This window comes from Cyclopterus lumpus, chromosome 6 (genome assembly GCF_009769545.1).
Source record: "Cyclopterus lumpus isolate fCycLum1 chromosome 6, fCycLum1.pri, whole genome shotgun sequence".
Classification (NCBI taxonomy): Eukaryota; Metazoa; Chordata; class Actinopteri; order Perciformes; family Cyclopteridae; genus Cyclopterus; species Cyclopterus lumpus.
Window position 1 is genome coordinate 6,141,961 of NC_046971.1, and position 70,224 is coordinate 6,212,184.

At 42.4% G+C, this 70,224-nt stretch overlaps 6 protein-coding genes and 1 non-coding gene across 12 annotated transcripts; 6 read left to right on the forward strand and 1 right to left on the reverse strand.

Moving 5' to 3' along the window:
* Positions 1 to 1,458: 1,458 nt before the first annotated feature.
* On the forward strand, positions 1,459 to 10,345 carry syt12 (synaptotagmin XII). The gene is made up of 7 exons (XM_034534547.1): positions 1,459 to 1,558; positions 2,126 to 2,319; positions 3,251 to 3,655; positions 6,747 to 6,962; positions 7,772 to 7,892; positions 9,106 to 9,239; positions 9,802 to 10,345. Exons 1-7 carry the CDS (start codon positions 1,459 to 1,461, stop codon positions 9,973 to 9,975), a joined length of 1,344 nt encoding a protein of 447 aa, XP_034390438.1. The 3' UTR covers positions 9,976 to 10,345.
* A 2,127-nt stretch (positions 10,346 to 12,472) lies between these two features.
* cat (catalase) lies at positions 12,473 to 22,961 on the forward strand. Its single transcript, XM_034535862.1, has 13 exons — positions 12,473 to 12,649; positions 13,977 to 14,148; positions 14,938 to 15,048; positions 15,194 to 15,324; positions 15,482 to 15,586; positions 15,826 to 15,951; positions 16,049 to 16,240; positions 16,455 to 16,607; positions 17,192 to 17,330; positions 17,922 to 18,052; positions 19,169 to 19,276; positions 21,385 to 21,468; positions 21,956 to 22,961. Exons 1-13 carry the CDS (start codon positions 12,584 to 12,586, stop codon positions 22,019 to 22,021), a joined length of 1,584 nt encoding a protein of 527 aa, XP_034391753.1. The 5' UTR covers positions 12,473 to 12,583; the 3' UTR covers positions 22,022 to 22,961.
* A 683-nt stretch (positions 22,962 to 23,644) lies between these two features.
* LOC117732747 (dispanin subfamily A member 2b-like) lies at positions 23,645 to 24,874 on the forward strand. Its single transcript, XM_034535898.1, has 2 exons — positions 23,645 to 23,896; positions 24,394 to 24,874. Exons 1-2 carry the CDS (start codon positions 23,696 to 23,698, stop codon positions 24,571 to 24,573), a joined length of 381 nt encoding a protein of 126 aa, XP_034391789.1. The 5' UTR covers positions 23,645 to 23,695; the 3' UTR covers positions 24,574 to 24,874.
* Positions 24,875 to 26,318: 1,444 nt separating this feature from the next.
* LOC117732746 (interferon-induced transmembrane protein 5-like) lies at positions 26,319 to 31,586 on the forward strand. 4 transcript variants are annotated; one of them, XM_034535896.1, is made up of 3 exons: positions 26,319 to 26,653; positions 28,351 to 29,046; positions 30,529 to 31,564. In XM_034535896.1, the coding sequence occupies exons 2-3, from the start codon at positions 28,840 to 28,842 to the stop codon at positions 30,748 to 30,750; spliced, it is 429 nt and encodes a 142-aa protein (XP_034391787.1). In that variant the 5' UTR covers positions 26,319 to 26,653; positions 28,351 to 28,839; the 3' UTR covers positions 30,751 to 31,564. The 4 variants fall into 4 exon arrangements, with proteins under 4 accessions (XP_034391787.1, XP_034391786.1, XP_034391788.1 ...); XM_034535895.1 differs by having other exon boundaries at positions 28,654 to 29,046; XM_034535897.1 differs by lacking the exon at positions 26,319 to 26,653 and adding an exon at positions 26,839 to 27,292 and having other exon boundaries at positions 28,654 to 29,046.
* trnam-cau lies at positions 27,147 to 27,218 on the forward strand. Its single transcript has one exon. It is a non-coding gene; the product is annotated as a tRNA-Met (tRNA).
* Positions 31,587 to 37,356: 5,770 nt separating the features above from the next.
* Positions 37,357 to 42,092, reverse strand: LOC117732742. 2 transcript variants are annotated; one of them, XM_034535876.1, is made up of 4 exons: positions 41,535 to 42,092; positions 40,060 to 40,177; positions 39,107 to 39,179; positions 37,357 to 38,879 (listed from the first exon to the last, which is right to left on the reverse strand). In XM_034535876.1, the coding sequence occupies exon 4, from the start codon at positions 38,791 to 38,793 to the stop codon at positions 37,843 to 37,845; it is 951 nt and encodes a 316-aa protein (XP_034391767.1). In that variant the 5' UTR covers positions 38,794 to 38,879; positions 39,107 to 39,179; positions 40,060 to 40,177; positions 41,535 to 42,092; the 3' UTR covers positions 37,357 to 37,842. The 2 variants fall into 2 exon arrangements, with proteins under 2 accessions (XP_034391767.1, XP_034391766.1); XM_034535875.1 differs by having other exon boundaries at positions 41,383 to 42,092.
* On the forward strand, positions 42,011 to 49,450 carry LOC117732739 (uncharacterized oxidoreductase YjmC-like). Of its 2 annotated transcripts, none has more exons than XM_034535873.1 (11): positions 42,011 to 42,352; positions 45,265 to 45,413; positions 45,816 to 46,004; positions 46,204 to 46,265; positions 46,403 to 46,456; positions 46,556 to 46,654; positions 46,882 to 47,017; positions 47,417 to 47,535; positions 48,050 to 48,145; positions 48,283 to 48,393; positions 48,846 to 49,450. In XM_034535873.1, exons 1-11 carry the CDS (start codon positions 42,345 to 42,347, stop codon positions 48,909 to 48,911), a joined length of 1,089 nt encoding a protein of 362 aa, XP_034391764.1. In that variant the 5' UTR covers positions 42,011 to 42,344; the 3' UTR covers positions 48,912 to 49,450. The 2 variants fall into 2 exon arrangements, with proteins under 2 accessions (XP_034391764.1, XP_034391763.1); XM_034535872.1 differs by lacking the exon at positions 42,011 to 42,352 and adding an exon at positions 42,858 to 44,684.
* Positions 49,451 to 70,224: the final 20,774 nt, after the last annotated feature.

Consider the following 70,224-nt stretch of genomic DNA (forward strand, 5'->3'; position numbering starts at 1 on the left):
GTGTGTGGGTGTGTGCTTACACTCTGCTGCTATAGACATTCCCCGCGCTTTGCTAATGGCACATCAGCATCTGTCAGTGGGCCCTGCACTGCGTCAGACACTTTAATTGGCCTGCATGGCCGTGGTCTGCAAACCGCTCAGCAGAATTGAGTCGACCCCCCCCCCCCCCCCACCCTCCCCCCCAACCCCCTTCCAGCCTTTTTCTATATCATTAGTGTAATGCTCCCATTTCCCCCGAGTCACTGAGATATGGGGAGATTCCAACAGGCGGGGGAGCTGCAGGAGGAGGGGTGGGTGGGGGGGATGAGTCACACACCATCGCCCTGTCATGTTTTGTATTTTTTTATTTTGCAGTTTGCGGAGTAAGAGTGGGGGTGCAGGAAACCTATTGTTCTCTTTTGTCTCGTAAAAATAAAAAAAATTTACAAAAAAAAGTCCCTGCTGTTATTTTTAAGAAAAAAAACTACATGAACACTAGAATTGATTTTTTTGTTGTTGTTCTAAACAAATCAAATAACCGGATGCTCCGATATGGTGGATGTGCAGTCACCGAGTTCTCCCAGGAGCCTCGTGCTGTAAGCCGGGTTTGGGGAACCGATGACGTGTACCGTTTGTCAACGCGGTGAAATTATAACACTAATGTGACATAACTGGGAATATACAAAAGCAAATCAGTAGTCGGCTGGTTACTTGTTGAATTTCCCCCCAGGGGAGGTGTGGGGGGGGGGGGGGGGCGAGTGTCTGATGTGCCCCAAAATGCACAGCGCCGTCTTTTACAGCCCTCGCATTTTGAGTGGAATTGCTCAAGTAGAAAAACAACAACAACAACAACAACAACAAACAAAGTGCAGGTGTCTGGAATACAACACACCAGGACTAATATTGGAGTCCCCCCCCCCCCCCCCCCCCCCGATTCATTGTATTGTTTGCATTGAATTACATTTTTTAAACTGTTCAATGTGAATCTGACAATATTATAGACATGTAAATGCAAAATAAATTACTCTTTTTAAACTAAATCTTTCCTCGACCTTAACCTGGAGTAGTTTTAATTGCCCAGATCTAACCGAACCACAGCAAGAAAACGGTCATTTTCTGTAATTAGAGTATGGAGGGCACCCATGGGTGTTCCCCCCCACTCTACTACCTGACATCCCCTGTTCTGCATGCGTCCCATCGTGAGCGTATCCTCAGCAGCGGTGGGTGTCAGGGGTCGTTATGTCTTATTTTTCAATTCTGCCGTGTTGACTCTGCTTCACGTCTAGGACTTGTACTAAAACGGTTGTTAAATTATACACACAAAAAAAACACAATGAATTCCCTCCGCTGAGTATTTAATATCAACCCAAATATTATTCTGGATAATGAGCCAGAATTCAATTTTTATTTTTTTATTAATTATATTCTGTAGTTCATTATAAGATCGGCAACAGCTCTGGTTGTCAGACGTTTACTCTGATGGATGTTTTTCTTCTTCTTCTTCCTCTTCCTCTCCAGGCTGGCTGCAGCACCATGTCCTCCGCTCAAAGTGGGGATATATCAGGCTACCAACTGAGTGGTGAGTTGGACAGCGTATTCCTTTGTGTGTTTTCCTTCTGCATTGCGTGTCCTTGCGTGGGTTAATGGATGTGGTCATATCTTGAGTGAGTATGAAGAAATGAGTTTGCGTTTCCTTGCATTTGTGTTTCTGCTCGCAGGTTATTTGACGGCTAATTCGCTTATCTCTTGTGTTAAGAGTAAGGATAAAGCTGTCAGAGTCCTCCCGCAGAGGCAATTAATCTTGAGAACGCCAGCTCGGCACCTGGCTCATAATCCATCTCTGAAATGCGGCGTGAGATGCTTCGAGTTTTAGGAGCCGCATTTCAATCTGTTTGTCATTTTTGTCCCAAACTATTATCTGATTTACATAGAACCTTCGACATCCTCATCTCAATACTTAAGGCCCGGGACAGGCTGATGGCGCTCAGTGATTGTGTGCTTCTTAAGACTCCTACTGATCTCAAAATAAAATAAAACTCTCACGTATAAAATATAGACGCTTATGAAGCCAAACGTTCGCTCTACCGTTGACGAAATTGCAAGTGCGGGTGTTCCTGAAGCGCCTGTTTCGTGTGCCTGTTTTCAGTGGTGCGGAACCCACCCGGCTGGGAGGTGGGGATCTACCTGGTGGGCTTCTTCGTGCTACTGGGCGTGGCCGGGCTCAACATCTGGAAGTTGTGGAAATCTGGAACCTTCCCCGCGCCCTCCCCGTTCCCCAACTTTGACTATCGATTTCTGCAAGAAAAATATGGAACCTCCTTCTCAGAAGTCAGACAAAAGGTACCGAATTCTGAAATATCAGTGCTGTGCGCAAATATATAGATATATATATATGTGTGTATATATATATTTATATCTCTCTCTCTCTCTGAAAGGCAGGGAGGTGAGAGGTTTAGTGAGGTTGAAGCTAGTGGTCAAATCAAGAAGCTTCTTCGCTTGGTGAGCAATCAAGTGGCATGGAGGGCCGAGAAGTCTGAGGGTTTTCTTTCCAGTCGAAGCGGGCTGATTTCAAAGAAACGTTTCCCGTGGGTGAAGCACTTCTTGGTTTCTGAGCTTCACCATCAGAGTCTTTGGGCCACGATGGCAACGTGAACGGCCATCTCCACGTCAGAGGATCATTCTGGTTTCTTACCATTCGGGTCCTGTTGTTGTAATTGTGGCCATCGTATCTATCGTTTAGGGATGACATGCATTAAGTAGTTTCTGAGATCGGAGAACGTGACGACGGCAACTTAAGTTCGATGGAGCGAGACATGCACGCGGGACAATTCATCGATCACCTTCTTAACCTGATCATGTGACGTGTTTCCTGCCCAAAGCCTTTGTTGTTCGCGATGTCATAGAGGTTCCAGATCTCACGAGCTACTCAGAGTACAATGTTATCGATATTCGGGCCAGTAATTTTTCTGTATTCCCGCAGACAAAAAGACTAACACTACAACCTCCTTGTTGGAGTTCATGACAGGAAAACACTGGTAGCAACTAGCAAGGAAGCATTTAGCTGCTAAAGCGCCAACAGTTTTCTTTAATAGTTGGTGGAGACCAAAAACAGAGCTAAAAGGAGTGGCTTCACTTCAAGTGCATGCTCATGATTCTCTCTAACATGGCAGACGTGTAAATATGTTGTTCCTGTAGTTGCAGACAGTTCCCTGTGAGTTAGCTTTCCATCTCAGTACCCTCTAAATGTCCTTACTTGACTCCTCCCTTGAAGCGAGTGGCTGCCAACAACAACCGGCGGACCTCCACCACCTCCAGCCGCAAACCCAGCCTGGCATTTGGCGACACCCCGGACTGTTTCCGGGATCTGGGTCACCTGGAGCTGATGAGCAGGGAGCTGGACCCGACCGGCCAGGCCCAGCTCAACCGATCCATGTCCACCGACTCGCTCAGCTCCATCTCCTCCATCGCCAACAACTTCGGCCACGACTTCACGGTGGGCCAGCTGGAGGTGACGCTCGAGTTTGAGCCGTCCCGGCATCCGGGCCACGGGGCCGGGCTGCTCCACATCACTCTGCACCAGGGCAAAGATCTGCTGGAGAGGGAGGAGGGCGACTTCCCCGGCTGCTTCATCAGGGTCTCCCTGGGGCCAGAGGAGATCAGTGTGGGGGTCACAAGGGTAAGGAAGCTGCTGTCTTTGTGTGTACACTCAACACGTGTGTGAGGCCTCAAGGATACTCACAATGTATTACGGTGGATATCTGTACCAAATGCAATCATGACAATACAGCTAATAGAGTAGGTGAGATATTTAAGAGTCATTAAGGTTCCTTGTTAGAGACTTTCAGCATAACTGCCACTAGACTACTAATGGGCCAGGGCTTGGTTAATAGATGGTTAATTAGCTGGGACGACTGAACGTGAGCAAAGGACTGAAGATAAAAGTGGTTCCTGATGTTGAGTCTCAGGGGGAAGCTTTGGCTCGCTTGAACTGCGCTGAAGATGTTAGCCTTGGGGTTCGGGTTAGAGGTTAGGCTTAGAGGTTAGGGTTAAGCTTAGGGGTTCGGGTTCGGGTTAGGCTTAGAGGTAAGGGTTAAGCTTAGGGGTTAGGTTTAGGGTCAGGGTTAGAGATTAGGTTAGGGTTAGGCTTAGGGGTTAGGGTTAGCTTTAGGGTTAGACAGAGACGGTGATCAGGCCCACGGGATGAGAGGCATGGCGAGCCGATTCTTTCCCGTCTGACGGAAGAGCCCCGTTTCATTTACCGGACGTAGTCGGGGAGGTTGTTTCCACGTCCTGAACCTTCATTCGGGAGTTATTTTTTTTACAATTTGTAGCGATCCTAATTATGAGAAGTGATTCCGTTTAAAATGTTGATGCTGCAAGTCACAATATCATAAATGTTTAGATGATTGGGTTGGGTGATGGGAAAATACCACGAGACATGTAAACCTTTGACCTAAGCTGTTCCTCAATTGAAATCCCCCACCCCCCAATGTACTAAATGTCATGATTTATATCACATTATGAACTTTAATATATTGCAATATAAGAATTCTGTTTTTATGGAGACCTATTTTTACAAGATACAAAAACATGACCAAACTCAAAATATCTCCATTTGAATTTCTCCTTCAAACACACATTACATTTGATCTATTCCAAGAATTGTGTGCTTTCTTCTAAGAAGCATTTTAAAGCTTTTTAAAATACGATACAAAAAACCCCCATTATTTTTTATTTTTTACTCACCACCATTGCTTTACCATATTATGAGTTTACTTAGTCAAACTTTAGTGAAAATAATTCTAATTATGCTTTTTTTTTGTTGGTCTTAGTGTCTCACAATCTAGATTTCCCATGAGAGGTTATATTCTTAACATCCATATTCTCCACTAAGACCATTTGATGAACAGCTTGAACCTGATGTGAAGGGGCAGTTCATACAGGAAGAGGACGGGGAACCTTCCTTCCTTCCTTCCTTCCTTCCTTCCTTCCTTCCTGCCGCTCGCCTTCTGCTCTCGGAGAGACGCTGCCAGACAATCCGCTCCTTCCTGCCGCCATCTCGCCTCGTGCGAACGTGGCCTCGTACATTTTGTGCACTCAAACTCACCGGGGCCTCCCCCGCCATGATGCGCATGTTGTTGTGTTAACTCATTTAATCTCTAAGAGTGGGGAAGACCAAAGAATCGGCTTCTCTCGCCCTGGTGGTCAAGCCATCTTCTCCCTCTCTTCCTCCTCCTCCCCCTCATCCCTCTGTTCCCCTGCGCTTTCTCTCATTCGTTTTCTCCTCTTTGTTGTCACTGTTTTTCTTTTCGCCCTCTTCCCTTCAAAGGTTGCCCCCTCATCTCTTTTTCCTCTCCATTTATTTGACATGTTTTGCCTGAAACAATGTGCATGCCACTCTTCTCTCATTCTCCCTTTCCCTGTCTAACGGATGTTGGTATTGGATTTAATATTATATACATATATATATATATATATATATATATATATATATATATATATATATATATATAGATTATAGTGCTCTTCATTTGATATGAGGCGTTACACCCGGTGCTCTTAATTTGAAAATTCACAAGTGACCTGCTGACCACAATGCATGCTTTTTGTAGTATTCATTTTCACTGTATCTGTATTAAAGTGTTGTATTTAGCAGATATATTTAACACTTCCAAGAAAAACCAACAGGTGTGACAAAGAGCTATTATCCGATCCACTCTCCCCTGCACACTAGTTGCCTGGTAACTCCCGACCTCCTCGTAAACCCTGGTCTCGGCCCGTTCTCTGGCGTCCGATGGCCTGAAGGCAGCAGGTGGTCCCTGTGTCGGTCCCTGTGTGCAGCTGCAGCCTCACACTTCAGTCTGGAGGAGTCGTGGAGCGCTCTGCTGGCCGAACCGCCTGCTTTTCATTGTAAAAGCTGTTTTGGCTGCCAGGAAAATAAATTGAATAGTGTTTTTTTTTTTAAGCCGGATGATGAAAAAACATCTATTTGCAAAAGGGAAAGAAATGTGTTTGCAAATGTGACAAATATCCACCGTGACCTTGTTCGACATGTTCTCCACAATCCAGACACGTTTATCAGAAAAATGTTCCTGGCTCTCCGCAGAGTCTACGTTATGTTACACATACTTCTGATAACACATTATGTGTTATGGTTTGTTGTTGCTCCTGGTATTAAGCTCAGTATAGTTTTATGGCTTCACTGGCTGGTTCTGCGTAATAATAATTTTGGTATAACAAAATAGGTATTGGCATTTAAATATATATATATGTATAAATAAATGAGGGATGTGCAGAGAACAATAAGCCAATATGCAGCTCCACTCCCACACAATGAAGGTGAATATAATTTAGTTTGTGGCGCTGAAACAATGGCCCTATTACTACGGTTAATCACACACACGCTGCTCAGAGTTTAATCGGTACGACGTCAAGAGTAGCCAAAAAAAAAAGAAAAAGTTCACCTCATTTGTATTGAGGGAGCAGAAATCTCAGAATCTGTCTTTTTGTACATTTTGGGTGTACCGCTTGAACAAAAGCTCTAATAAATGCAAAGTGGACTCTGCCGGACTCTGAAGGCCCGACGCATGTTTTCTTGGGAAAGTTAGCCCGCTTCTTGTGATGTATCTTACTGCAAACAGACAGCTATGTGCAGGAGTTGTAATTACCTCTAATGTGTATTTGGCCATGAGTCATAAGTAGCAATCAAACCTTAATTCAACTCAGACCACGTTAGAAGTAAAAGAATTGTCTCGTGCCTCTCACAGATCCAGACGAACGCCTTCACGGTGCTTTTTGACGAGCACTTCTCGGTGCCCATGGACTCGTCCTTGCTGGAGGAGTACAGCCTGCGTTGTGCAGCTTTTGGCATCGATGCTGACGAGAGAAACATCAGCGCCGGGGTCGCCGACCTCAAGCTGTCCGACCTGGACCTGACCATCCGACCGTTCAACGCCTGGCTCTACCTTCAAGACGTCAATAAGGTCGGTTTGGGACTGTAGTAGTGTGTTCTTTCTCGGGTACACACACACACACACACACACACACACACACACACACACACACACACACAATATGCAAACGATCACATGGTCCTCCTGGTGGAGACAATACTGCTGTAACAGATGATTTGGTTTCAGGCACATTTTCAGTATGACATGTGTTCCTGCAGTAAATTGAAGTGCTCTCTGAGGCCCTCTGCTGGACGTTCGGCAAAGCTACATGTCTTAGCCGATGAATGGGAATCACAGCTGAGTTGAGTGCATTCCTTGCTAAATGTAATGGGATTACAGTCACAGCCATGCTGATGCTCTGTGCCACTCCACTCGTGACTCTCAGTAATCATGAGACACGGCGACCGCAGACATGAATGATCATTAAGGTCCTTCCCAAGTGGAAATGACCCACATTAGTTTTTACATCAGCAACAGTAATCGTGGCTGTGGAGCCTGGAAAGGACCATGTTTAATTAAAATTAATAAATACATTTAGCAATTTTCAAAAGCTATCACAAATCGTTTACATCACTCACAATGAAACGCAGGAATAATAAGAATCGTCAAATGTGTTAATTCTATTCGCTTATTATTATCTTTAAATGACGAACTTGCAAACGAATACTGAAATGGAATCACACCATTTGAATTGGACTAATTCAATTCATTTAGTTTCAGCATTTTCATTTCTGTTTGGCTTTACATTCCAGCTGTGTGAGAAGATATTTGCTTTAGAGGTCATGCTTGTGCAAAGTGCTTTAAAGCGCACGTGGTGTTTAATGTCCTTCACTCCACAGGCTGTGGATGCAGTCGGGGAGATCCTGTTGTCTCTCAGCTATTTGCCGACAGCAGAGCGCCTCACAGTTGTTGTGGCCAAGTGCAAGAACCTGGCGTGGACCAACAGCAAGAACACTGCAGGTCGGGAACATGTGTGTGTGTGTGTGTGTGTGTGTCTGTGTTTGTGTCTGTGTCTGTGTCTGTGTGTGTGTCTGTGTCTGTGTGTGTGTGTGTGTGTGTGTGTCTGTCTGTGTCTGTGTCTGTGTCTGTGTCTGTGTCTGTGTGTGTGTGTGTGTGTGTGTGTGTGTCTGTGTCTGTGTCTGTGTCTGTGTCTGTGTCTGTGTGTGTGTGTGTCTGTCTGTGTCTGTGTCTGTGTCTGTGTGTGTGTCTGTGTCTGTGTCTGTGTCTGTGTCTGTGTCTGTGTCTGTGTCTGTGTCTGTGTCTGTGTCTGTGTCTGTGTGTGTGTGTGTGTGTGTGTGTGTGTGTGTGTGTGTGTGTGTGTGTGTGTGGTGTGTGTGTGTGTGTGCGTGCGTGCGTGCGTGCGTCTGTCTGTGTCTGTGTCTGTGTCTGTCTGTGTGTCTGTGTCTGTGTCTGTGTCTGTGTGCGTATGCGTTAATAATATACCAAATAATATACCAAAAGTATACTTTTTTTATATTATTAACGTATACTTTTGGTATATTATTAGCACAATATTATAATATTATTGAATAAGTTTACTTAGCAATTACAAAAAAGGTGGTATATTTAAACTCACCATTTATCAAATGTGCTTTAAATCCATTGTTTCAATGCTAATTTAGAGCATACATTTTAAAAATGCATACGTTTGAAAACAAAGTTTAAAGAAGTACATTTAAGTAATTGCACAGAACTTACACTTAAAGTATATTTTTCTTAGAATATATTTCTTGAAAGTATACTACAGTACAATTATTTTAAAGTGTGTTAAAAGTTGGATTTTTTAAATAGGTGAAAGCGTGACTTTACTATACTTTTTATAGCAGAAAGTACAATTCTTTTAATAGTATATTTGCAATGTACTTGAACATTTCAGTATATTCTAAATACATTAAAGTATATATATTTGTTCACCTGCGTGTCAACTCCTAGAAGACACATGTATTATGCATATCCAGTCACGCAGATGGGACTGAAATGACTTCACATCACAATAAATGTCCAGATAAGTGCCACACTAACGTCGGCCCCCCACTGAACCGCTGCCATCACCATCCACACGGAGCTCATTGCGTGTGCATGGACGGTTTTATGTGCAGCATTTGCACGTTTTGGGGTTTTATAAAAATGTAAACGCGGTCATAATCTCATTTCGCTCGTTGTCGTCGTGCAGATCCGTTCGTCAAAGTGTATCTCCTGCAAGACGGCCGGAAGATCAGCAAGAAGAAGACTTCCACCAAAAGGGACGACACGAATCCCATCTTCAACGAGGCCATGATCTTCTCTGTGCCGTCCATCGTCGTGCAGGTGACGCTTTGATGAGACGACACTTTATTTATCCACGTGACAACAACAGACTCATAAACCAGCGTTGCCGATAGTAACTGAAACAGCAGTACTTAAATTATTACAGCACAGAATAAAAACACCAACAAAAAAAACAGGTGTCCAGGTATGTACACGCAGCTAAGTTATTACCATCTTAATGGGGCACAGTTGTTGTCATGGCAACGAATGTAGACCTCTTCAAGGTCAACGGGGTTGACCGATTGAAAAGACCGACATTGCTTTCTGTAAAAATCCCATAGTTTTATCCATGAATACTAATATATATGATATTATCATAAAAATGATCCTGGAATATAAAAATGACACTTTAAATATTATATATATAATCTTTTTAATTTTTTAATTCCAAAAATGTAACTGCTCTGAATTAATTCAGCATATAAGGTGATTTAAAAAAAAAAATAGCTACCATTTTTTTATTACAACCGATTCCATTTGGATCTGGATGAGCATGCTGGGAAGAAGACACCGACTCATGCTTACGCGGCAGGTTGCGTAACCACGTTTGTGCTGTTTGCAGGAACTCTCCCTGAGGGTGACGGTGGCCGAGGCCACCGACGACGGCCGGGGCGAGAACCTGGGTCACGTGATCATCGGCCCCGAGGCCAGCGGGATGGGGATCACCCACTGGAACCAGATGCTGGCCACTCTGAGGAAACCCGTGTCCATGTGGCACCCCATACGCAGGATCTAGCTCTCTCTCTCTCTCTCTCTCTCTCTCTCTCGTCCCTCTCCTACAAACCCAAACCCGTTTCAAGTAAAACACTCGCTTCTCGTCACGTTCTCCGTCACCCTAAAACCCCCCATCTGGTGCCACGCTCCAGTCTGTTACACTGTTTCAGGGAGATAAGAGTTGTTGGCCCACAGGACGATACTGTGTGTGTGTGTGTGTGTGTGTAAACACCTTATCTTCATGGGGGAGGGTGGATCTGAAAAGCCGGTGTTTGACTGTGAACACGGTGTTTTTACTGACCCCTGGATCAATTATACGCTTCGATCCTGTCTTTAGTATTGGGGCTTCATTCTGGGTGAGGGTGGGGGGTGAAAGCTGAGGAGTTTTTCAAATGGTGTGCACCCTCATACGTATTTACCACGTGTCCCCTTTGGCCTTTAGAATGGGTCTGAATCTTCGATTCTCACGAATAGGTGGATGCTCCCTCCCAAAATAATCTTTCAGTTTGGACTCTTATTAATCTCCATTAACAAAAAGGAGCCCAGCCTAGGCAGGAGTAACCCCCTCTCTGCATGGTGCCTACTCTGGTTGTAGCCTGTTCTAGCTGTCTAGGGAATGACCGACTGGACGGAGGGGTGGACTCGCCTCTCTTTCAGGAAAAAAAAACACTCATTTGTCTTTTTTCGAACTCATCGATTGCGTCGACTTGATTGATTTCCTCGCGGTTTCAGAGCCGGGTCGAGTTTAGCTCTATTGGATTTGCTTGTGTAATTTGTTAAACAGTGAGACTGACAAATAATAGAGTTTTTTTTTTTGGTATGTTCAGTATTTATTGTGCTTTTGAAAAAAAAAAAATGAAAAAAAAAAAAATCCAGGTACTCTTATCCAGGTGAAATAATTGTAATTTGTAGCAGTTGTTACAGGGTGGCCAAATCAGATGTAATCAGCATATGAATATCATATTACATTGTTCTATTTTTCAACATTATGAATGCAATACACATTGCATCAGCCTATTTAACAGTGTAAATAGTGTGCTCGAACATTGCCTTTTTTCTCTCCTCCCTCTTAATTCTGAGTGTGAATCATTACAACTTTACATTAGTCTCCATGTTAATTTACACAACACTATATTTAACGCCAATATCGCTGCTGGTCAATTAATTGTTATCGAAAAAAACCTCTGGGAATTTTAACTTGTGATGTAAAGTATACTAACCCCTTTAAAATGGGTTCACAGTTCATTTTGTCTTAGAGGAAATACCTTGATATTCTGATTTATAGTTATTTGTTTGTCACCACTCCTTTTAGCTTTTGTCATTTAGATACCTGCAAACTTCTCGTTAGCACTGATGCCGTTCCTGGTTAAAACCAATAAGAGCCACTTTGCAGCTTGAAGCCTGAATGGTAATTTTGCTAAATGTTTTTATGATGGAAATTAAAATAATAAAGTCAGAATGTCAAGGTGGCTTTTTATCTGTCTGAGATATTCTCTACAACATTGTGCAATAGTGCTATTTTGCTGTACATTGAATGTGAATTACCGTGTGAAATACTGCTAACTCTAGAAGCATCGTCAGCCTTGTGCGCCGTTGTGTGATTTATGTTTCAAATCAAGCAGAACATAAGATTATATTTCTGGTCCATTGTTCTGATTGCATTGCCTCACTTCACTTTGAAAAATCAAATCCAAAAATAACACAACCTGTGATCATACAAAAGACAATATTTCCTACTGTGCCAAATAATGAAGCAATATTTTCATTTGCATTTGATTCCACGAAAGCTGTAGCCTTCATTTGACCATGCATGAAGTTATTTAGCTACTTGATGTGAATGTGCCTCGAGAATACAGTGTATTGTGTGAATGCTGTTTGAAAATAAAAAGCAATTCAACAGTAAAAGTCTGACTCTGTGTTTATCTTGATGGAATGACCAGAAATAGTGGACACCACGGCAGTAGAGAACATGTAGGTCTTTGGCCTATGTTTCTTGTAACAAGGGGACTGTTAATAATAATAATAATAATAATAATAATAATAAAAGTGAGCTATGGTGGAAACCAAGAGTAAGATTATATAACATATATATATATATATATATGTTTGGGAATATGCAGCAGTAAAGCACCATAGGGGAAAGAGTGGATGTTTTACAGATAGTAAATGTAGCAATAGTACTGCTGGTATAGCTAAACCAATAATAATATATAATATTGCAATAGCTGGTTTTTTTTGTTCATAATCTAAATATGCAAAGGAACTAGTAATTAAAGCTATCAAATAAATGCAGTGGAGTAAAGAGGACAATGTTTGCCCACGAGATGTAGTGAACTAATTAAAATTGTACTTAACTACAATTAAAGACTTTTTTGCACATTATAAACTCAGCCCAAAAGAGACGTCGCAGTTATCTCGTGCAGTCACGTGGTGCTCTCTTACTCCCTCTCGTCTCCTCAACAGCACCAAGCGGAAAGTAGGTCAAGTTTCCTCCCCTTTTCAGCCAATCAGAAAGGAGGGGTGCGAAAAGGGGGCGGAGCCACGTGGAGCAAAGTCGAGGAAAGAATTTTTTTTCACAACATCGGGATATTTGTCCAGCATCGATCCGGACGGCGCGTGCACCTGTCGAGATGGCGGACAACAGGGATAAGGCGACCGATCAAATGAAGACGTGGAAGGAGAACAGGGCGCTGCAGGTGTGTGTGTGTGTGTGTGTGTGTGTGTGTGTGTGTGTGTTCTTGTGTGCCGAGAGGTCGTTCAGGGTAGCTAAACTAAACCAGGGGAAACGTTAGCGGCCAAAAAAAACCTAAAAAACTAGCTTGTCCGGCGAGCTAGCGGTGCTTTTAATTATATATATTATATATTATAACGAGTTACGTTAGTTGAGTGCTGTTTGTGTTTCGGGGTGCGTTTATAATCTTTGTAATAGCAAAAGGGCTCGCTAGAAAACTCACGACACCCAGGAGAAAGAAACCCACTAACGTAAAGCAGGGTGAACTGTCGTGCCGCAAACCTTTTTTTTTTTTTTTTTTTAAAGGAGGGCAATTCAGTCCAGATAAAGATATTAAGTAACGAGGACGTTGTCCAGAGGGCATGTTTATGGTTGAACTTCACCCCTTGTTGAGTTATATAACGAGAGCAAACAGATCCTCTCTGCTTAAATATCTGAACCCTTATTGCAGTCCATGACCCTCCAACGCCTTCGTATTAGTCTGGATGTTGTACTTATCTCAGTATTATTATTATTATTATTATTATTGATTATGCTGCTTTAGCAGCTGTGCAAGTTTCCACTCTGCATGTTTTGAAAACACCCATACAATTATTTACAGCTGTGAAAATAATAAAAGAAGGCACAGTTTGATGTTGGTAATTCATGTAATCTAATATGCTTTAGTGCAATACTGCAAGCATTGGTGTCACGCCAGTTGCAGGAATATGCATGCAGCTTTTTTGCTTCCGTGCCCTTTTTTTTGTATTTATTTTCAATTAATTGTCTCAGCAAATAATTGTCTCAGCAATATATATATATATATATATATATATATATATATATATATATATATATATATATATATATATATATATATATATATATGTATGTGTGTATATATGTGTGTGTGTGTGTGTGTGTGTTAGTACTGAGATAATTATATAAAAGTAGATAGAATGAATGAATGAATATATATATATATATATAATTTATTTTTTCATTAAAGATGAAACAATTAGTCGATATAAGAGATTGGACGGCTGACAGAAATGTAGCTACAACAACAGATATTTTTCTTCAGTTAGTTAAGCTGATCATAGTCTTTTTGTATGATCTTTAATTAAATATATATGTTCTGTTTCTGACAAAACACATTGGGCTCGCTGACTTATCATAAATATATAGTATGGTTTGTTTGCAATATGTTTTCAAATCCTGATTGGGAAGCGTGCACATTTTAAGCTCTTCACAGTTGACCTAAGATACATATCTTGCGTAAGTTAATGTGTTGTTGTTTTTTTTGGCAACAGAGGCCAGACACACTGACCACAGGAGCCGGCCACCCAGTTGGAGATAAGCTGAACCTGCTGACTGCAGGACCGAGGGGCCCTGTGCTTGTCCAAGATGTGGTCTTCACAGATGAGATGGCCCACTTTGATCGGGAACGAATCCCAGAGAGAGTGGTGCATGCCAAAGGGGGAGGTGGGTATTGCGTAAGTCTCTGCTGTGTCACCTGTGGGTCGGCTGTATCTAATCGACAATATCAAATTATGTCGTGGCCTTTTTTTTTTTCCACCACCTCCTCTTTTACTACATAGTGATTATATTACACAGTTTGAGTACTCGATACAGAGTCACGGTTCTGTTACGTTCCCCCGACTGAAGCCTTGGGGAGGCGAGGAGTAACAATGAACGTAGCGTTACCCTCGGGAGAATAACTCGCAGGCAACGAAGGGATAAACAAAAGGTGGTTTTAGTAACCAAAAGACAAAACAAGAACTACTTCCTCAAAGTGAGGAAGTGACAATACTCACAGTATCGATTCAAATCAAAGTTTCATTTCAGATCCAGATGGTACTAAACATTAAATAGAATAAAATGCATACAAAATCAGCTGGGACTGGAACTAAACTTTATGTTTGATAAAACCATGATTATTTCATTTTTGGAGTCATTAACCTGGCGGATAAATTCATACATAAGATTTCTTTAAACAGCTCGGAAAGTATTAACTCCTGCAACTTGAAGTCTCTGTAAGCTTGCTTTTTTTGTAATTTTACCACAAGTGTGTACAATATGCTCTAAACAGAGACATGGTCACTCCATCTGAACACACACTGTTATAATATTAATTATATGCAAGCTATTCAGATCAAGGTCAAAGACTTTGGGCAGATATTGAGCATATTCTGTTTATTGGCCTTTTTTTCCGGAGGGAGCTGCATTTAAATAATGTTTTTTTTAATTTTTTTTATTTCCTCCATGATGCAGGGGCGTTTGGCTACTTTGAGGTGACTCATGACATCACTCGCTACTGCAAGGCCAAAGTGTTTGAGCACGTCGGCAAGACGACTCCCATCGCCATCCGCTTCTCCACTGTGGGTAAGAACAACCAGCTCGTGCGTTTATGTCGGATTCAGTCCTGACTGAAATATCAAAAACAAGTCCTCGCACATGTGTTGTGCTGCTAATGTATGCATACATAGAATAAGCTTCTAGAAATATGACTGAATGAATTTTGTTTCAGCTGGCGAATCCGGATCCGCAGACACGGTGCGAGACCCCCGAGGCTTTGCCGTGAAGTTTTACTCTGAGGAGGGCAACTGGGACCTGACGGGCAACAACACCCCTATTTTCTTCATCAGGGACTCCATGCTGGTGAGCGAGTGTAAGGTGGTGTATGAGCCATGATAATTGGCTGGATCTGAAGACTCAAACACCAAAGTAAATCTAGGAACAACCAGTTTGTGGAACCAGTTTCATCAGTCATGACAAACGCACACAAATCTCTCCATGTTTCTGTGTCCCTCTGCAGTTCCCGTCCTTCATCCACTCCCAGAAGCGCAATCCCCAGACCCACATGAAAGACCCCGACATGGTGTGGGACTTCTGGAGCCTGAGGCCGGAGAGTCTGCATCAGGTAGCTGATTCTGGTTCAGTGTTTTTAAACCAGAAAGGAGGATCGACGTGACTATTTATTATTATTCAAAAGTTCTCAAGTGCTGTAGTGTTTCAGTTTCAGTGTGCTGTTGCTGCTGCTGCTGCTGCTGCTACTGCACACTTTCCCTGATTGTATTGACACCTGCATTAATCTGTTGATGGTTTACAGTAGATGTTGCAGGACTCGTCAATATCTTGCGTCTTCTGTCCCCGGTGCAGGTGTCCTTCCTGTTCAGCGATCGAGGTTTGCCTGACGGGTTCCGCCACATGAACGGCTACGGCTCTCACACCTTCAAACTGGTCAACGCTGATGGCGAGCGCTTCTACTGCAAGTTCCACTTCAAGGTCTGTTTGAGCCAAAGTTCATGAATAGATCCACTTCCTGGGATTTTAGCATTGCTTAATTAGTTGTCATGTCATTTTTTTTTTTTTTTTTTTATAGACGGATCAAGGAATAAAGAATCTGTCAGGAGAGGAGGCAGAACGCCTGGCAGCCACCAACCCAGATTATGCCATTGGAGACCTGTTCAACGCCATTGCCAACGGCAACTGCCCGTCCTGGACGTTCTTCATCCAGGTCATGACCTTCGAGCAGGCTGAGAAGTGGCAGTTCAACCCCTTCGATGTTACCAAGGTACCACGGGCCACATTATAACCTGTTGCAGGATAACTAAACTGTGTCTTTGTGAGAAACTGTTGACATTAAAACGGATTTGTGTTCGTTGGATTGACATCTTTGTAAGCCGTTCTTAATAAAAACTAAACTAAAGAACTAATGTCAAATACTTCCCTGGGCGTGTTGCTTTCAGCTAATTGTGTGTTTTGTTTTTTTCTTCTTCTTCATTCAGGTTTGGTCACACAAAGAATACCCTTTGATCCCTGTGGGGAAAATGGTGCTTAACAGGAACCCAGTCAACTACTTTGCAGAGGTGGAGCAGCTGGCCTTTGACCCCAGCAACATGCCACCGGGCATTGAGCCGAGCCCCGACAAGATGCTGCAGGTAACAACGCAACACATGTTATCCTTACGTGTTTTTCAGTCCGATTTTATATATATATAAAAAAAAGTATAATTAATTATTAAAGCTGCCATTAGTATACCTACATCTGCAGTCGTACCATGAATAAGATTAAAAACAAAAAACGTCTCAAACTGTTTTGTTTGTGTAGTGACCAGATATTGTTTCTGTTAAGAATTGGCCCTTTGTTTCATTTCATATGTTGTTGGAACAAGCCCGTTCACCTGCTTTGGTACTATATATCCTGCCAGTATCCAATCACATACTTCCTGGACATGGAGAAAAGGGTTTCACAGTCCCCGTAATTTTAAATAGCCGCGGTGGACCAGACTGAGTGTCTATGGTGTCCTGTTAAAGGCCATGTGCAGACATCCCAGTGTTGTTATTTGGTCATTCCCAAATCTGGATAGTGCTCGGCGTTGACAGTTCAGAGACCTACGGTGTAACAATGCTGTGTTTCGTGTTTCGTGTCTCGTATCTCGTATCTCGTATCTCGTGTCTCGTATCTCGTATCTCGTATCTCGTGTCTCGTGTCTCGTATCTCGTGTCTCGTGTCTTTTGCGTAGGGTCGTCTCTTCTCCTACCCAGACACACAGCGACACCGGCTCGGAGCCAACTACCTGCAGATCCCCGTGAACTGCCCCTTCAGGACCCGTGTGGCCAACTACCAGCGCGATGGTCCGATGTGCATGTTCGACAACCAAGGTGAGTCATCGTCCGGCCTCGTGCGTTTTGTCTCTCGTGTGCACGCGGCAACGAGGGCGGAGACAAAGGCCTGAACTGTGAGAGCAGGATGTTGTGGCTCAACCGTTCCTCCACCTCTTTCCGTCATGTCTTTGCAGCCGTGTTCTGATATCCACACGTGAGTCTTGTTTAATGCAGTGTTAAAGCGCTGGTCCACCCATCTACCATATAGTGGGCTTCTTTCTGTCTCAAGACACCCTTGAAGCGCTACCATCGTTCCTTGTAATATCGTTTTTAGTGGACTAGAATGTTTTTTTATAAAAATGTTTAATATTAAATATCTTTTCCTAATTACATATATGAAGATTAACCACCTCATTCATCTACACTGTATCAAACAGCTAAAATACCTGTCAATATTTTTAACATACTTAATAGCATTTACAGCATCTCCATATAAAAAAAAAAAACATTGTGTCATCGTTGCATTCACCGATCAGATTTACTCACTATGAGTTACACTTTTCTGTTGGCTTTCTCAGTTAAAAAATAAATAAACATGTTATTCAAGCCTTAACAGCATTATTTTCATCATTTCTGTTTGGCCTCCAGGTGGCGCTCCAAACTACTATCCCAACAGCTTCAGTGCCCCAGAGACCCAGCCTCAGTTCATGGAGTCCAGGTTCCAGGTGTCTGCAGATGTGGCGCGCTACAACAGTTCAGATGACGACAATGTCACACAGGTAAAGATACCATCACACTTTTATAGGCATGTTTTGATACTCTATATATATATATATATATAATATATGGAACTCTCCTTGTCAAAAACATATACACAAAATATCTTGCATCTTGTATTTGCACCAAATTTGATGTGCTAAGTATACAACACTATTATCTAAAATATTATCTGGACATTTTCATTTGTAGCATGCATACAAATGCAATGGATAAACAACTATCTGTTTATTCTCAATACACACACACTTGATCAGACACTATTTATTATGTACTGAATATGACATGAACATACTTACTGTGTTGTACTGTAACTATGTTTATAACAGAATACGGTATATTTAAATTACACTCCTCCTCATTATAATTATCCCTCTTCTCTCATTTTAACATTGTGACCATTATCATTTTTTTTGTAATTCATGCAATAGTCGTTGTTGCTGTTTATGAGGATCCTGCAGCTCCCCTCAGCTTTGCAGAGACTCTCAGCCTCGTAACTCTTTTTATTTATTTTTTTAACCTTTTTTTTTTCCGCTCCTTCCTTCGATTCTCTCGTGAGCTTTTGTAAACCAACTGCAGACTTCCTGCTTTAACCACACAGCACACGGAGGAAGCTAGTGAACATGGTTGGTGGGTTGGGGTTCGCGGCTAATACCCAGGATATTTCTCGAAGCCCAAAACGGAATTAAAAACACGGCTCCAAATGAACGTTGTTCCCGTTTTGCTCGACGTGTGAATAAGTCCTTCGTGACAGCTTCCTTACGGGGATTGTCTTCCAATGTCGTGTTTACAGGTTGCTCCGCTGCCCCAGGAGGCCATTGAAATGAATACTGCTTTCACATAATGTCATATCAATCGATAAGCGATTTCTTAATACCCACAATTAAAATGCAATCAAAAGGAGATCGTTGTCCACATTTGGGTAGAGAGGCTCTAAATCCCCTTTCTCATACTATTTAGCATACAGGCAGGGTTGAAACAGGGTCGTAGATTACCTCATGTTCTTTTTAAACGGCAATTTCTGTATGAAATGCATCTACGCATCTCATTTTAAGATAATGGACTTTGACCGAGTTGCCAACTTTTTTTCTGTGTGTTTTTTTTATTTTTTATTGCAGGTTCGCACCTTTTACACGGAGGTCCTGAACGAAGTGGAGCGCCAGAGACTTTGCCAGAACATGGCAGGGGCCCTGAAGGGAGCCCAGCTCTTCATCCAAAAACGCATGGTGAGTCCAAATCACCTTTTTGTAGTATTCATAGATGTTGTTGTTTTATTTATTTATCTATATATTTATTTAAAGTATATGTCAACTGGTTTAAATAGTGGATATCCCATTCACTCACATTTATTTATATATAAAAATGAATATATATATATATACACAGTGCATCCGGAAAAGTATTCACAGCGCTAAATTCATTATTTTCCTCAACATTCTACACACAACAACCCATAATGACAAAGTGAAAACTGTTTTTTGCAAATATATTAAAAATAAAGAACGAAAACATAACATGTACATAAGTATTCATAGCCTTTGCCATAAAACTCAAAATGTATCTCAGGTGCATCCTGTTTCCACTGATCATCCTTGAGATGTTTCTACAACTTGATTGGAGTCCACTTGTGCTAAATTCAGTTGATTGGACATGATTTAGATAGGAACACACCTGTCTATATAAGGTACCACCGTTAACACTGCATATCAGAGCATAAACCAAGCCATGAAGTCCAAGGAATTATCTGTAGACCTCCGAGACAGAATTGTATCGAGGCACAGATCTGGCGAAGGGTACAGAAACATTTCTGCAGCATTGAAAGTCCCAATGAGCACAGTGGCCTCCATCATCTGGAAATGGAAGAAGTTTGGAACCACCAGGACTCTTCCTAGAGTTGGACGCCCAGCCAGACTGAGCGATCGGGGGAGAAGGGCCTTAGTCAGGGAGGTGACCAGGAACCCGATGGTCACTCTGACAGAGCTCCAGTGTTGTTCTATGAAGAGAGGAGAACCTTCCAGAAGGACAACCATCTCTGCAGCGCTCCACAAATCAGGCCTGTTTGGTAGAGTGGCCAGACGGAAGCCACTCCTCAGTAAAAAGCACATGACAGCTCGCCTGAAGGACTCTCAGACCATGAGAAACAAAATTCTCTGGTCTGATGAAACAAAGATTGAACTCTTTGGCCTGAATGCCAAGCGTCATGTCTGGAGGAAACCAGGCACTGCTCCTCACCTGGCCAATACCATCCCTACAGTGAAGCATGGTGGGATGGTTTTCAGCAGGAGGAACTGGGAGACTAGTCAGGGTTGAGGGAAAGATGAATGCAGCAATGTACAGAGACATCCTGGATGAAAACATGCTCCAGAGCGCTCTGGACCTCAGACTGGGGCGACGGGTCATCTTCCAACAGGACAACGACCCGAAGCACACAGCCAAGATAACAAAGGAGTAGCTTTGGGGCAACTCTGTGAATGTCCTGGAGTGGCCCAGCCAGAGCCCTGACTTGAACCCCATTGAACATCTCTGGAGAGATCTGAAAATGACTGTGCACCGACGCTGCCCATCCAACCTGATGGAACTTGAGAAGGTTCTGCAAAGAAGAATGGGAGAAACTGCCCAGAAATAGGTGTGCCGAGCTTGTGGAATCATACCCAAGAAGACTTGAGGCTGTAATTGCTGCCAAAGGTGCTTCAACAAAGTATTGAGCAAAGGCTGCGAACACTTATGTACATGTTGTGCTTTCGTTCTTTATTTTTAATAGATTTGCAAAAAACAGTTTTCACTTTTTCATTATGGGTTGTTGTGTGTAGAATGTTGAGGAAAATAATGAATTTAATCCATTTTGGAATAAGGCTGTAACATAACAAAATGTGGAAAAAATTAAGCGCTGTGAATACTTTCCGGATGCACTGTATATATATATATATATATATATAATTTATTTTTTTTATGTGTGTATATCTATATATATTCGAGCTTTGTGCGGAAGTGGGTTTTGCTGAAGGAAATTACTCAATTGTGTGTTTTTGTAAATGTGTGAAATTGGATGTTGAGAAACATTTGAAAAGCCGCTGAAACATTGCTTCAATTTAGTAAAGTATTTCTCTAAAAGATCTCAGATCACACCCTTACAATCCAAACAAGTCGCCATTGGTCACCACATTCTGATTGAAATGTTCCTAAATCATATTTGGTGCACCAAAATATGTGACATCACCACTTCAAACTGACGAGAAGACCTCAGAAAAACCATATCCAGACTTCCAAATGAACTGTAACGTTGGTACATTTGAGTTTAACTTCTGATCAAATAAAGTCTGGTTCTTTCGTGCAGGTTGAGAACTTGAAGGCCGTCCATCCAGACTATGGACACCAGGTTCAGAGCCTTCTCAACAAGCACAACGCGGAGGCCAACAAGGTAAACGGATGTCCTGTAAAGTCTAATCCAGAGTTAAGCGATGGTCCGTCAGCGCGTCCATCCCTTTTGATTCCTGTCAGCATTGTTATTGTTAACATTGTTGCTCATATGCAGGTTCAATTAGATTAAATACAGGTTTTCATCATTATATTCCAAATTTAAATGCATTTCAAATATGTCGTCTGTCCTATTACAGAAGTGTAATTTTCACACATGCTGTATTTTAAATCTTTTGCATGGGGCCATTTAAAATGGATAAGATGAGACTGCATTAATCACCAGGGGGAAAATTCACCTATATTTGTAGATATGGGATAATATTTAGCCTCGTTCCACGTTTTTTTCTTTTTTTCTTATCATTTATTTCGTATTTTTTCGACTATGCTGTACATATTCTGCACCTTTTTTTTTTTTTTTTTTTTTTTTTTTTTTTATAAAGAAAACCCAAAAAAGCCATTTGTTCTCTGTCTTCCTTCTACTTTCTCAGAACGCAGCTGTGCACGTTTACAGCCGTCCAGGAGCATCGGCCATCGCCGCGTCCTCCAAGATGTGAGGACTCAAATGTCCATTCAACTCATAGATGCACTTTTCGTGACGAGACTGGAATACTAACAGTGTCGGGGTTTAGTAATACAGGGTTTGTGTTTTGTTTTTTTCAAATTAAAATATCATGTCGTCTACATTTTCTAGTGCTCAACTTTTAACACATAAAGGCCTTAAAACTAATCACAATTATGCTTTATCTCATTTACATTTGTGTTTTGGTTGCATTAATTATTTTTTTTCCCAACTGCTGTTGAGTACTATGAACAAAGTGATAATTGCTTCCAGTAATTAAACTCAGGTTTTTGTGTGTACTACTATGTTATGATGATCCAACTCTTTTTTTTTTTTCTTTAGCTTAATTTTAAAGAAAACAAATGCAGCTCTTCAGAATGTCTTCTGTCAACATGAATCTCCAGTCTTGGTTCAAATTAGTAAAACACCTTGAGTTGTTATGCAGGATTGGCTCCTGGCTGTTTAATCCACGATGAGCAATGTTTTGGCTATTTTTCTGGACATAATTCTGAAATGGGTGTTTTTTGGCGATTTATAAATGGCAATGGAAACACCTCGTCAGTCTTACTGTTAGTTGGTTCCTTGTGGAGATATGAATATCTAGTGAGATATGTAATTGATGAAAAGCAAAGGTTCACGGTGAGGGTGTATTTCCATTACAGCTGAAACAACAGTGCCTTTTCTTTGTGGACTAAAACTACCAAATACACATATTTTTTACCTTAAACGAGCGAAATCAGTTATGATTTGCTGTCAGTTTGATGTCAACACGTATTCAGAAGAGACCGTCAATAGATGCTAATGTTTAAAGGTGTAAATCTACATTGACTAATAGTCTAATTATTTCAGTTTAAATCTATCAATATGAATTGTCCATGTAACGTGTTTTTTTGTTTGTTCCTGTCTTAATGAACTTGTAATCAAAGCTTCCATCATTCGTCTCCTGTTCTTTGGTTCTCGATGTCTCAGCCTTGCATGTTTGCAGCGTTCAAGGATGTGAAAGTGAACTTGATATGTGACGGATGAGTGAAAACACATTTATTTTTTAATGTGCAGTTTGATCAAATGGCAGCAAAACCGATGTAACCAGACGTGAGCGGGTTTCCATGCTTGATGCTTTTATCTGAAGGCTTTACATCAAATACCTGGTAAATATGCACCAGCGGCTGGATCTCTTGATTTTGGTTCATCTCTGTTTGAGGCTCTTTTGATTCGGATGAAATTGAGATTTTCGACGGTTAAAAAAAGAAAAAGGAAAGAAAAGAAAAAAGTGATTGTATACAAAAACTAACATTAAAATTATGAGTCGTACAGTATCTTAGTGTCATGCCAGTGTCGTTAAAATAAAAATAAATTCAAGTCAAAGTATTTCATAACAGCTGTTATTTTACGAGTCAGTTGGGAGGGGGAATTAAAAAGATTGTTTAATGGACAAAATGTACTGTATTTTTAATTGAATCCGCAAAACTCTTTAACACAGCCAAAAGGCATGCGTTGAATCTTCCTCTCCACAGCCATCTCATCCATCTGCGGTGCGTTTGACGATTTGGTAATAATACCCCCCCAAAAAAAGATGAGAAATGTGAGTCGTTGCGCAACTTCTCGTTGATTTGAGTTCCTGCACATCCTCCTGCAACATCACTCTGAACGGCAGGTCGAGCTGACAGCGATGAATCCCACGAGTTACCCGACTGAGAATGTTCAAATGGGGAGGAACCCGGGACAGCCCAGAGGAGTCACATCGGTCCAGTACACGACCGTGAACGTCACCTCGAACCCCCTCCGTGACCACGTCGTCTGGTCGATCTGCTCCTTCATCTACTTAAATCCCTGCTGCCTCGGACTGGTGGCACTCATCTACTCCTTCAAGGTGACTTTCATTCATTGGGGGGACAATTTGGTACACGGACTTATTTAAATTGTAACTGTTTTGGCTGCCGAGATCATTTATCTGTTGAAAAGGTGAAAATGATCAGAATAACAATCTGCATGTTAACTTTAACAACAGTGACAGAAAAGTACACGCACCGATTTACAGTGATATGTATTATAACTTACACACATCAACTATCAGACCAGAGGGCCACTTACAAGAGTTATACATCACTAGGCTGGAAAAGGGAAAGTTTAAATATTAAAAAGAAAAATGAGAGAAAAGAACCGTTACAACTTTTAAACGTGTTGCAAACGTCGCAGGACATTCTTAAATGTGAAGAATCAGATATAGAACAAATTGTGCAAAAAGGTCGACTATATTTGGGAAATAGGCGAAAGCAACAGTGAACACGTTGGTAGTGTATAGGTTCCCATATAATCCCCCTTTTTTTTCTTCTTTTTTTTTACATCAATATACTTTGGTCCTTCCAGGCCAGAGACCGGAAGGTGGCTGGAGATGTGGAAGGCGCCCGGCACTACGCCTCCACTGCCCGCTGCCTCAACATCTGCGCCATGGTCCTGGTGTCCAGCATAGTCCTTATTCTCATCATTACAACCACCGTCTTGGTAAAGGCGTCGGCGGCCCACTATAGCTTTAAATACAATGGCTAAGTTTCAAATAGTGTGAGAGCTGCCTGCTGCTGGCTCAGTGATGCTCGTGTGGCTCTGCGCTTTATTTGTAAACTTTTTTCTTTTACTTCTATCCATCCTCAAGCAAATGAGATACTTTTTTTGGGGGGGAGTCTCAAACTCCTCCATCTTTCTTTCCTGACTGTATCTGTGGTGCACATTTATGCCAGACCTTGTTGTTAGATTCCGGTGTCAGGCATTTTGTCTCATGGTTCTAAAAAAAAAGAAAAGAGGGAGAGAGAACTTCTTTATCTATCAATAAAGATGTTTTATAACTCTGAAATGTGGTTGTGAGATTTTTTTTTCTATGTAAATAAACCAGAGCCGGGCATCGAGCTGCACAACATGCATGCCAAAATACAATGAGAGGATTTCAAGATGTATGACGACCTTTAAGCAAATATGAGGAAAACATGTTTTTTCCAATCACATTTTTTTTGTGTGGAATGTAGATACACATATTTGTAATGTCAGATAAACATACGTGTGTGTGTGTGTGTGTGTGTGTGTGTGTGTGTTGAGGGGAAATACAGAAAGGTGAACCACAATAAGCTCTGCAGCCCTGAGACTCGGTTCAGTGTCAAATACCAAATCACTAAGATAAAACAACATATGTTGTTGTTTATATTGTTTATGGGCTGAATGTCTTCGTTCTATACATTTTTCTTTGGAAGTATAGCACATCCATATCACTCCCCCTATACAGTGAGTTCCGGTCTATTTATCACTATTAGGTTAAATTTAGAGATTAAGTGGAATAAAAAAAAGAGTATTTTAAATTACTTGACACCAGCATGCTTGATGCTGCACAATTTTTTTTTACAGTTATTGCAATAAAGATCCCATCCGTTTTATTCTGAGGTGTTACCACAAACTGGAAACTATGCTGGAGATACATGATAAACAATAAGTGATCATTCTGTATTGCCAAAGACTGAGTGTTGAAAGGACGGCTTTGGATTTGATTTGACTGACTTTATTTGGTTGTAAACTACAGTATGATAATTAAAAAATATATATTTTGCAGGCTGAAATTTGGCCTTAACTACACTTTAAATACTGCAGATTTTACTCAGGTTACTAAGGTTTTGATCTCAGTGAAAAAAACAGTTTATTGATCATGTTTATCTAGCGTAATGTGTTTAATGTCATGCCTGGAGACTACTTGGATCAGATGAGGTGTATGGAGCCAAATAGTTGTTGTTCTTTTGAAACAAAGGTTTTGAACCTGTGAATTCAAGTGTTGGTCTTGAACATTGAACATCGAAATACAATATCAACTACAGCGGCGTGGTATCACAAGCGACACCGACTTATTTAAATTGTAACTGTTTTGGCTGCCGAGATCATTTATCTGTTGAAAAGGTGAAAATGATCAAAATAACAATCTGCATGTTAACTTTAACAACAGTGACAGAAAAGTACACGCACCGATTTACAGGGCTACATTTAAGCTGACAGAATAATGGTGCTAGAACTGTGTATACAAAAATTATAATAACGTGATACAATAATAATAAATACGTTATTAGGGCTGATCTATTTTAACTTAAATCTAAATACAAGACAAGTGATATGTATTATAACTTACACACATCAACTATCAGACCAGAGGGCCACTTACAAGAGTTTCTGCCCTCTGGTGGGCTGTTGCAGTCTGCCAATCGGAGTCTTCCAATTCTGTCATAATCTAGTGTTTTATTATTATTATTCATATCCAAGTTGAGACAAGCTACGGGGGGACAAGGTGATCTTCCAGAGGCCGGCGCAAACCCGAGGTACCGGGTGCCCTCTGTCTCTGCTTGTGCCCCGAGGAGGCCCGGTCTCCTCCCGGATCCCTGGCTGCGTTCCGGACCTGCTCCTCCCGGATCCCTGGCTGCGTTCCGGACCTGCTCCTCCCGGATCCCTGGCTGCGTTCCGGACCTGCTCCTCCCGGATCCCTGGCTGCGTTCCGGACCTGCTCCTGCGGTCGGGCTCCACCCTGAAGCTGAGGCTGCTCCCCGCTGACCGAGCAGCCTGGAGGCCACCCGATAACATCAGTGAGCAGCTGCACGGCGGCTTGGTAATTAATCTGTTCCTAATAGAAACACTCTGGTGGTCCTAAAACAAAAAAAAGAAGAAGAAAGAAACGATATCTACACTTATTATTTCAAAAATAGTGACAGACCTATTTGTGTGTGAATGCACATGTCATTTGCTTGATTTGTCTTCTTTGCAGTTCAATTACGTAAAGTCAACTTTACACATAAAATATCAAGTAAAATAAATTATTTTTGGGTTCAGGTCAGCTGAACCCTCAGTATCTTATTTACTTCTCTTTCTTTCTCGTTCGTATGTGTGCAGATTGTAAAGCCCTCTGAGGCAAATGTGTCAGTTGTGATATTGGGCTATACAAAATAAACTGAATTGAATTTATAATTGCAGAGACAGTTGAGACAGTTAACATTCATGCAAAAACGACCCTTATGTGCTAGTTACAGGAAAAGAGATCACGTGGGCGTGATGTCACACGCCGGCGCCTATAAAACCCTCCTGCCCCGTGCAACGTCTCGTGGAGCAGAGTGGCGCAGCGGAAGCGTGCTGGGCCCATAACCCAGAGGTCGATGGATCGAAACCATCCTCTGCTAGCTTTTATTTTTTTTTCCGCCACATATTTCTTGCTTTCTTTCAAATCGCGACCACAGATAGATTTCTGAATGACGTAAGTCAACTCAATGAGGAACAAATACGTACTAAATGTGTTATCTATGCACGAAGCTCATTAGTCGATATATCTGGCGTCTGCTCACAGAGAACACACGAGCTTTTGTAGATCCGCTGAACTGTGTGCGTGTGCGCGTGCGTTTCACTGAAACTTGGTTTGGGGGGCACATCCAAGACCTTCGACGCACTCCCCAAAACGGAGCTGTCGGGGAGAGAAACAACTCTCAGACTCCCTGCTCGGTGTTCTTGAGGACACCAGGCACAGAAACACACAATGTACCAGCCACAGTGCTGCATGTACGTAGACTATGTGCAGGCATGGCTCTTAAAACCCGGAAATGAGTTCCCAAGTTCTTTCCTCTCGAAATTTATATATTTTTTAAAAATAATTCTTGACTTCCAATCTAAATATGTCCCAGTGCAGCTGCTTATGTAAAAAACACATACGCCCACACACTTGAACCCTTTACATCCAGGATGTTTATTTCTACCATAATGCTTTCTCTTTGTTAACGTCAAATAATGCAGTGAGTATAATGCCAGAGAAGTAGATTTGTTTCCATGTATTCACCGAATAGTGAGTAAGGCCTTTGTTTCGTAGGCACGAAACAAAGACATATTTCCTACAGTGGGGATGCTCAATGGTAGACTGTGGTTGCACTCCAATGACTACATTCATTTGAAATGCTTTAGAATATAATAGATTGCTGAGCCAATCCTATATCCGTTATCAATTAACCTGATGAATGACGATGATGACATTTTTTAAATTATTCTATTAGTCATTGTTCCTATAACACATATTGAAAAATGACCATTATCAGTATTTCTTAGAGCCTATAATGTGACATATTCTGTGAACTATAATCCGATGACAAGCAGCAACTCCTCCCATTTGAGAAGCTGAACCAGGGAATGTTTTGGCCAGTTTTTCCCTTGAAAAAAATGACAGAAACTATGAAAGAAAAAAAAAAAGTGAATCCACTGATCGTTTAGGCTTTAAACCTAAATTAAAACTATAGAGCGGGTGATTTCTGTGCATCATTTTCATTTCAGGTGTTGTAACTGTGCACATAACGACCCAATGGACTGTCACAATGTTTTACAAACGAGTAGTAAAATGTAGCTCACTAAGAGACCATGCACATCGCAGCCTGGGGGGCTTCAGATGAACTTCTCCTCAACACCTTCGAGGCCTCGGAAACTGCACCGCTCTGCCTCCGCTACCTCCACCCAACTCAACCACCGGAGCCACACCACCTTTTAAGCTCCGGCGGAGGAGGCTTTGCTCGACTCCCATGTCTCTCTTTCTGTCTTCCCTCTCATTCCGCCTTCTGTGTCCCTGTATCTCTATTTCAGTCTCTCTCGGGCCTCACCACATAATGACAGACCTAGCCGTGTATTAACGGACCCTGCCCATGCGTCCTCTCCCGGTCACCTCCCTCTTCATGGGCCTTTTATAAGCCTCTCGTGAAAGGGGCACTACTTTCCAAAGTTTGCCACCTCTTCACCTACAGACGAGGATCGCCAGTCTGAACGCTAACCATGGACAACCACTCGTACAACTTCCCCTCGGACTGCACCCCGCTCACCAACTGTAAGTCTGCCCGTAAGCCGGCTGGATCCACCGTGGTGAACATGGACAACACTGGCAAGAATCCTCCCCGGGACTATCTGGTCTGGTCGCTGTGCAACACCTTGTACGTGAACTTCTGCTGCCTGGGGTTCATGGCTCTCATCTACTCCATCAAGGTGAGATCGTGTGCTCTTTTATTTATTTTTTCGTTCAAAAACGTCAATTTAGATCATTTTCATGAATCGTGCATAGAATGAACTGAGAAGATGTCCAAACGGTGACTGAGGGATTCTCTCTCGTGATGTGTTTTACAGACAAATCCAACAATACACGAGTCAAGCCGTTGTTAACTGTAAAAAAAAAAAAAAAAAACGTAATTATTTGACACAAAAAAAGAGTATTTTGTTAAAATAGTGCCAGACTTAGAGTGATGCCATGAAAACATTTAAACATGAAGATAAAGATAATATAAAGAGGGTTTTATTGTCATTGTTGTTATACAACAACATTTTCGTTTGATGGCCCACAGCCAGCGAGTAGCAGCAAACAACAAAGATAGACAATGCACAAGATACAAATACACAAGGATGAACAATGCACAAGATAAAAATATGCAAGAGGAATAAAAAAATGTCACTAAGTAAGATAGAATGTGTGTGTTTGTAAATTGTCATGTGTTGCACCATGTAAACGCACATGTTTTGGAGCACCATTTGATGTTTGTTGTTCTTTGTGTGTTGTACACTGTACCTGAATATCAATGGACAAAAAAAGTGACTGCATGAAAAATACATATTGTTATGTCGTTGAAAACTAAATTTAAAAAAAACAACGCACGTTTCAAACATGGCAGACGGTTATAAATTGTCCCCGGTCAGATGGAGAGTCGCTGCACCCTCTACCACAGGAATGGAGAAACAGGAACTTGAACCTAAACAAAAGCTCTCCAGACTTAAAGACGACTCACAGATCCTCGAAAAAAAATGCAGCGTGCAAAAAAAAGCAGGATGAGACCGACTCTATGACTATACCTGAAGGAGAAAAAAAAGCTTTCTGGGAAAACTCACCACAAAAGGGTGTGCATGTATACTCTTTATTTAAGTCTTAAAAAAATAAATAAAAATGCTTCACCTTCTTGGGCATTGGGCGCAGCTGCGAATCACAGGCCCGGCGTTGGCTCGACACTCAAATTAAAGACGGTGACACGGCTGCTCGTCTGGGGAGTTAAAAACGGCGTAATTGGCATCTTCTTAATGGGCAAGTACTCATGGGAAATTAGAGAGCGCTCGGGAGAGAGACTCAGCCTGGTCCACTCAAGGCCTTCGCATCACTCCGCCCTCGCTCAGCATCGAATCGGGCGTGGAAACATTCTGAATTACGGGACGAGCGGCGAGGAACCGGCTCATAAACAGAGACACGAGTGAACATCACGATGTCCTCCCACGATTTACAGTGGACACGGAGCATTTTTTTTTGTTCTCCATGGATATACATTGTCTTTAGAAATAGCTGGACCATGAAGTAGAGTCAAAGCTTTAATATCTTCTACCGTCTTTTAGGAAACACACGGATTCTTCATTTCTGTATTCAGTGGTTTCATGGTTTAATGTGTGTGTGTGTGTGTGTGTGTGTGTGTGTGTGTGTGTGTGCTTCTATAGGCCAGGGACCAGAAGACTCAGGGAAACCTGCAGCTGGCCCACGAGTGTTCAGACAAGGCCAAGTGGTACAACATCCTGGCCGCCGGCTGGAACCTGCTGATTCCCCTTCTGGCCGTCGGCCTGCTCGTCCTCCTGCTCGTCCACCTCGGCACCTCCGAGGGCTCCTTCGACTTCTTTGGAGAGGATGGCTTCCAAAACTTTATGAAGCTGTTCAGCTGGTAGACGGACGGAGGCAAAGGGTCGAGAGAAAAAAAAACAACAAAAAAAAAACAACACACACACAGATGGGTCTCAAAGTGCACACTAACCAGGGTTATTGGATTCAGCAGATGAGGGCTGGCTTTATCGCTCCCAAATGTTTTTAGCCAATTTAAGTCGAGCCATGAAGGAAATCTATCTGAGGGGAAATCTGCTCAGCACTTAAAAATAATCCTAAGTGGTGAGAAAGAAAAGTTAGCCTTGGTTTGTGTATTACAAGAATGTCGCCTTTGACCAATAAAAGACTAAAACAGGACATTCAGAGAGTAAGAAATGGATAAAACAACAGATTTTAAAACTAATAATGAAAGTTTATGTCTTTCAGTTAAAGCAACACAACGGTGTGATACTTGTGGGCTAAAACTGATCCGAATATTTATTGTGAGGGCTGTTATCGATATTGGTGCATTCGTAATTTTAATATCAGTATTTAAAAAGGGAATTCACGGCCAGTAGAAATATGTTGATCAAAGACTGAACAGTCTGAGATGGAAACGAGGGGAACAAACAGAGGGAAAGGCTACGAGATTGAGCAAGCACCTATATGTCGTTGTTATTTATTGTATTTATGTTGAAATCATCTCTAGTCCGGGTTAGAAAGAGCAGCGATGATGACAAACGATAATCAACATTCACCTCCCATTGACGCCTATTTGTCTTCTTTCAGCAGCTTGTTTTACATCCTACATCGTGTCATTCGTGTATTTTTAGTGTAGTATTTGGTTGTGTTAAGTGTTCTAATTCTCCATCAATGTATGTAGCTAAATAAACCCGGATGCTGTTAACTGCATTGAAACACCAAACAGCTTTTATTTGTTTCTCTTTCACATGATGCTTTTACTCACTTTTAGCAAAAATATCTACAAACTACTTCAAGGTCTTCTTCTTTTTTCCGATCTATATTCGGATAATGAGCACGAGGATGAAGAGATTTAGCCGCTTCGCCTGCCACCCAATTATAAAAAAAGTTTGATTCTGGGGCGGGTCTGAAGGATCGGGCAAGGCACGTTTTCTTTTTCTTCATCCCAGCTGTGAGCAACTACAGGACACCAGTTTTAGGTGTGCCCTCGGTTGTAAGGCAGGGCCACCCAGGCCGACCACGACTCTGTCAGCGGCAGTGTGTGGCACAAGGTCATTTACACTCAATCTGCTCTGAGTCTGAGGAATTATTGCTGAATATTAGATGGGCTTGTCATTTTTTATATTAGCCTTCTGCTGGATGGTGAGTGCCTCAGGAAACCTTTAAGTTCATCATCACAGATGCATGTGGTACAATTTAAAACTTAGAAGGCAAATTAAAACCCCAGAGTCCCATGCTTCCAATGATACCTGTAGGGCAAAAAACATTACACAAAAATATGTAGTTTGATATAACACGACATTGGACATAATTGCTTGCATTTGTGTAGAAGGAATCAAGGTTTTTGCACATGAAACACGCCTTCTGAGAGGCCGTCGAGCAAGGCAGAGACTAAATCTGCTGCTCCATGTGTCCCGCGGCTCCTCGGCCCTCGTCTTTGATGACTTGGGTGTCCCATGCTCCTCCAGACCTCCCATCATATTAGCAGCCTCTCCTTTGCTCGCAACTTTATATATACGCACGCAAATCACAGCCTGTAGCTTCCAACTTGCTATTTTCCTCCTGTGGTCGGAGACAAATGTTTTGCAGATGTCTGAGAGGAGAATTACAGAGTAGGAGCTGGCAATGCAGAGGGACGGGGCGCTAACTTCTCGCTGCTCCTTTTGGGAGCTGTTCGCTACAGCTGAGGCCCGGGGAGGGGAGGGGGAGAGGAGGGGGACGACGACGACACGAGTCAGGTTCAACACACCTTCACACCTTCACTAAAGCATGTCTAACCATACCATAACTTAAACTTAATCAGGAAAAGGAGTTTTATCAAATGGATTAGGGCAGTTAGTTCACTTTTGGTCAAATGAAGCACAATGTCCATGACATTAATGATAAGTAAACAATCAACATCCCGAACATGATGAAATTTGAAATAACACGTTTATATATATATATATATATATATATATATATATATATATATATATATAAACATATATATAAGGATATATATGTATAAATATATATATACACACACATATATATATATATATATATATATATATATATATATATATACATATATACATATATATATATTTCCTTTGAGCTGCAGTGTGTAGGATCTGGCGCCATCTAGCGGTGAGGTTGCAGATTTCAACCAACTGCAACTTCTCCTGCCTCAAGCATGTAGGAGAACTACAGTGGTCGACGTTAAAACGCTAATGGTGCTATTCACGACTAACTAAAACACAATGATTCTTAATTCTTAATTCTTTTAAAAAATATATATATATTACATTCAATTTCTGCCAAAAGATCCTCCGAAATGCTGCCGGCTGTTCGTTTAATTTCTTTCATTCTAACACAAACCAAATCTTGTCTCAAACATTTGGTCAAATGTCCCTTTCCATCTTTCTGACACTTGGTTGTTATTAATATAATAGTAATGAAACCAGGGGAAAGTACATTTCTGATCTAATTACAAAAAACTAACAATCAACAACCCTGATGAATAGCAGCCCAACCCTGATGAATAGCAGCCCACGGATTGTAGCCACCTTGCCCGGACAAGGGAAACCGGGGCACCCTCCCGGAGCCAGACCCAGGAGGGGAGCTCGTCGGCGAGCGTCTGGTGGCCGGGCTTTCGCCCATGGGGCCCGGTCGGGCTCAGCCCGAAAGAACAACATGGAGCAGCTGTCACCCTGTGGACCCACCACCCGCAGGGTGAATTATCGGGGTCGGGTGCTATGTAGACCGGGCGGCGGGAGACCTGGGCGGGCCGATCGCCGGCAGCATAGACTAGCTCTAGGGACGTGGAACGTCACCTCACTAGCGGGGAAAGAGCCGGAGCTGGTGCAGGAGGTGGAGCGGTACCAGCTAGATATAGTTGGGCTCACCTCCACGCACAGCATGGGCTCTGGAACCAAGCTCCTGGAGAAGGGTTGGACTTTGTCCTTTTCTGGAGTTGCCCAGGGTGAGAGGCGCCGGGCGGGAGTGGGGATACTCACGAGCCCCCGGCTGAGCGCCGCTGTGTTGGAGTTTTCCCCGGGGAACGAGAGGGTCGCCTCCCTGCGCCTACGGGTTGCGGGGAGTAAGGCTCTGACTGTTGTTTGTGCTTATGCACCGAACAGCATTTCGGAGTATCCGGCCTTCTTGGAGTCGGTGGGAGGGGTCCTGGAAAGGGCGCCGCCTGCCGACTCCATAGTTCTCCTGGGAGACTTCAACGCTCACGTGGGCAATGACAGAGAAACCTGGCGGGGCGTGATTGGGAGGAACGGCTTGCCCGATCTGAACCCGAATGGTGTTTTGTTGTTGGACTTCTGTGCTAGCCACAGTTTAACGAACACCATGTTCGAACATAAGGTGGCTCATAAGTGTACCTGGTACCAGAACACCTTAGGCCGGAGATCAATGATCGACTTTGTAATCGTATCATCTGATCTGCGGCCGTATGTCTTGGACACTCGGGTGAAGAGAGGAGCAGAGCTGTCAACTGATCACCACCTGGTGGTGAGTTGGATCAGATGGCGGGGGACTCGGCTAGAGAGACCTGGCAAGCCCAAACGTGTAGTGAGGGTGAACTGGGAACGTCTGGCAGAGGATCCTGTCCGGGAGGTCTTCAACTCCCACCTCCGGAAGAACTTCTCACAAATCCCGAGGGAGGCTGGGGACATGGAATCCGAGTGGACCTTGTTCAAAGCCTCTATTGTGGACGCGGCTGCTCGGGGCTGTGGCCGGAAGGTCATCGGTGCCTGTCGTGGCGGCAACCCTAGAACCCGGTGGTGGACACCGGGGGTGAGGGTAGCCGTCAAACTGAAGAAGGAGGCCTTTCGGGCCTGGCTGGCCCAGGGGTCTCCTGAAGCAGCTGACGGGTACCGGCGGGCCAAAAGGGCTGCAGCGACGATGGTCGCGGAGGCTAAAACTCGGGCATGGGAGGAGTTCGGGGAGGCCATGGAGAAGGACTTTCGGTTGGCCTCAAGGAAGTTCTGGCAAACCATCCGACGGCTCAGGAAGGGAAAGCAGGGTCTACCCCAGGCTGTTCTCAGCAGGGGGGGGGAACTGCTGACCCGGACTGGGGACATCGTCGGGCGGTGGAAAGAGCACTTTGAGGAACTCCTAAACGCGGCCAACATGTCCCCCGGAGAGGGGGCAGCGCCGGAAGACTTTGGGGTGGATTCACCCATATCCCTGGCAGAGGTCGCTAAGGTAGTCAAAAAGCTCCTTGGTGGCAAGGCGCCAGGGGTGGATGAGATCCGCCCTGAGATGCTGAAAGCGCTGGACATTGTTGGGCTGTCTTGGTTGACACGCCTTTTCAGTGTCGCATGGGGGTCGGGAACAGTGCCCATGGACTGGCAGACCGGGGTGGTGGTTCCCATCTTCAAGAAGGGGGACCGGAGAGTGTGCTCGAACTATCGTGGTATCACACTGCTCAGCCTCCCGGGAAAAGCTTATGCCAGGGTGCTGGAGAGGAGGCTCCGACCGCTTGTCGAACCTCAGATTCAGGACGAACAGTGCGGATTCCGTCCCGGTCGTGGAACAGTGGACCAGCTCTTTACCCTCGCAAGATTACTGGAGGGGTCCTGGGAGTTTGCCCAACCAGTTTACATGTGCTTTGTAGACCTGGAGAAGGCTTTCGACCGGGTCCCTCGGGGGTTTTTGTGGGGGGTGCTGCGGGAGTATGGGGTGCCGGACCCGTTGGCACGGGCCATCCGGTCTCTGTATGCCTGCAGTAGGAGCTGTGTTCGTCTCCTCGGTAGTAAGTCAGACACGTTCCCGGTGGGTGTTGGCCTCCGCCAGGGCTGCCCTTTATCACCGGTCCTGTTCGTGACCTTCATGGACAGGATATCTAGGCGCAGCCAGGGGGCGGAGAGGATCCGGTTCGGGAGTCTCGGGATCGCCTCTCTGCTGTTTGCGGATGATGTGGTCCTGTTTGCCTCCTCGGACCGTGACCTCCAGCATTCACTAGGGCGTTTTGCAGCCGAGTGCGAAGCGGCAGGGATGAGAGTTAGCACCTCCAAATCTGAGGCCATGGTGCTCTGCCGGAAACCGGCGGATTGCTCCCTCCAGGTGGGGGCAAACTGCCTACCCCAAGCGAAGGAGTTCAAGTATCTCGGGGTCTTGTTCACGAGTGAGGGTAAGGTGGAGCGGGAGATCGATAGGCGGATCGGTGCGGCTGCAGCAGTAAAACAGGCGCTGTACCGGTCCGTCTTGGTGAAGAGGGAGCTGAGCCGGAAGGCAAAGCTCTCCATTTACTGGTCGGTCTACGTTCCAACCCTCACCTATGGTCACGAACTCTGGGTCGTGACCGAAAGAACGAGATCTCGGATACAAGCGGCCGAAATGAGCTTCCTCCGTAGGGTGGCCGGGCTCAGCCTTAGAGATAGGGTAAGGAGCTCGGACATCAGGGGGGAGCTTGGAGTCGAGTCGCTGCTCCTTCGTGTCGAAAGGAGTCAGCTGAGGTGGTTCGGGCATCTAGTTAGGATGCCTCCTGGACGCCTCCCATTAGAGGTTTTCCGGGCACGTCCAACTGGTAGGAGGCCCCGGGGAAGACCGAGGACACGCTGGAGGGATTATATCTCCCGGCTGGCCTTGGAACGCCTCGGGATCCCCCAGAATGAGCTGGAAAGTGCTGCGGGTGAGAGGGAAGCCTGGGTCGGCCTGCTGAACCTGCTGCCACCGCGACCCGACCCCGGATAAGCGGGTGATAATGGATGGATGGATGGATAACAATCAACAAGATGATAACCAGCCATAAACCCAAGCGAAAGCATAAAAGCGCCCCTGGTGGCTGCAGATTGTATTGCACCACAGCAAGACTGTGTGCACACAAGATGGAGCCAGAGGAGAGCTCTCTGAGTATCCGGCGGGTTCATTAATGTGCTCAGTTAATTCCACGGGCGTCTACATTTTAGACTTTGACATTTCCTATGAAAAGAAGTAAATGTTGTACCTAAATGTGCGGCATTACGACAAAGTTCACAGGGGTCCCCAAAGATATATGAATGCAGGGATAATGTGAGACATTTTTCCCATTTGCTCCCCTCTAGGCGAGCTAAAATGATATATCAGTAAAATGTACACATTTTCCATTAATTCAGGATGTTTCCTAGCAATGTAAATGATTAGAATGTCTTCAGGACAAAGGACAGTGAAAATATGATTGTTTTTAAAAAAAGTGGTCTTGTGTCTCACTTTACCCCATCTTAGGGGTAAAGTGAGACAGACCAGAGAAATCAAGGAGGTAAACTGATCCACTTACTTTTTCCACTTTAAAACTACCATAGCAACACATGTTGTAACAGTTAGAATCCTGACAGCTAGATTGACAACCACACGTTCCAAAACTAATATCGGACTAGTAACAGAATCATGGGGATTAGTCAAGTAAGCACTTGTTTTTTAACACTTGAAAGTAACTCCGAAAAAAAATCATATAAAACATAATATAATTTAAAATGTTTTTATTAGCATTCAAATGACAGATATAACCAGTTAGATTAGAACACAGTCATGGGACCATAATGAGAACCAGCTAGAACAGCCTGGGACTCAGAACACAAGACTAGACCCACCTGGATTAGAACATCAGCCTCATACTCTATAACAAGGCCTACTCTACTTTCCAGCCCTGAAGGTTACAGGGAAAGAGTTGCTCTCTCTCCGTGTGGTTCCTCCAGGCCTATTAGGTTGAGGCAGCTTCTTCACCACATCACCTTTAGGAACATGTGCCACCTCACTTTCCTTTATAGCAAACGCGGGTCTCTCCAAACTCTTTCTTGTTTCCCTGGATTCTTCTGAGGAATTGTGTAAGAACTTCGTCATCCTCAACTTTCTCAACCATGCCAATGTAACGGAGACTCCTGTGTTTGGTTGCAAAGTTAACTGGGACAAAGTCACCCACGGACAGATCTGTGTTTCCAGGATCACTTCTCTCATCCTCAGAGCTCTCTTTGTCAAACTCATCATCAAGTGGGACAGGGACATCACTCTCCTCTTTCTTTTTGGGTGCTTTCCTTTTCTGGTTTTCCCTTTTCTTTGCTATTTTGCTTTTTCCCTGCCAGTTTCTTTTGTCTCTCTTCATAAGCCTTTTCTATTGTCTGCTTCTCAGGAGTATTAGTAACGATGGCTGTCTTCACACGCTTTCTTTTGGTTTGTGCTCTGGGGGGACATTTGGGAAGTGGTAGGATTTCACGAGGAGACACATATCCAGGTCGGCTGGGAACACGTGGCACATCTGAGTCAGCTGGCGAGGCACATCCATGTGGACCATGCGCAGTGGGTGGATCTGCATCAGCGAGTGGATCATCTGCAGCAGGTGGTTCATCTGCAGGGAGTGGACCATCTGGATCATCTGAAGTGGATGGACCAGTGGATGCAGGCTGCAGCTCAGGATTTGGCCGGTCGGACACCATGGATGGTGCAAACGCTTCCTCAGGGAAAATATCTTGGTTATATGGGAAAATCCCAGTGGACTTGAATCCAGAAGTGATATTCCGTGGTGTCACTGCTGAAAAGAAGGCCTCATTCACAAGTCCTGCAATCTGGTAAATGGAGACTGTTTTGCCAGGGTTAGATCTCATCCACCCATCAAGAGCTCGGCTGTATAGGGACTCGAACGGGCCATACACGGTCACGTCGAGAGGCTGCATGCGATGGGATGTGTGGGGTGGAAGGGTGAAAAGAACAATACCGTTGCTCTTTGCTTTTTCTACTGCCTTGAGTGAGATGTGAGCTTTAAGATTATCAAGGATTAGCAGCATGGGATGGTCAGGAGTGCACTTAGTGTGCTGTATCAAGTGATCAAGGAACTCAGGCCAGGTGTCTTCATTCATCCATCCCGTTCTGGTGGAGGCACCTTTGGCTCCTGGAGGTGCTCCGATCATGAAGTGGTCCTTAAACCTAACTCTGGGGAAGATAAACATGGGAGGCAGCATTCACTGCACACACCACAGTCACCAGTTCTCCTCTCTCAGCCGATGTGATAGAACCAACTTGCTTTTTTTCCTTTCTCTGTCACAACCTGAATCAAATAGAAAGTTTAGAATCAATGGCATGTGTAATCAGTAGGCTACTATTGGTCTAAAGGTACATTGTATTTCGATTCAGTCCATTCATTTTTTTCCAGTTCACAGGTTCACAACATTACTAATAGCATTAGTTTCAGCATTCTGCCAATAGCTAGCTGGTCATTATCACAAGCCACTCAGTATCAGTCTGGTGCTCTCTAGTGTATCACGTGTAGCTTACCTGCCGTGGCTTTTGTACTGTAAAGACACCTGTTTCATCCACATTGTGAATCATGTGTGGAGGGAATGTGTGCCTGTTAAAGAAGAGAGGCAAGGGAAAAAACCTTATCAGAATCAAAACCAAATCTTACAGGTAAAGCCTTTTCAAAGAACTCCCCCACTGTAGTTTTATTGAAGGCTGTAGCCCTTCCCAGGGATGTTGCCTCCGGAGTACGGACAGAGAGATGGCGACGTGCTAGGAAGCTGCCAAACCACTCTTCTCCTAAAGAGTAGAGAATTTATTATTATAAGATTTAGCTTTGTGGCAATATCAGTTAACCTACAGAATCATGTGATCTCTTGCACACCCTAGCCTACCTGCACATTGTTTCTCTGTCCAATTGGCAGGGACAGGGATATTGTTTTTCTCTGCGTATTCAAATGCCAGTTCTCTTTGCCTCAGCTACTGCACCCCAGGCTACTGGTTTTACTTCCCCTTTCTCTGTTTTCTTTATGAATCTTTGGAGGGTTGTCTTGTTAATATTTCTATCCCTTCCAGCTTTTCTTAAGGACTTCTTTCCTTGCATGACCTCAGCGGCTGCACTCTCCATCTCTGCGAGGGGTGTTTGGCCCCAGGTTGTCTTCCTGGTGTAGTTTCTTGGCATGATGGCTTTTCTACAATGTTTATGACATTAAAAATAAAACATATGTAATGTAATATTACACTAAAATAGGTTTAAGACTAAACTTAACTGGTGCTTCACTATTTTAGAAAAAAACACATCTCTTAGCAATTCAGGCTAATCTTCAGCTAGCATCAATCACATGGTTTTATGTTGGAAGTTCATCAACATGTATGATATAAGTTTTTCTACCTGAATCAATTTGCTTTGACACAACAGTTGATTTAGTTCACAGCAAGAAAATTTACTTTTACATGCAAAAAACACATTTTTGTGAAAAAAACATACTTACCACAGCACCAGCACCAACTTCTCCTTCATGGCAAGGGTGGAATGGGAGGGGCTTGAAAACATAATGGTCACATGACCACAAATGTGTTCCGTTGCCTAGATACAAATTTCATGGTAATCTGGTCAGTTGGAAAAAATACAGACCTGGTCAGTTGGAAAAAATACAGACCTGCATGTAAACAGTAAACACGTGAGTTTTTCGACTTAAATACACACACACACACACACACACACACACACACACACACACACTAGTCCACATAATAGTATCAAATTAAGTCCTTTGTTTCAAAAATGGATGTTTAAATATGCTGGTAATTACATCAGTGGATGATTCATTGTCCCGGTATAGTTTTATATAATGTATATCCGGTAGGTGCTACCCATTTAAATGCCACATAAATGGAGGCCAATAATCATCTTCTGCAGCAACAACCGGGGAACATAAAACTCCTCGGAGCAGAAAATAGGAACCACGAGCTGCATATTTAATTAGCGGAGGTACACATTATTAGTATTATTAGTCAGTATCGAGCCATAGAGACGTGAAATACAGCCAAGCTCAAATGGGAAACGCACACCTATACACATCCTCGGATGAGCGGTTGTTGAAATACGCAAGGACAAACTCACATGCATCTAAAAATCAAGAAATGTCAGTCAGTATATGAGTGAAATGTTATTTCTTCTGATAATGGGTGCGTACTATAATAGTTTAACTTTCTCGTTTAATAACTTAAGGTAATAGTTACTTTGCAGATTCAAATTAATGACACTGAATGAGATCAAAAATGCTATTGTGTAGTATTATAGTTTAAAATAACACGTAACACACTGCCTAATGCATATATGATATATAAAGTAACTAAAATGAACTCATGCCTTTCCCAGCTGCAACATCAAAGTGTCGTGTATTAATAACTATAATCCAGTAATTAACACGTAATATTCTAAAATGGACCCTTCTGCACTTTTACTTTGGACCTCTTACAGTATGGTATTTATACAGTATAGTATTGCTACTTTTAAGTAAAAGATTTGAGCACTTATTCCACTACTGGTGTATCATTAGTTTTCTGCAAGTCTCCAGGCAGCAGAATTTAGAAAATAAGTAAGGAAATAAGGTACGGGGGAAATGCTAATAGTAAACAACAACAACACATAAGAAATATAAGCATACATGACTGAAAGGTAACTCTTTGTGAACACGTCTCTATGTTTGGTGTTCAGTTCCAGGCTTGATTCAACCCATGTGTGTGTGTGTGTGTGTGTGTGTGTGTGTGTGTGTGTGTGTGTCCCTTTCCCCTGCCTGCCTCTTACATACCTGGCCACACCTCAGCCTGAAGCCATGCTCACATTGGTTACAACAAGCACCAGAGACGTTGGGGGACAGTACACAAGCTCAACAGGTAGTAACACAAACAACAACAACCCCCTTCACTCGCTCTGCCAATCCCAAGTATGTGTCCCACCCACCCCCATAGGTAGCCAGGATGATTGACAGGATTCACAGCTACACAGGTCAACAATCTTCTTTTCGAGAACAACTTCTTCCTGTAAACACAATATCACTTATAACACAACAGGTAAACATTACAGTCCGTTACAGTATCATTGGCTGAAACTATTCACCAACAGAGGCAAAGTTGTATTAGATATACATTTTTTTTCTTACATATTCTGCAGCACATATTTGTTCTTCTTGTTTACAAAAAAGGTCCTAGGATAGGATGCAGGTATATTTAAGGTAAATCCTTATTATTATCAATTATTTATAAAGAATTATCTGGGAATGAGTGTTCCTAGTGGTTTTATATAAATAAAAAATAATAATAAGCAGGGAATTGCCTCTTGATGATGCACAGTAGGCCTATGTCGTCCTCGTGTGAATATTCCGGTTGGTATTTTGGTCCGTGGGGGTCAATAACCGCGAGGACGTGCGCGTGCGAGCCGAGGACGGGCCACCTATCGCGGCTCCCACTCGAGCGTCAACATGCACGTCCGCAGCCTCTCGACCTCGCCTCTCAGGCAGGTCCTGCGTGACGGGCGACGCCTCTACCTCCAACCCGCCCACGGACACACACACATTGTAACTAGCTTTTCAAAACCGACGGGGCGTTTCCTAAACTTCTTTCATTTCTTTTTTTTTGTTGCAGGGTTTTTTTTTGAGGAGGAAGTTGTCCGCGTTGTCTCCGCAGATCATCGACAGCAGCAGAGCACCAGGAGAACCAGGAGAACCAGGAGAACCACCGCCGACCTGAAGCAGCACACAGCGGGACAGTCAACATGACCAGGTGAGGGGACTCGGAGGGCGAGAAGGTCAACGTGCGCACGAATGAAGGGCGGCGTAACAAAGTAGGTCTCAGGAAAGGACTGTAACACGGTTATTATTACTTCCACAATAAGGTGCATTACGAGTACGTTGACTTTTGCTGTATTTTGACTCGAGTAACTTTTTGAATGCACACTTATAAGCGAGTATTTCCCCCCCCAAGTGTGGTACTGGTACTGAAATACTTCTTCCTACTTGGCCATCACACAAAATCTCATTGCAGATGTTTTTCTTCTAACTTTTGGTCCTCGGGAATGAACTTTTGAAAAGTGGAACGAAAGAAAGTGTGCACAGTTACCTTGAACAGTTTTTACTGGGAACAATGTGTAATTGTTTGACCCCTATTCTGGAGCGGTTTCTGTTTTAACTGTGTGTGTGTGTGTGCTCCTTATCTGATTTAAAATTCAATTTTTTTTTTGTGTCTGTTTCACATGCATACTTTTAACTTTTAAAAGAGCAATGAAAACAATATCAGTTACTTTTGACCTTTTTAGTTATGTGCTTTTTAAAATTGTATTCATGAGTTGAAGACTTCATCAAAGCAGAGTGATGCAGATATTTGCTTCCAAGTCTACTTGTGACTACACTTCAGTTTACATTTTAAAACCAGTGGACTAGTGGTTCCCCCCCTGTGGGCCCGCCCAGTTCATCCCATGGTGTTAAATAAACACTCAACAAGTCAGCATAGTCCGTGCACATCCTTCTGCACACGTTCAGGAGGATTCTCACGTTCCTATCCTCCTTGAGGTTTGTTGCCTCTCACTGTCTTTTGGAGCAGTTGATGAACACATCAAGAGTTACTCGTGGCTCTTCTTCCATTGTTGTTGTTTTGCATGTGTCGACCCCTTTATGGACACATGCAGTATACTTGTAACATGAACCAGTAAAGGAAGCAGCGGCCTCTTTTACCTTCGCTGTTTACTGTTTGCGGCTTCTAAACAAACACTACGGGGCCCTCAGTGTGACCTTGGGACACGCCGACAGTCGCTAATAAGACTGCATACTTCCGCCATGCAGTTCGGGTCAAAGTTTTCTATTCGTCCGTTACTCCTTCCTCATTTCTTCGGACGTTTTATATGAAGTTGTTATTCTTTCTTGCATAAGACGTTGCACAACTTTCCACTGAGACCTCCTCCATACTTGGACGGGCTCCCTTCTGGATTTCATTAGTCCTGGTATGTGTTTCATCCCCTCTCGTCCCAAGTGCAGCCTCCCTGCAGATGTTAGTGCTGTTACCTTTGCGAATGCCAGACACCGCCCAGTAAAGGGTTTGTGTGTCCACACGAGGAGGAGGGCCTGCAGCAGAAGGTCAACGAGGACAGACATAAGTGCATGCTGCTTATTAATAATCCTACACAATGACTTTGAGGTTCCTGCAATAATGTTGTTTCTCATTGACTTCCCTCCATGATACATTAGTACGGTCTTCATTTGGAGCTTTTACCTTCTGCTGAATCTATTTTTGGCAACACCTTAACTATACAGTGACCAGTGGCAAGCGTATTCATAATTTATTGCACACCCTGAGGTGCGGAAGAATCGTTGACTTGCACATGAGTTATTGCTTTATGACCGGCGTCTTTTGTACAGAACGCACTGTTATCTTGGAGAGGAACTGAGAATCATCAGAACGTGAAGCCGATCCAGCTCCTCGAAGAATAAAGGAAACGAGGGAAGTAGAGTAATTGGAAGGACGAGGGAGAAGGAAGGAAGTCAAACGGAATGTTTTCAGCATTGCAGGCTAGCAAACACTCGGATACCTCATCCTTTAAAAATGTGTTATGTCAATAAAAACACGATTTTAAGATCATTCTGTTTTTTGTTTTTTTACATGTCTGGTTCTATTTGTCTTCCGTATGACAATCTCACTGTATCATAGGGGTGATGGCCTATTGGTGTCTTGTGCTGATTGAGGGACAATGTGCTTGTTATTAAGTTGTGCATGTGACAGCTACATTCATATGTTGACCCCTGTGTATGGAAATTGATCTTAGAATTAAAAGGCATGCAAATCAATAATCTTAGTTTCGCTGACCGTTTTAGTTATTACCATGTCTCCGTCAGTGCCCACCCTAAAGATATTCCACACATCTTCCACGCTGTTAAACTGCAAGGCCCTGAGGGTATCTCATGCACGTGACTTCAACTGTGACAGGAAGCAGAGACAGGGACTCCACTGTTTATGGCGTGGGGAGGGGCCTTTTTTTATTTTCCAAAACATCATCTGGTACACGGAGTCCTGCCGGCTCTCATATTTACACAGCTCCGACTTTCCTCGTGAAGTCAACAGCGAGGTAACGTGTTTTAGTTTACAGCATTTCTACCGTCAGAGTGTTTCTGTGTGCAGTAGCAACACACACTTTAGTGTGGTGACCTACATCCTGTATAAGAGTGCCGGTTGCGCAATCGCTGCTGCAACGATGGACTTCACACTAATAGTGTGGGGCTGGCATTCGGTCAAATCCTACAACATGTGGAGCACAAAAAGGAGTTGCCTAACATTAGCGTGGACTCAAACAGATTAATTTTTCTGGCTCTAAATGATCAAAGTCATTTTTTAAATTTCTAACTCCATTAGGACCTGACAGAATAGAAAAGAGACAGCCTATTGTCATACTCATTAACCTACCACAACAACATTTGTTTACACAACACCAACATGATGTTACACTTCTATTATTAACTATCTTTTTTAAACTAAGCGTTACCATCACATTTTGATGTTCCTCAATACTTCCAGCATTAGAAATAGTCTTATTTGTAAAAAAAAAAAAGAAATAAAATAAAATGCATATTTAAGGATATTGTCATCATATTCTGAATCCCCCCCCCCACCCCCCCCCCCCCCCCCCCCCCCCGCCTCCTCCTCTGCAGATGTCTGATTAGCAAGCCGGAGGTGCAGGGCTTCATCGAGAGGTGTATGACGAGCGTGGGCACCAAGTCGCATCATGCCCGCAGCCTGGCCGAGGTGCTGGTGGAGGGAGACCACCGGGGCCACTACAGCCACGGACTCAACAGGATGGGTCAGTGGGGCTCTATTGTCTGCATGTTTGTAGTTTTACAAAAAGTGGCAGCGCAGTTGTAGAGAAGAAACAATGTCATCCGTCATTTACACACTTCCCATTCATTGTTCATGTCAGCAGCCGCGCAATGGAGTCTTTCATAATTCATTTTATATATACCAGGAATTTATTTTGAGAAAGATTGGTCAGACTGTGGTGTGTTTTATTGTGGTGTGTTTTATTCGGTCATGGCATACAATACAATGAGTAAAGCCTGTCTACAATCTAATGTACAACATGTATACGATACTAATATACTAATTAAGTACTGTAGCATGATTTGGATTGTTTTTTTTTGTGTGCATATATTTAACTATTGGTGCTTGCGGTCTTTTTGTGTTTATTTTTTATTTTTTTTGCCAGACATGTATGTGAAGGACATCCAGACCGGAATCTGTGCCAAGGACGGTGAGCCGGTGGTGGAGAAGGAGAGTGCAGGCACGGCTTTGGTTGATGGGAAGAACCTCCTGGGTCCCGTGGTGGGAAACTTCTGCATGCAACTGGCCATTAAGAAGGCAAAAGAAGCTGGCATCGGCTGGGTGGTGGCACACGGTGAGTCCGAGCACGCTGTGATTGGTTGAAGGTGAATGATTAAAGAACCTGCTGCAAGATGCATTTGGTTTGCCTCATATAGCATGAAATCAAATGTAAATATAATTTCATTTAGAGAGGAAAACGTACCGATTTTAAATAAGTTTTTATAGAATATTACTTCACTAATAATAATAATAATAATAGTTTACCGTCTCAGGTTCCAACCATTACGGCATCGCCGGATACTACGCGATGCAAGCTCTGAAGGAAAACATGATTGTGAGCGAAAGTGTTATTCTGCATTTTTTTATTTTTTTTTTATGAATTGAATTGAAACAAAATGCCCTTTTATTAAGAAATAGAGGTAAATGTGCTGTTTCTTCCCTACAAATGTTTTCATAATCTGACCATGACAGGGCATGTCCTTTACCAACACGTCCCCACTGGTGGTTCCCACACGTGGTAAAGAGGTATAAAAAATAATTCTCCAGAATAAAAACTGTACCTTCATGCCGTAAAACAACTTGCTTGTAAAACTGACTCACTGTAAAACAACGTGCTGTTTGCAGTGCACTTTGGGCACCAACCCCATCAGCGTGGCCGCTCCTGCTAAAGACGGAGACAGCTTTGTTCTGGATATGGCCACATCAGCAGTTGCACTTGGAAAGGTAAGACTAGGTTCATGCTGATTAGCCATCGGGGTAATTATGTACATAGAGAACACGATATCAGGAGACATTATTTAGGCCTACGGGGGTTGATCAGGCTGTTTATTTTCGTCTTTTTTTTTGCATTGGCCCTTGGAGCCACTGAACAAATTAAGCATTTAAGAGGCCGGTTAAGAGTTTTGCAAATGGTATTTCCAACTTACGTGTCAATGTTTTCATGTGCACAGGTGGAGCTCCACGAGCGGCGTGGAGACACCATCCCTGAGGGCTGGGGCTGTGACGCTGAGGGCACGCTGACCACCGACCCCAAGAGAGTTCTGAGCGGAGGAGGACTGGTGCCCATCGGCGGAAGTGAAGCCACAGGTCAGAAACCAGCTGATAAAAGTCTGCTCGGGGAGCATTTGTTTCGTACTGTCATTGAAATAAATGTAAGTTATTTTATGTTGAAATACGTTTTTTTTTTAATACAAACACTGCTCTGACTGGCAAGTTGTGTGTGCTGCAAAAAAAAAAAAAAGGCACTTGGTGTTCCACTATTTTTACAGAAATATTTACAAAAAATAAATAAAATAAAACTTCTACAAACTGAAAATCCATAGAAGACGGGAAGTAACAGTAGTCCTGAACAGGGTATGACGATGCACAGTAAGGGAGGGCTCATATCATATATGATACAATAGGTTGCATTCATCCAGTCGCCTCGTGAAATAAATGAAGTGTGTGTGTGTCTGCGTGTGTGTGTGTGTGTGTCGTGGTCCTCAGGAGGGTACAAAGGCTACGGTCTGGGCATGATGGTGGAAGTGTTCTGTGGTATCTTGGCCGGTGCCCAGTACAGCAAACACATCCGCACGTGGAAAGTAACAGACCGCGTTGCAAACCTGGTACGTTATTTAGTTACTCATTTGAGCATATAAAAATAAATAAAGATGTGACCCTTTGTCCCCCTTGTGTTATTGTCTATGAAATGAGAAATGATTTCTCTGTAACTCATAGCTGCATTTGTATATCTAAAGTGGAATATTGTTCCTACGTGCACACACAATACAATGTCGTGTGACCTTTGTTGCTCTGCAGTTTGAAGTTTGGCCAGCCTAAATATAACCCACTGGTCTGATAACGTCCATGTGTTATGTCCCTCTAGTCAAAGTGTCTCCACCAACTTGAGTAGAGCTGCTGACTAAGCAGTTCCTCTACTGATTCAATCAAGTGATTGAATAGACAGTTAACAGAAACACCTGTTAAACAGCCACTGGTATCTCACGGATAAGCACGATCAATGAGGCCGACACAAGCCATGTGAAGTTGCGTCATGGCTCTCTTTACTGTTCTTTACTGTTTGTATTGGGTCAGTTCAGGGTTGTTGTTATTTTTTTTTTTTTTGGGGTGTATTTTCAGGGTCAGTGTTTCGTGGCGATTAACCCGGAGAACTTTGCTCCCGGATTCGGCGACAGGATGTCCGACCTTCTGTCCATCCAGAGAGGGATGGAGCCGGTGAGTAGCTCCTCCTGCTGGAGGAGGAGAAAATATGAAGATGATCGACCAACGATCCACTATACGTCTTATTATTTCTTGAAAGAAAATGAAACGAAGCATGTTAAAAAATGCGTTGGTGCCACCGTTTGTCTCAGGCTGACCCCCAGCACCCAGTGTTGGCTGCTGGAGATCCAGAGAGGATGAACATGAAGACGTGTGAGGGACTGGGCGGGATCCCCTACCACATCAATGTCGTCAACCACATGGTAAGAGCTCCTGAAACATTTAGACACGTTTTGACGTGGCGGACTGTTCATCGGGTCGGACGCGGTCACTTCCTGGTCGGTCGACCTCACAGTAGCAACAAGAAATAACTATGTGTCAAAAGAAAAAGTGTCAAAATGACAAATGTTTTTCTTTACAAATGGGATATATATATATATATATATATTTTAATAAGTGACCTGTAACGATAGTAGAATGTGGAGTTTGAAAACTTCCCTACAATGCTAAGCTAGTTTTAACCCCACCGCTTCAATTTTTTAAGCTAAGCTAAGCTCAGCTAACTGCTGCTCCTGATGCTAACTTTAAATTTACCGAACAGACCATACCACCTCTCCGTGAGGGAACAAGCGCATTTCCCAAAAATCCAACAATTGCTTTGAGGAAAAAGGAAAAAGGATTTAGCTAACTCAATTTTTGCATTTTACTTCCGCAGAACGAATGCGCCAAGAGAGTCGGCGTGAGCCCTCTGCTGCCGTGTGACAACGTCATCTCCAATTAGTCCGTCCGGTCAAGATTGTCCACCGTTGGATAGCGGCAACTTTTCTGTTCCCAGTATCTTGAAGCTATTTGGGAATGCATGATATTAAACCGTGACATTTGTAACACGACGTGGAAAATAGCAACGCATTTTCTTTTCTTTCCCGCACTCTGAAACAAGTTTTTTTTTTACTGTCTGAAGAAACTGCATTCAAATGTTCATTTCCGACAGCCATAATGAGTGCATTCCTTGTCTGAAGCCATTGTAAATCGTAGCTTTACGGTTGATGACTGGATGTGAAGGAGTTAACACAGTTTGAGAGGTGCTGTTAAAAGATAAGTTGTTGTGGTTTCTTGTCATTAGCTGGTGTGTGTATCTCTGCTGTAATTTAGTTACTTTATGACGCACACACTGTTTTCTTTTAGTACTGCACTTTTTTTAAATGACTATGTGTAGGTTTTGCTACTTTTAGGAAGTTAAAATCTCCTTTTTTACTCTCACGTCATCATTAAAACGACATTCGTATGTGCCTTATTCAATAAAAGCCTTATAAACCAAAACTGCCTCACATTGTTTGAATTGTAGCCTATTGCTGTTTTTGTCATGGTTATGCTTCATTTACATGTTTACAGTGCTTTGCAAAAAGTATTTGACTAAAGTATTCCTCTTTTGAGGCATTGCCTGGAATTAAAGTGTTTTTTTTTTATTTGGATTGTATGTAATGAACCTAGGCAAACATTTAAGTGAAATGAAAATAACGTGTTTAAAAAGATTAATTTAAAAAACTGAAAAGTGGTGTGTGCGTTTGTATTCATGCAAAGACAATATTTATTATCCTCTTTCGGCAAATGCTTTTTAAAATTGACAATAATTAGTGATATAAGGTCTACCTTTGTGCAATCTAAGTGACACTTAGATTGCACAAAGGTAGACCTTATTCCACTAATTATGTGACGTCTGAAGGTAACTGGCGGCACCAGATCGCATGTAGGGGTTTCATGGCAAAAAGGAAATAAATAGATATGCACTCACCACTTTTCAGTTTTTTAAATTCTTTTAGAAGTTTTCCTTTCATTTCCTACTACATGAAATCCAGATAAAGATCCATTTATATTCCAGGTTGTAATGCAACACAACTAGTAAAAACACCAAGAGGGGTGAATGCTTTTGTAAGGGACCCTCAGGCATTTAAATCACTAGATGAGGTGAACATCAACATATTAAATGTAATTGATGTGATGGTCTAATATGCAGTTCCAGAAGTAGTTCCCTTCTGTTAATAGTTTTTAATTATGAAGCATGGGCATAAAAACAAGAGCAGATTATTTATCTGTATATATATATATATATTTTTTTTTTTTTAAATAAATATATATATATATTTTAAATATATATATATATTTAATATATTTATTTTATATATATATATATATTTGTCTTTTATATATATATTAAAACATATATATATATATTTTTATATATATTTATGCATCAAGGAAAGTAGCTACAAATCCATGCACTAAGTTAGTTTTGTGATCCATTCCTTCAACAGTTTAAACTGTGTTTAACGCCATCTTTGCCAAACGTCACGTATAACTTTATGTCACAATCAGTGCATCATATCAAGTGCTGGCGTGCAGGTAATTGGTTTATTGTGACAATATTACTTAATGCTCAAGTAAATTATGTAGAGCTCCATCTCATCAAAAAGCCATTACAATAAACACATGGAGGCGGTGTATTGAAACAGTTTGTTAAATTCAACCTTCCTATAAAATCCAAGTCACAGCTCGCATGTCACATCTCTCACCACTAGATGGAGACACAGGATGAGTAAACCTTGAAGCTTCACTCTGCTCATGAATTCCTTTATGAATTGTTATACACATTGCACGTAGTGTGTGATGTTAGCATGGTTGCTGGATTGCTTAATCTTGACAGGTTATGTATTATTTTACTTTATAAAATCATATAGTAAATGTTAAATTAATGGAAATGTTAATTTATTAGATGTAAAGTTGACATAACACATCAAAACACCATAATAATGAGACTTTTGGACTTATTTCATGATTACCCCTTCTGGCATATACAAGGCCAATACATAAATAAATATACCAACAAGAACCATTTTTAAATTATATTATAATTAGATCGTTATTTAAAGTGAATTTCGATGTTTTGAGCAATGTTTTCTTCAAATTTAACAGTGCTCGGATTCATTTCATTCGTGTTACTATCAATAAAGATAGTAACACATATTCATCTAAATATCTCTTATAAATTAGCAGATTATCACCAGCGCATCTGAATTCAGAGAGTGGTCCGGTGCACAGACTGGATTCTAATTATTGTTATAGGCCTAGTTTTTAATATATGAGTGTGTAAATGAAAATAAACAGCCGCGTGTGTATATGAACATAATGCATATATCTGTTTCTGTTTGTGTGTGTGTGTGTGTGTGATGACTCAAAAGTCAGGCAAGTACAACTTTTTATTTTTTAAATAAAAGTATACAATTGTATTTATTATTAATGCATATTATTTATTTTCATTCTAATTATTGTTTGACAAAAATGTTATTGTTTAACTTAAAATGGTGAACTGCTTATGTTTTCTCTTCCTGGTTAAACTCTGTTTATTTGTACTGAAAATGAAGTGAAGGCCTCTCCCAGAGCCACAAGGGACAAGGGGCACTGGCCAGTGACAGATGCCCAGATCAGGGCCCTAATCTCCCATGCCAAAAGTCCTGGCACTGGGCCCCGGACCCTGGATGTCTCGTTAACACTCGGCCGGCCGCAGACAAAAGAAGAGAAATCAACAAATCAATGGGCTTTCAGTCCCACCGAGGGAGGGGGGGAAAGGAGGTGGAGGAGGGTAGATGAGGGCTGGGCTGGGCCAGGTCTACGAGTGTGTATGAAGGGGATGCATGGAGATTAGGTTTGGGCAGGGGGGGGGGGAGGTGTGCTGGTTGGAGGGCTCCACCGAGTCCAAGGATTAAGGAGCCGATTCAAACACTCTTTATGGGGGCAGACTCGGAGGTGTGTGCGCATGGATGGATAGATGGATTTTCGGGGTTTAATCTGTCCTGGCCTTGGCCCGGTGCCCTTGTACGGATTAGACGCCACGCCCCCCCCCCCCCCCCCCCAAGAACCCCAAGAGCAGGGCTGCTGTCTAGGATTAAGCAGATTCTAACAGGTGTTTTCTTTTGTGGTGCTGAGGGGGGATCTGTCCATCACTCACTAAACAAGCAAATCATGAAGTGACTACCGATGCAGCGGAGATAGCAAAAGGGCACGACGTGTGTGTGTGTGTGTGTGTGTGTGTGTGTGTGTGTGTGTGTGTGTGTGTGGGTGTGTGTGTGTTTGTGTGTGTGTGTGTGTTGGACTTGTAGACACTACAGGCTGCTTAGGGATGAGTGTGCGGTGGTGGTTTTCTTTCTCCATAAACCAGGGTCACATGATCAGGACATTAGTGATACTATAGGGAGAGAAAAACCGAACCAAAAAAAAAGTTCTAAACTGTCAGATTATTAATATAGACAAACGCCTTTTTTAATTTTTTTTTAAGGTGACATCCTGATGCAGCCGATCAGTCACTGTGGCTGTGAAGCAGCACTGCTGTGGAGAAGATTAGTGTCGCTGCTCCTGGAGAGCACTGGTGAACACTTTCCCACTGTATGAGGATCAGATCAGAAGAGCTTAGAAGAGCTTGTCGTTAACCTCTACAGCCAAGAATCATAAATACACACACACACACACACACACACACACACACATACACACACACACACACACACACAAGCAATAGAGCTGTTGAGATTGCCGTGACGATATAAAAAGGTGCAGATAGAGAGATATGACATGAATTATATACTTACATATTTCATTATCTAACTGGTGAAAGTGCTCACAGTGAGAACATTCCATGTTTGATAACAACATTTTTTTTTTTTACAGAGTTGCTCTTTCATGTTTAAATACCAGATGGTGTTGTACCCCTGATGTAGAAATGTGTTTTTGGAAATCAACACCATACCAATGTTATTATCCACCCGAGTGTAAATTTAACTAAATCTCAAGCCCTCTAATACACAAGATAAACATATATATATATATATTCATATTTTCATGGTACTCTCCAGCGCTGGTGAAGGAAGGCGAATATTTTTGCGTGTGGTGACGGACGGGAGGGGAGGAGTGAAGTGATGGAGAGAGTGGGAGGAGAGCGAGAGAAGCTCCGCTGCTCTCCTGCTGGGTCTTTAATGAAGTGGAGAGCCTTCCGGGTGTGTTCCTCCCGGCTGTTGGCCCGACAGAGCCAAGATATTTGGCCTTGGCTCTTTGTCCCCGCTCCGGGCTACCATACCTCCGAATGATGGAGCGGACACACGTACAAATAGAAGCAAAGCATCTGTCGTCTTGTTGTCGCCGGAATGCAAACGTCTCTCCGTATGTCGTGTCCTCCAACGAAGGGTTCAGGATTTGGTGTTGATCAAGCCATGACATACATATTGGAAATACTGGAATATTGCATGAATTCCTGTCCATTGAACGTCTTTGCCTCTACTTGGCCCTGCCCTTTGTTCACCCACCCGCGACCAATGTTTCTCTATGACCACTTACCTTGCAGTTCTCAAAAAGATGTGATGGTTAAGAAGTTCTTCTTAGAGGAGACTTCAATTGAAACTTGTTTGACAGAGCGCACAGAAAGAGGGTAAATTAACCTGCAAGTCTTTCAAAATGCTTCCACACAAACAAAGCGTACTTACTTGATCCGATTTTCCCGAATAAAGCAGACGGAATAACAAAACACTTAATCACGGCCTCTCGGGTCGTTTATCTTAGAGCTGAGAAAGTGCCACATTAAGAATGAAATAAGAGCAAATTAATTGGAATGACACTATTGCAGATAAACCCTGTGAGTGTGTGTGTGTGTGTGTGTATGTGTGTGTGATGATTTCATGTCAGCTTTCAAACTGATTTTAAGTAAAGTAGACCAAAACAATGCTAAACAGAGTTTTCCTTGGCTCAATAGCGACCTTTAAACTCTGACACCTGCAAACGAGACTAAGATGGAAATGATGCTCGTCACTCTTGAATTAAAAAAAGTGTATTAAAACGCCGGGCAACACAACTAAATGTAGCCTTGTTGATTTGAGACGCAGGCTCGACATTAAGAACTTCGCTGTCTTTTGTTTTTCTGATTGATTTGAGGAATTCTGATCCTACACTTATTAACATTGACCTCATTACAGCAGAAAATATCATCCAGAACTTCTTCTTCCGTCTCAACTTTTGTGATTCATGCAGATTTTAAAACATTCTGAAACCTCGCTGGAATGAATATTAAATAACGCGGTGTATATCAATAGCAATAGTGCTGTTGTGTCATCGTGATGTCAAACGCCTCTGTGTGTCTTAGGGCAAATAGACATGCCATATCTGAGTTTTTTTTTAAATAGTTGGTTTCCATGAAAGCATCGTTCAGTGGGGGGGGGGGAATGGGAATACTACATACACCCAGCAAACTAGTCACAAGAGGGGCTTGTGTGGTGTAAAAATCCCACTTTGAGACACAGATCAGACTAATAACTTGGAGACAAAGGACTTATCAATGACACATTTCCCCTGGATGGCTGCATTAGAGAATACACTTTGTTCCCCATCTTCCCAAAACAACAACAAGTGGCATCTTCCGTTGTCTAGTCCGACTGCAACGGCTTCTTCTCACCTACGTGAAACTGTGTCAACAGGTCAACAGGAAAAATACAGACTGGGCTTTACGCGTGAAACAGGCTTTTCTTCTGCCTGTTCTTTTGAACCAGGTGGCTCGTGCTGTATTTATTTATTTATTTTTATTTTTTGTCAACCTGAAATGAGGGAAGAGCAAATAAAAATCAGGCGAGCGAAAGACATCCAACACTCTCTCTCTCTCTCTCTCTCTCTCTCTTCCTCCCTTTTCTCACTCTGTGGTGGCGAGTGGGTTTAATTTCCTCTTGTGTGTGTTTTGCACACCTCCCCTGGACATCATGACCACCATGGCTTCTGGCGCTTACACACCCGCACGTCAACAGACAGCTGAGGTGTTGGATGGCCCTCGTCTGTGTGTGTGAGGTCCTCACAACGCTTTCACAGTTGGCCGCATGTGCTTTCCACTTGTGATAATAAGCCTGGCTCCATTCATCTGTCACACACAAAAAAAGGTTTGTTGTGGTTGTATCTGTCCTTTTTTTGTTCTCTACAAGTAATGTTTTTAGCATGAATACATTAGCTTAATTTCACTGAGACCATTAACAATAGGATTCGACAGGAATGTTTTTCCTACTGTATTTAAAAAACTTAAGAACGCATCGTTAAATCCTTCAAATGGGCCCCCAGATGACACTTCCTGTGAAGAGGCAGCTCCTGTTGAGCCGTGAGGATTTTGTCACTTGCCGGTGCTTCAGCCAACTCCTGAAACAGAAGCATCACAGAGCAGCATGACACCTGCGTAGCTGCCCCGAAGGAAGCCGACGGCATCCTGCCCAGTCCCGTTATGAGGTGAGCGGTACGACACGTAGCAACAAAGAGCTATGATCTGTAATTATGGTTCAGCCAAACACACCCCCCCCCCCTAAAAAAAAGAGAAGAATACACCATTTGCTACCAGCTGCCAATCAATTGTTCTTGCTCTGAGCCCTGTATTAGATCATTTGCATCAATACCTCTTCTGTGGATGAAATCAATGCACATTTAAAATCAAATTAAAGAACAATGGCCATTGATTGAAATGCCAATCTCAATTTATTTTTCAACTATACGATAAACAAGAATTGGAGGATTACATGTTAGGAATTTTATTATGTATATGCAATTTCACAATTCTTAAGTGTTGTGCCCCAGAGTGGCAGTATCCAAAAACACCCAAATGGGATGAAAGCAACAAAAATAGTACAACAATTTTCAATATTATTGTTGTATTGTCTGCCGGTATGAAATCTAAAGCGAGGGAGCATCTAATCAACGACACTATGAAGTTGCATTATGGGAAATGTTTGAATGTTTGGAGCTTGATCTTTACGAGAGACTGAAGTTTTAGAATATCTCGGCCTCTGCTCCCTCATTTTATTTTATTTCATTTGACTGACTTCTCATATTTGTCCTCTTCTTAGTTCAATAACTTTATTTCTTATGGCTTCTCCTTGATACGCTCTTCTTTGTCCTTCTTTCATTCCCACTTTTCTCCTGTAATAAACCATGAAAAAACCTTTTTCTTTAAAGTGCGATTGTTAATGTTAGATAGATAGATAAGTACTTTATTGATCCCCTAAGGGAAATTCAGGATCCAAGTAGCTCCAAACATCACACAAACATAATATACACACTATTAAACTATTAAAAAAAGATTGTGCAGAGGGGCCAACATAGCCAGTACAGTGAAAAAGTGTCAGTGTAAACAGTGAGTAAGTAAGTTGGGGGCTGTGCAAAAGGCAGTAAACATTGTTCCTAGTGAACTGTCTGTCAACTGAGGTTTTCTAGTGAGGTACCTTTGATTGACAGAATTACACTTTTATTGTGACGTCTACTAAGTAACGTGATTTCTTTCTTTTTGATGAATGAGTGAGTTGAGATGTCCGCTTGGTCCACTAAATGTTTCAGGACAAGAAACAAGAACAGCTCAAGCTGGCTGTTCGCATCAACTACTATATAGAAGTGGGTCTGGGAGATAACTTCAAAGCATAAAAAGCTTTTGATCATTGACACTGGAGCACACAAAGAGTCACATTGACGCCCCTTTCCTGCTAAAAAAAACAGCCATTTCCCTTTTTTTTTTTGCTTTGAGGTCTGCAAACCTCTTTCCCCCTGAGATGAAGGCGCTGCGTGCACCATTGTGACTTTATCTCTCCCCTCGGGGCAAAAGAAGCCTTCATCTACACTAGAGAGGGTTGGTGCCTGGATCCCGGCAAGAAACCAACCCTACACTTTCAGAGGAAACCCCGACACCTACACTTATACACACACACACACATACACACACACACACACACACACACACACACGCAGAAAGAGGATGCTCTGCTCCATCAGGCCAGCTGCCGTCCCGTTTACTGTTTGTAGCCAGGAGACGGGGGGTGGTGCAGATGCGTCACGACAACGACAGGTGATGGCGAGAGGGACGGGGACAGCAGCTCACCTTTCTCTGTGGTCACTCGGTGTTGGTTTAGGGGGGCTCCCAGGCCCAGAGCCTGCGGGGGCCTCTGAGATGAATGGGTACAGCTGAGACTATCCTGATCTAATGAGGACCGAGTGGGGGGCACAACCTGACCCTAAGGACCCCCCCCCCCGGCAGCCTTCTCTGAATTCCCTATTCACCCTTCGAAAAGTAACGTATATCGATTGACATTTTGGTCATTCATGAATCTCTATTCATACATTTGAATGTATTAGTTCCAGTACTTTCACATTGTTTCAGTGAATAAAACCGAATAAAAAACAATTAAAATGTCTGATTAAGAAGTGTTACGTATTTAAGTGGAAGGTGTCTTGCATCCCATAATGTTCTAAAAGCTATTTCAGAAGTAATACCTACAAACTTTTGGGGAGGAAACAAACATTCTGGTTTCAATAGATGATGAATTTAATTTAATTGATACGCTGAACAGAAATGGGAAGCAACTGTGTACATTTACTTATTTATTTTTGATTTTGGTACTTTTGTTATTATTGGTTTTTTTTGTTGTTCTCCACATCCAGTCACCGGATGGGCGTCAAGGATAAGAGGAAATGGAATTACATCGTAATTTTTAATGTACAATTTCATTACCATGCATTAGACTGTAAGGTCATTTACAGTTTGATTACATTAAATAAAAAAGGGTAATTTAATTTAGCGTCAGCTGGACGGATGGTCGTGACCTTCATTCTCCCACCGGTGGCATGTTGCTGTGTCTCTGCCAGCTCCGAGCCCAGAAACTCACTTCCCATCCATTATCCATCTGGGGCCCCCTACTCCCTCCATCGCTCTCTTTATCGCTCTCTCTCACACACACACACACACACACACACACACACACACACACACACACGCACACACACTCCTTTCTGCTTGGTCATCCGATCAATCCCTCCACACCCCTCCCCACACACATAAACACGCACATGAAGAGATAGAGACGCACAATCCTCAAATAATGTCATCTAAGCATCAAGTCTAATTATGTCACACTTTGACATCTACGCTTGTACTGAACAGTGTCATTTCTTTCTTGTTGTTATATATATATATATATATATATATATTTATATATATATATATTTATATATATATATATAAATCTATATATATATAAATATATATAGATATAAATATATATATATATATATATATATGTAAATCTATATATATAAATCTATATATATACATCTATATATATTATATATATAGATTTGTATATATATATATTTATATTTATATAGATATATTTATATAGCTATCTATATATATATATAGATTTATATATGATTATTGTAACAGAAAGCTTTATATTAATATATACAATACATTTAGATATACAGACCTTGCTGTATATTCTGATAAAAACTAAATACTAAAAACGTATTACTTATTTACTCGTGTAGCATTTTAACATCAATACATCCTCAGCACATTAGTTTGAAGACATTAGCTTAATTTCACTCAGATCATTATACCAATAGTAATTGACAGTTTTTAATGATTTATGTTGCACGAAACATATAATGAAGCTTGCGGATACAAAGTGGTTTACAAGGATTCAAACAACGCAGATGAAGTACAGCTAAATCCTTATTGCTTACTACAATTTACAGGGTCAACAATAACAGAACATCACAAACGCTGTACACATGGCTGAACTGCTTTACAAGATTTCAGACACAAGTTATAATAAATGAGCTGATTATCCAAACAAGAGAGCCAGAGTGAATTGCTTGTAAAAGTGTGAACGTGTCACAGCAGGTATGATCTAAAAAAAACAATATAAACGAACTTCTCTGGGGTGAATAAAAGTGTAATAGTCTGGCAGGCACCACGTCTCGGCCCACTGAAATATGTGTCATCATAATTCAGGACTGTTTATCCAGCTGTGCTTATGGTCATAGTAAGTGTTACAAAGATATATCAAGGTCAGGATGGGGGAAGTGTAACTCTTGTTAAAAGGCATAATTTACTTCCCCCGTCCAGTGTTGAATACAAGAACTTTTTTTTTTTAAAACAACAAAAAAACCACGAAGAGCAAGATGCCAAAATGGAGTACAACAAATACTGTCAAATGCATGATGGGAAAATGTCTTCATAACTACTCTCAAATGTTATGGTGCTCAGTTGTTTCAGACACAAACCTCCACAGATGTGAGTTTTCTGGCCTACATGTGGTTTGAGGAGACACATGTACACGACCCTCAACCCAAACTGATGATGAAAAGCATAAATAAATATACTTATCTTAACCTGATACTTGAAACTATGGTTTGGGGGGGACCAGAGAGAGAGAGAGAGAGTACTTTTTTAATCTTGTGTGGTTATCATAATCTCAGGCTGTTCTCGTACAACGTTTGTAGCTGGTAGCTTACGCGTCATTTGTAGTTAGCCGACAACATGTATGTAATCACAGTAATCATTAACCAGGAAGTAAAGACCGCGAAAATCCACTCAAGATGGGCGGGACTCCGATAGACGGATGGGTTGAGCACACAGGGTGTTTTCCTCAACGATGATTTATTCATCACGTCACTTCCAAATGTAAGTAACGACCCCTCCGTGGTTATTTGAACCCAAACCACAACCTTTTCCTAAACCTACCTCAGTAACTAGGTAGCGCTTTAAAAAAAAAACTAAGACGATTAAAATAGAGAGAAATATTTTAAAACACAACTACACAATTACACAAAAAGCACAAGTATTTTGGTTGCCTCAGCCTAAATAAGTGGTTTCCCGTGAAGACAGGAGTTTTTTTTGAAAAGACGAGCGGAAATTGTCACAAAAACGCACAAATAAAACGAGGAATGCAGATGAATACAATCCGCTGTGTGAGGATACGTTCATAATCTATATTCCCAAAGAGTTCAACATGTTTAACTTAATCTTAAGACATTTTTTCCCACAACTACTTGTGCAAAAAGAGTGAACTATTATGTCCCAAAAAGTGCACAATTATGTCCCACAAAAGTGCACTATTATGTCCCAAAAAAGTGCACTATTATGTTCCAAAAGAGTGAACTATTATGTCCCAAAAAGTGCACAATTATGTCCCACAAAAGTGCACTATTATGTCCCAAAAAAGTGCACTATTATGTTCCAAAAGAGTGCACTATTATGTTCCAAAAGAATGCACTATTATGTCCTAAAAGAGTGCACTATTATGCTCCAAAAGAGTGCACTATTATGTCCTAAAAGAGTGCACTATTATGTTCCAAAAGAGTGTACTATTATGTCCTAAAAGAGTGCACTATTATGTCCTAAAAGAGTGCACTATTATGTCCCAAAAGGGTGCACTATTATGTCCCAAAAGAGTGCACTATTATGTCACAAAAAGTGCACTATTATGTCTCAAAGGAGTGCACTATTATGTCACAAAAGAGTGCCCTATTATGTCCATTTGTGATACATTATGGCTTTTCAACCCAATTGTGCCCATTCAGAACAGGTAAAATCATTTAAGATGTGATTGGACATGACGATTGTTTGAGGTAAAATGAGGCCTTTAATCTGTAATGTTTGCATTATTTCTTTGTTTACATATAAACGTACTGATCTTCAAGCCCAATGTCTAAACTGCGGCATGTAGTGTAATTCACGTGTGTTTTTGTTGTGTGGCATCCAGCGGGTCAGAGGTCAAAGGGGAGACATCGTGTGCGTCTGGGATAGCTTTGGTCTGGAGCAGTGGTGACAGGAGGCCGGGGCTGTTTCGGAGAGAGCGTCAGCTGGTCCATACAGTGCGACTGCACGGCACCACCTCCGCTCCTTCCTCAGCCAACCACCAGAGTGAGGAAGTCCCCGGTCCGTTTGGTGCGGTCGTCAGGGCAGCTGGTGCCTGGGCAGCTGCACGGCTGCGGGGTGGCTGGGAAAAGAGCCCGTCCCCGGCAAACCCAGAAGGGGCTTCTGCATCTGCTCAGCTGTCGACCCACCCACTCCCAGCCCCTCCAACCCCCCCCCCCCCCCCCCCCCCCCCCCCCACCACCACCACCACCACCACCACTTCCCCCCCTACTCCGTCAGCTGAGAGCAGCAGGAGAGACAGCTGGCCAGTGTTGCAAGGGAGAGAGGAGGGCAAGGGTGTGTTTGTGTGTGTGTGTGTGTGTGTGTGGAGTTGTGTGGGGGTAGACCAAGCAGCGATGACATCACTGCCAAAGTGACAATGAAATGATAATACGAAAGGCCAATTCATGGTAGCGAGGATCCACGTGACGGACATTTTTTCATCCACCCAAAATGTAGGATTGGGAGGTCGCTGTATATGTTTATGTGAAATGTCTTCCACATCATGAACAAAGCTTATTAAGTATGAGGAGAACAAAGCCCCAATATATGTCATTCCTCTATGTCAAGGAGTTCCATTGTTGTCCAAAAACTATTAAAAATCCATCAAGCACAATGTTTTTTTCGCTTTTTTTTATTTTTATTACTATGTTGGAACTGAACACATTGCAGGTTTTGGCTTCTTTCATAGGATTTATTAACAATTGGGGAAAAAAATTAAAACGACACCAGCTTTTATTTTTTATTTTAGGGAAGATTTCTATAGCGAGATTCATGAGTAGATTGAAGTTTTAGAATATAGTAATATAAATAAAAAAAAATTTTAATCCTCTTTTTGTTATTGTTGTGGTTAGCTGGAAAACAAATTGTGTGTTCTGACTAAATCGTTCATCTTCAAATCATTAGACTGATTGAAGTAGGTATATTATCAAGTCAGGATCGACAAAAGAATACATTTATTTGATATGTGTGTAATGTGAAATGTATAAAAATGTGTCGCCATAAATCAAGGTGATAAGTCAAAAATACAAAACTCCTCGTATGATTTCTTTTTCCGTCACAGTATACGGATCAAAGTCCAGGGGCAGGTTTCGGCATCCACGTCTATTTACATAACCACATTGCACAACTCATCTAGTTGACAATAATCAGCAGACATTGTTGAGGGTGGACAGGGGGGGGGGGGGGGAAGAGAGGGAGGGGTGTTGTTGTGTGTGTTTGGGGGATGGGGGAAGTCTGGGCAGTTTAAATGAGGAGAAGTCGAAGTCGAGTAGAGAAGGAGGAGGAGGGCGGAGGGGGGACGGAGGGGGGAGGGGGGAGATGTACGTACGAGAAAGCAGAGTTCCTTTGTCCTTGTAAAGTCTGGCCATGCAGGTCGGGAAAAAGAAAACATAGTTTCAAGAGATTCAAGAGAGGCAAAGAAAGGAAGAGCGGGTGACGTCACTGCTTTGTGATTATTGCACAAATCATCACCGGCAGAAGACACGTTTTAAAATGGTCGTTCATAAACATGTTTAGCAAAAAATAATGAACTCTAATCTCTTGGAGACTGATACGTTTATAAATGAGCAGGTGCATATGGGGAAAACAGTTCAATTGGGATTGCAATCAAACAGAAATAGTCATTTTAACGGTAGTAACCTGGTGGCTACCTGGTGAGTTTGAAATCTGCTTTAAAATAATTAATAATTTAAGACAACAGATAATGTGTAGATACATATTTTACGGATTTAGTTAGAGTTGGAATTACGCACATTAACTGAAAATGTATCAGGAACTACTTTTCATAATCTTGGGTCACTTTTATATAGCTAAAACTTTCAATCTTTCAATCAGGGGGTTGGTGGTTCAATCCCCGCCATAGTCGATGTGTCCTTGAGCAAGGCACTTGAATTGTTCCCTGTAGCTGTTCTACAGTGTATGAATATAATTTGATTGTAAGTCGCTTTGGATAAAAGCGTCAGCTAAATGTAATGTAACGTAATAAAAATGTAAAACGGCATTTTGTACAATAATATAGTATTAAAAAAAAAGTGAATGTTTTTTTGCTTTTCTGTTTTCACAGATACATTTATTTATTTATTTTTGGACAATCGGTTGGACAAAACAAGAAAAAAAAAGTTTTTCAGCAATTTTCTGACAACATGCGAGCCAAATAATCTGGAAAATAATCACCAGACTAAATCAACGTCGAAAATTAATCTTAAATTGCAGCCCTCGTTTATTATTACGACATTTTGATGCATCTTTACTCGAGATGATGAATCAAAGAGAAAACACACAGCTTCAACTTCACTTTATCCTCAGGGTTAAAAAATAAAATCTTCAGGGGGGGGGGGGGGGGGGGGGGTTGTGGATGATGATGGGGGGAGGAGGGGGGGGGGCTGCAGGATGAGGGCTATACATATCCATCTGTCTGGGAAATAAAGCACAGTTCATATCCACTGTTATGCAGCTATGGTTTCATCTAAGTGGCCACTGCCCATCTGGTCCGAGCATGAAAGGTCGCCGGTGACCATTGATCCCTTATTGATTCCATGAATTGTTTAATGACCACCAAGGTCAATTAATTAACCATTTGCTGGGTGTTTTAATTGCCCAGGGCTAATTTAGGTCCGCTGATTAATTCTGGGTCCCCGATGGTGGAAATGGACCTCACTGTCAATGGTGGGATTAGGAGCACAACAATGGATGACAGATGACTGACAGAGCACTGAGTGGCTTTGGAAAGCTGTGCTGATGTTTGAGTTGTACATTTTAATGAGCTTATTGTGTTAAAGGCCTCACAATGAACTCACCATATTGCCATAATTTATTCCACACTGCCACGGAAACATATTGAACAATTTCTTGTTATTTTTGTGAGGTCACCCGCGTCAAAGAACAAAGACTGAAAGGGCTGTAACGTAAATAAATATTCATATCACAGGGATGCGAGACTTAAACTGTTTATTCAGACACCAGCAAAACCAGGACCTCTAAAGATCAAATTGGGTCTGATTTTAATGTGCTTTTGGCCATTGGTGATATCGAATATGATGCTCATAACCTCTCGTGTTGCCAATGTCTTCAAAACGAATACATAAAATTTAAAGAATGATTTATTTTCTTATTTTTTAAAAATTGGGGCACCTAAAATGGCAACACAACGAACATATCATATCACATATGAAACAAGCTTATTCTTAACAGCATGGGTCATTTTTGTATCGCTAACGTTCACCCGATTATTGATCACGGTTGAACCTGGAACCATGTTCACAACGGCCAGTTTGAGTGATAATATTCTTTTTTGTACGATTATTTATCGCTTATATTGCAGTGCAGCTTGGAAAGACTCTATAACTCTATATCTTTATTTAAATGTCCCCATTTGATGCACTGTACCAGATTGTAGCTACAGCTAATTTACATCTGTCGCCCCTTGACAGACCATAACAAACATAAAACAATAGCAAACAGTACAGGATAAGACAGAATACAACATTATATTATGTGGTAAGAAGAACACACAATACACACAATGAAAAGCTACAGTACAGCACATTAAAAGTTAGTAATAAATAAAAGAGTGGACAGAGAGAGGGGACGACATGTAGCTCAGGTTCCCCGGGCAGGAATCGAACCCACGGCATTGTCACACGGTATTATCACCCTATAAAGTTATCCTCATTGTTAATATAACAATATTGATTTGATGTAACTTTATTAAGTAGATGTTGAACTCTTTTTTTTTTCACCTGTTCCATCAGCAGCGTTTTCCTTGAATATTTTGTTGTGTTCCTCACAATGCGATTATCACAATGGCGAGGCGAGGTTCACGCAGACACACACACACACACACACCAGCTCATCCTCATTCCCACCTCCACGCCGTCTTAACGCTGATTAGTGTCAGTGTTCGGTGACATCGGTGTCACTTTGTGTTTGTTATCAAATACGGGCCTCGACTATCAGCCCTCTCGGCCTGCGAGAAAGTCCCGCGGTCTGCGTGAGTGTGTGTGTGTGTGTGTGTGTGTGTGTGTGTGTGTGTGTGTGTGTGAGAGAGAGAGATTGCATGCAGCTGTGTGTTTTCTCCCGCCAGCGCCAAGATTAAATCAGTGAGCTCTAAGTGGCGAAGCTAATGACTTTCTGTCTTGAAGCAGAGTTGATGGTTTATCACTGTTTCCTATGTTTGAATAAAGACTCTAAATGTCCTCTGAGCTGCAAACTGTCGCGTTTCCTACAATATTTGACACACGCAAATGAAAACATCTCACTGTAATATTCCATTGGTCGAATCGCCAATATTTCTATGTTTTTACTAGCAAACATCATGTAAAAATGATATAATAATATGCACATTCATAATGGAGGCATACGATAATTGTAGTTGCTACACTGTAAGTTGATTTGGTTCAGTTTGACCACACAAAGACAAATGCTCATGTTTTCCTAATGCAATATATATTTGTCTATTATAGTTTTCTCTTCGGGATCAATTAAGTTCAGAACGATGTATGCACGTCTCCGTCGTGCAAGTGGTTAACCTAATTTCAGGGTGTTTAGATCACTGTCCTCCTTTTCACTTCAAATCACGAATCGTTATGAAATTCAATGTGAATTGAATGCTCGTGCATCGCCCCCTCTAACCAACAGGAGGCGACGTTAGCCCGCTGCAGGTTTCGCTAGAATTTAGCCTTCTTCTATCCCTCTTTCCATCCCTTTCTTGCATGACTCTTTCCAAAGTGTTATTGCTTATATTTCTATTCGCCAAAAAAATGTCCGAATGCCATTTCATTCTGAAACATAAAGATGTGAAAAAACGCCTATAACAAAACCAATGGTTAATGTTTCTGCTGTTTTTGAAGCACATCACAGTATTTGTGAATGGTCTTTTTTTTTGTATTACTAATAATAAAATGTAGCAACCGGCTGCCTCCCGCTACCAGTGTTCTCCGATTACTCTTTACCACTTAGTCTTCCTCAACATGTGTGAGCAGAATACGCACACATACGCATAAACACACACAGGCTACAGGCGGCCTCAGTCTAGCAACCCACCTCTGGTCAGTCACACCCTTGTTGGAGAGAACTGCCTCTTTGTTTGGGTGTGTGCGTGTGTGTGTGTGTGTGTGTGTGTGTGTGTGTGTGCGTGTGTGTGTGTGCGTGTGTGTGTGTGTGCGTGTGTGTGTGTGTGTGTGTGTGTGTGTGTGTGTGTGTGTGTGTGTGTGTGTGTGTGTGTGTGCACGCATGCATGCATAGATCGTGCGTGGATGGTATCGGTGAAAGGCCACTCTGTGTTAAATGGTGACTGTGCTGTTTTGGTAGCACTTTTCATACTTGATGTAGAGGTAATGGGGTTCATTTCCTGAAGCGTGTCTGTGTGTGTGCGCGTGTGTGTGTGTGTGTGTGTGCGCGTGTGTGTGTGTGTTCACATACAAGGTGTAGTCTTGTATGTGATGTATATGATTACAAAGATCACCAAGCACTATTGTACGGTCAGAAGTGAGAACACAGTGTTACTGTAATGATGTAATGAGCCATATTATTTATTTGACGTGTGTGTGTGTGTGTGTGTGTGTGTGTGCGGCACCTTTTGATATGTGTGTCTTTGTATCATTCTTCCTTGTGGAAACATGATTTAATTGTTCAAATGTGTGTGCTCTGTTGTTTTTACAAGCCACCCATGAGGATTTTAGCTTTACGGTTACAGTTGGGTTTTGGTTCAAATTAAGATTAAGATTAAGATTAAGGTAAAGCAGGCAGTAGCTGTGATTGTTATCTTTGTACATGTAAGTGACCCAATGTGCGCTTACAAAAAGACCAATTAATTGGAATTAACTCATTTGAACTAAATGAGCAATATCTCTATTTTCCCTCTTTTTCTCATCCTTTTGTTAAAAGTCATGAAAACGTGTGGGGGGGAAAATCTGAGGAATTTTACTTCCTTATGTTTGACAGAAACCAGAGGGGGGCAGTAGAGGTTCATTTCCTCCCTGTCGCTGTGCCAAGAGCTCGCGGAGAGAAACAGAGAGAAGATATTGTTCAAGAGAGAAATCCTTGAAATAACTCCTCTTCAACATGTTGGATGTGACCGAATGTGTGTCACTACAACCTAGGAGGTCACATAAGGGGGGGGGGGGTCATTACTAATCAGGGTATAGGTTGGGGTACACTTGGGGTCAGGGTGATATTGTCTTCCCTTCCACCTATTGTTCTCACCTGAGGTAAAACAAACAAACAAACAAACAATTCTGAATCCAAAAATGGCTCCAAAATGTGGACAAGTTGCCAAGTATATGATGTGTGTGTGTGTGTGTGTGTGTGTGTGTGTGTGTGTGTGTGTGTGTGTGTGTGTGTGTGTGTGTGTGTGTGTGTGTGTTAGAGGAAGAGAGTGACGAAAGAATGAAAAGGGGTTCGGAAAGTTAGTAAAAGTTGAGAGTAAAAGTAGCCCAGAGGCCGCCGTTACTTCCAGAGAATGATCAATAGAGTGCAGGGGGCGTGGCCAGCTGCTGATTGACAACACCTGAGGCGATAAGAGCTACGAGGATATTTGACCTGTGGACAAGCATTTGAAACATGTCACTTTACTGGAAAAGCTGAGATCTGGTTGAAAAAGTGAGGTAAACAACAACACACACACACAATGTAAGCTCTTTGACCTTAAGTGCACAAAACACCTCTGTTAGTAGATCCGAATGAGTGTTTAGGACTTAAAGCTCAGACAGGAACCAAACACAAATCATTTTCTGAACTTAAGACCGAATCTCTTTCGCCATTTGTTTGGCTCCTCATCGTCCTCACTGCCTGCAGTACTTTCACTTCCTTTGGAAACTGTGAAAGAAGTCTCTGCTTGCTAATAATAATACACAACCTTTAGTAGCAAAGTTGATGTCAAACTTTCAACCAAGGAACCTGCTCTCTCTCTCTCTCTCTCTCTCTCTCTCTCTCTCTCTCTCTCTCTCTCTCTCTCTCTCTCTCTCTCTCTCGCCAAATTAAAACGTCTTGTGAATCCTATATTTAAAATAAATCCTCAGTTGTTATTTGTTCCCAGTCTTAGCTTCTCACAGCTTTCTTTGCTTTCTTCGTATTGTTTTTATCGCTCGCCTGAATATTTATGTCTGAAAAAGAGGACTCAAGCCTGAATGGGAATTACCTGGTGAAATAAATAGATTTTAAAAAAACGCACTCTTAAAGATGTTAAATATTATTATTGTGTTGTAGCACATGTGGTTTAGTTGCTTTGATTATGCTTAAAAAAAATAGGGGGGAAAAATTAGAAATTGTCTTTTGTGAGTCCCACAACTCTGTGAAAGTGCCCCTTTAAACACACAGTCACCATGACGACAACGGTCCCTTTAACCTTAGCAAACGTGGCCCTAGCCGTATACGTTATTAATTTAACTTTCCATGCAATATTCTGTGACACGGAACACGGTGCCTTGACGATCAGCTTTGAGCAAGGCATCAGTCCAGCTGTGGAGGCATGTGGGAGCGCGTGAATCGTAGGGGGGGGGGGGGGGGGGGGGGGGGGATATGCTGAAAGAGAAAATGTACACACCATGTCCTCGGATTCCTCGTATGAAACACACATGATGGCAGTGTTGGAGGGGAACCTCCCTCCCTCTTGTTAACGTGATGTAGTGTCTGTGTGGGATTTCAACCGCAGACGCCTTTCCATCGTCACAGTGAATGAGTAGTTTCTCCACGCGATGTCATATGTCTCAGTTACAATTGAGCCTTAATTACAGATTATGAATTGTAGAAAATCCACATTTGCCACATTCAGCAGCGCTACAGTGAATTATTATGGCCGTTTCACCGTATCTGCACACTTGAGATGAATGGAATTTAAATATAATTACTTGCGTGGATAATAATCTATATAATGCGATAAGTGTCCTATAAATATGTCGCCTCAGTCTCACTCACTTCCTCGTACAATGTACGTTTTTGTTGTTTGTTTTCTGTTCAGTCGCCTCATATTTTGGAGGTAATTGGGAGCTAATTTGATTATATTATTAATTATATTATGTCTTTAATGTCTGTTTGACTTATTCAGAGCAGAATATCTCTCATTTTGTGTGTCGTTTATTGGTCATGCGCCCACAGTGTGCAAAGGCCTTTCACCAAGGTAGCCCAGACATCTTTCCACCGGAGCCAAGTCCGCCAGCTCGAGCCCGGAGAGGCTCGCCGGCCAAATCCGACATGTAATCCCACCAGGGGTGTTCTCGGTCTGCGCCGGGGGTCTCCTCCTCCAGAGAGGGTCTCCTACGTCTGAGAGACGTCCTATCCAGGTCCTATCGGGCTCCTTTTAACAACAAGAAGCAGGGGTCCTAGTCCAGGCCAGTTGATATGACCCACGGACTATTTAAAAAAGTGTGTCTATATATGTAAATATTCACTGCTGCATGTTTTCTCTGTAATCATATCGATGTTTCTCTTTTTGAGCCTCAGCTCTTCAACCTTCATGAATGTTTAAAAAGAACAAACAGACTATTTTGTGAACTGCCAATGCACACAGATGCACACAACTGCACGTGCAAGTGAGAAATATGCAACCGGTCTTTCCATGTCCCTAGGGGGGGGGGGGGGCGGTAGGGGGAGGGTTCTTTGCCTGGTGCACCTGCGTTGGCACGGCAACGGCACTATAAGGCGTGATTTGCTCTGCCGCCACGCTGCCCGCGCGAGGGGGACCGTGCCGACATCGCGCCCTCCTGCCACATCCGTACGGGCCCGCTGCCACTCTGCCATTGCCCACCTCTTTCCTGCTGAATGGCCCGCTCTGTGAGGGCTTTCGTGTCTAGTGGGCCATGTCATGGGTTTAGCTATGAGTTCATTTCCCCCGGCTGGGGTCCAGGGGATGTTTAATTTGGCCCCCGGGTTCTAATCATTTCACTGAAGTGGAGGTGATGGCGATGTGTTTATACACTGCTCATTTAGAGGAAGTGTGTGTGTGGACTATTAATGCGTATGTATTTGCCCAGGGAGCTTAATGCGCATGTGATTTAGAGAACTTTGCACGCTTGTGTACCTGTGGTGGAAGCTAGTTACTAGTTCTGTGTTTTATTTGTGTATGAAAGAGACGCACTTGTGTTTCTTTCAGTTAGCACTCTAAGTGCGAGGTGTGTGTCTAATTAAAGGCTTAAACTGTTCATGTATAACAAATGTGTGAACGGCGCGGGACAATGGTTGTGTGTTGCGCATTGCAAACACACACACACACACACACACACACGCACACACACACACGCACACACACACACACAAAACAAAGTGACACTTACAATTTCCCTCCAGTTTCCCCCTCCTTCCCGCTCTGTGTCCTATTTTGTTCAAATTGCTCAGAGAGGATTAG

Coding starts and splice junctions, on each gene's coding strand:
- syt12 (XM_034534547.1), top strand. CDS start 1,459: ATGGATGTTTTTCTTCTTCTTCTTCCTCTTCCTCTCCAGGCTGGCTGC. Junction 7,893..9,105: donor CAACAGCAAGAACACTGCAG/GTCGGGAACATG, acceptor GTCGTCGTGCAG/ATCCGTTCGTCAAAGTGTAT. Junction 9,240..9,801: donor TGCCGTCCATCGTCGTGCAG/GTGACGCTTTGA, acceptor TGCTGTTTGCAG/GAACTCTCCCTGAGGGTGAC.
- cat (XM_034535862.1), top strand. CDS start 12,584: ATGGCGGACAACAGGGATAAGGCGACCGATCAAATGAAGACGTGGAAG. Junction 14,149..14,937: donor GGTGCATGCCAAAGGGGGAG/GTGGGTATTGCG, acceptor TCCATGATGCAG/GGGCGTTTGGCTACTTTGAG. Junction 16,608..17,191: donor GCCCCGACAAGATGCTGCAG/GTAACAACGCAA, acceptor TCTTTTGCGTAG/GGTCGTCTCTTCTCCTACCC.
- LOC117732747 (XM_034535898.1), top strand. CDS start 23,696: ATGAATCCCACGAGTTACCCGACTGAGAATGTTCAAATGGGGAGGAAC. Junction 23,897..24,393: donor CACTCATCTACTCCTTCAAG/GTGACTTTCATT, acceptor TGGTCCTTCCAG/GCCAGAGACCGGAAGGTGGC.
- LOC117732746 (XM_034535896.1), top strand. CDS start 28,840: ATGGACAACCACTCGTACAACTTCCCCTCGGACTGCACCCCGCTCACC. Junction 29,047..30,528: donor CTCTCATCTACTCCATCAAG/GTGAGATCGTGT, acceptor GTGCTTCTATAG/GCCAGGGACCAGAAGACTCA.
- LOC117732742 (XM_034535876.1), bottom strand. CDS start 38,793: ATGCTGCCTCCCATGTTTATCTTCCCCAGAGTTAGGTTTAAGGACCAC.
- LOC117732739 (XM_034535872.1), top strand. CDS start 44,521: ATGCACGTGACTTCAACTGTGACAGGAAGCAGAGACAGGGACTCCACT. Junction 46,005..46,203: donor CGGCTGGGTGGTGGCACACG/GTGAGTCCGAGC, acceptor TTACCGTCTCAG/GTTCCAACCATTACGGCATC. Junction 48,394..48,845: donor TCAATGTCGTCAACCACATG/GTAAGAGCTCCT, acceptor TTACTTCCGCAG/AACGAATGCGCCAAGAGAGT.